The following is a 72089-nucleotide window of genomic DNA, read 5'->3' on the forward strand; positions in this document are numbered from 1 at the left end:
TTAAAAGAGAAAAGAAAGATGAAGAAGACATAAATAGAAAAAAAATATCTCATGAGCCGCTACGTGGCAGAGTCAGCTAAGCGTCCTACTCTTGATTGCAGCTCAGTCATGATCTCAAGGTCATGAGATCAAGCCCCATCTCAGGCTTCAGCTCAGCAAGGACTCTGCTAAAGTTTCTTTCTCTCTCTCCCTCTACCTTTCCCTGCACTCATACTCTCTCTCTCCCTCTCTCAAATAGTTAAATTAAACTTAAAAAAAAAAAAAAGAAACCAAGAAAATATCTTGTGTTCATAGAATATTGTTAAATACCCATACTACCCAAAGTAATCTAGAGACTCAATATAAGCCTTATCAAAATTACAGCATGTTTTACAGAAGTAGAACAAAATAACCCTCAAATTTGTAAGGAACAGAAAAAAAAAAAAACCGCAAAAGCCAAAACAATCCTGAAAACGAAGAGCAAAGTTGGGGGCATCATAGTTTCTGTTTTAAAACTATTCACAAAGTGGTAATAACCAAAACAGTGTATACTGGCATAAATATAGACACACAGACAATAGAAAAGAATCAAAAGCTCAGAAACAAAACCCACATATATAGCCAATATTTGACAGGAGAGTCAAGAATTGCTCTGACCACATGCAAAAGAACAAAATTGGATCCTTACATTACATCAGTCACAAAAGTTAACTCAAAATGAATTGGTCTGGGGAATCCCTGAGTGGGTCAGCGGTTTAACGCCTGCCTTCAGCCCAGGGCCTGATCCTGGAGTCCCAGAATTGAGTCCCACATCAGGATCCCGGCATGAAGCCTGCTTCTCCCTCTCCCTGTGTCTCTGCCTCTCTCTCTCTCTCTCTCTCCCTCTCTCTCATGAATAAATAAAGAAAATCTTTTTTAAAAAATGAGTTGCTCTTAAACATAAGACCTGAAACTATAATTCCTAGAAGAAAACATAGGCAAAAACTCCTTAGCATTGGTCTTGGCAACAATATTTTTGCATGTGGCACTAAAAACACAAATACTTAAGGCAAAAATAAATAAGTGGTACTTCATCAAGCTAAAAAGCTCTGCACAGCAAATGAAACAATCAACAAAATGAAATAGAAATCTACACAATGCAGGAAAATATTTGCAAATCATCTATCTGATAAAGGGTTAATAACCCAAATATAGAAGAAACTCATATATCAATAGCAAAGAGAAAAATCCAATTAAATAATGGGCAGAGGAATTGAATAAACATTTTTCCAAAGAAGACATATAAATTGTCAACAGTAACATGAAAAGAGAAACAACATTATTTATCAGGGAAATGCAAACAAAATCACAATGAGATATCTGTTAGATAAGTGTTAGAGTGACTAACACAAAAAGACAAGACATAACAAGTATTTGTGAGGATACAGAGAGCAGGTAACCCTTGTGTACTATTGTTGGGTATGTAAATTGTTGTAGCCACTATGGAAAATGGTATGGAGGTTCTTGATAAAATTAAAAATAGAATTTCTGTAGTATTCCACAAACTCATTTCTGGATATATATTCAAAGGAAATGAAAACAAGATATCAAAGAGATGTATGCACTCCCTTGTTTATTGCATTATTCACAATAGTCAAAATAGGAAAACTGCCTATGTCCATCAAAGGATGAATGGATAAAGATGATACAATGGATATACACAATGGAATATTATTCAGCCACACAAAAAAAGAAGAAAATGCTGCCATTTGTGACAAATGGTTGGACTGTGAAGTCATGATGCTAAATGAGAGAAATCAGAGAAAAAAAATACTGCATGATATCAATTACATGTGGAATCTAAAAAAGCCAAACTCATAGAGACAGAGAGTAGAATGGTGGTTACCAGCTGGTGGTTACCAGGAGGATAGAGTACATATTGGTCAAAGAGTACAAATGCCCTCTTAAAAGGTATGCAATACATAACACTGTGATTATAGCTTGCACAATTGTATTATATACTTGAAAGTTGCTAAGAAAGTAAATCTTAAAGGTATTCACCACAAAAAAAGAAACAGTAATTATGAGATGCAGAGGTTAGCTTAACATTAAGGAAGTAATCAAATTGCAAAATATAAGTAATCATACTAACATGCTGTATAACTTAAACTTACACAATATCATATATCAAATGATTAGATTTCACTAAAATAAAAATTGATTAGATTTCACTAAAATAAAATTTTTCTTCTTATTAAATGGCATCGTTAGGAATTTGAACGGGCAAACTACACATTGGAAGATTTGTTTTTTAACAAATGCACCTGAAAAAGATTTTTATCAATAATATATAAAAATTCTTATAACTCTGTAATAAGAAGACAAAAACAAACTCTCAATTAAAAATGGGAAGAAGAGTTGTACAGGCACCTCACCAAAGAAATGATAATGAGTGGCCACTAAGTACGTGAAAAAGTGTTTATTTAGTTTATCAAGAAAATACAAAATCAACAGATGCTTTTTTTAATCCATTAGAATGATTAAATCAAAAAATTGACATCTAATACTGTCCAGAATATGGGACTGTACATTCATAATTTGCTGGTGGGCATATGTAATTCTATATCTGTTTTGGACAACTGTTTGGCAGTTTCTCATAAAGATATATAAATTCTTTGGTATTTACCCATAGAAATGAAAAAGCTATGTGTATTAAACAACCTGGGAAATACCTATAGAAGTCTTCTTTCTAAAAGCATCAGACAAAAAAAAAAAAGCGTCGGACTGAAAACAACCTTAATTTTCATGAATGGGAAAATGGGTAAGCAAATTATTTTTAAGACATAAAATGGAATAGTACTCAGTTATTAAAAAACATGGACTAATGATACAACATGGATAATTTCAAATATGATATGTTGAACAAAAGAAGGCAGATACAGAAAAAACACCATATATCAAGGATGTGAATTCTAAGAACAGGCAAACGAATCTATAGCATTAGAAATAGGTGAGTGCTTGCCTCTTGCTAGGTAAGGGACTATCGGAGAGAAGCAAGATGTAACTCTGGGACTATGGAAGTGATCTATGTCTTGTTCTGAGTGGTGGTACATGGGGATATACAACTGTTAAAATTTACCAAACTGATGAGTAAATATGTGCATTTTTAATGTATTTTAAACTTCAATGAAATAAACAAATAAGCATAAAATAAATAAAACATGAAATAAAACATAAAGTAAAAAAAAATAATAGAGGTCTTATTAATTTTCCCTTTTTTTTTAAATTCAATTTTGGAAATGTTTCCTTGTCATTATGATGGTTATCTTTACATTTCATTTGTAGAGTATTCTTGCATATGTAACATAGGTTATTATCTACAATCAATCATTTTTGTGAAATCTAATTTTAAGGATCTTTAAGAATGAGCCTGCAAGTACATTTTCAAATTGGCTTACCTGCAATTCTTTATACAATTCTTCGAAATATCAGCTCCCCCTGCCATCAAAAGAAAATGTCGAAAGCACAATTTTCTGTTGCAACCAATGGGGTCAAACTGTTTCCTGACCAATCTGATTTAAACACTCCAAACTTTCCTTTTTTATTCATGTCCTCACTCAACTCAGGTTTTCTCCTCCCTTTATGTTTTACCATATTTAATCCATACTGCAAATTCCTTTGAAAATTGTGCTTCCTTCATAATTCTAGTCTCTGATTACCCTTGTCAGTTTCTGGTAAGGGTATTATATCAGTTTACAGTTTATTATATTTGCCAATTTATTTTTTTCCAGCTTTAATGAGCTATAAATAAATTCATTTAACAAATGAAATAAATGTATTAAAACCAAATAAATCTATTTGACAAATAAAAGTGTAAGACATTTAAAGTGTACAATGTGATGTTTTGATATACACTGTGAAAGGACTCTCTCCATCAAGTTAACACATCCATCATCTCACATGTTTACCTTCTTGTTTCTTTTCATCTCCTCAGCTACATTTTACTCTCACTGATGGTAGAAATTATATCAATTTCCATCTCCCTTATTACCTGATAAAAATAGATAAATGATACTGAGCCTATGAGCTAATGTCTTCCTGTTAAAGCATTCTAGGACTTAGAATAAAGTAATCCATGAATAGTATAATATTTCTCTATCTTTGGGGTTTAAACTTATCATTATTCCAATATTATCTTCTGTACAGATTTCTGAGAATGGCAGTTCATGAATTTCCATTTTTGATCCTTTAGGGTAGACTATCAGGTTACAATGGTGGGGTTGGAGGATTTGATGCTGTGACTTGTAACAACACTATTTTCCCTATATTGCTGCATATTTATTTATATAGGATTGGTGCGGGGCAGCAGTTTATGGAGATTTGAGGGGAGGGCCAGTTTTATCTCTTTCAAACTTTCTTACTGTGATTTCCTGGCAAGAGATCCAGCTGTCTGTAGTTTTGTAGTTTTGTTTTTACAACTTCTGATCGAGTGAAACAAACCACTTTGAAATTTTATATAGGTACGTCTCAGGAATACATTGTGATTGCTGCAGACCATAAGATTTGCCATTATCACAGGTCAAAGAGATGGCTACTATGATTGATATTCCCACTGAACTTCCATAGGTTTTTCAAGGGGTAGTTGATTCTCAAACACAAAAGAGACATGAAGTGAGTAGAAAAAATGTAGGATTAACTGAGCAGATCAACAATGAATGTACATTATTCGTGATGCCTTCTTTCAGATATGAGGAAGAACCTACCATTTTTTTCCATGCCCTTTAATTTTGATTAAAATCCCTTTTTAATATACCCTGGCCCCTCTCCTGCATTGTTCTACTTGGCATTTGAGAACACCCTCTTCTCCAGGCTTTTGTGTCAGCTGGTTTCCAAATAGGTTCAGTCAAAGGAGGTACAGGCAGGGAATTGGAGAACAAGAGAAAAAATGTAGGCAGAGAAATACTCTCCTTCCCTCTTTGCTTCTCCCAAAGTTACTGCATTCTCTTTGGGACTCCAGTTCCAGTGAGTGAGGACCATCTCTCTTCCCACTTCTACTAGGTGACCTTGTACCCCCTGGCTTTAGAAACACTCCTGCCTTCTTTGTTCAGTGTATAGATGACACTACAGTGCCTTTTTGTTACTGCTAATTTCAAGTTTGTTTCACTCTCCTGTTTAGTTAATAGCTCTTTTATCAAAGATAATTATTTCAATCAATTTCCTGTTTTCTCATTAAATTGTGACTGGCAGGGCAGCCCAGGTGCCTCAGCTGTTTAGCGCCGCCTTCGGCCCAGGTCATGGTCCTGTAGACTCGAGATCAAGTCCCACGTCAGGCTCCCTCCATGGAGCCTGCTTCTCCTTCTGCCTGTGTCTCTGCCTCTCTCTCTCTGTATCTCTCATGAATAAATAAATGAAATTTAAAAAAAAATTGTCATGCGACCTAGCCAGACTACTTAAAAAAAAATTGTGACTGGCATTATGTATATTTTATTCTATCAAAATCTTACCCATTCTTCAAAATTCAACTTAAAATACTTTTTTGTAAAAATAAAAAATGTCTGTATTTAATACTAGTTCATCTATTTATATTCAAAATAATTTCATATAGGTGTTAATTTCATACAAACATGTCTACTTTAAAACGCTCTTTTGGAGAAGTATATGTCATTTTTCTTTGTATCTTCAAATACGTAACAATGATGTCAAAGATATAATGTCTCTTCCACAGTGCATTCTCATATGTAATGTAGACAAATATTTATTTCAGCAAAGTAAAGTAAATATATAGTACGTGATTATGTCATAGACCAGAAAAACAGGAAACGGTGGTATTTGAGATTTCTTGAATACAGAGATAATCATAAATTAGATTATGGCAAATTGCTCATTGATATATTAATATAATTTCAACTATAATTTTACCTGTAACATTGCTGGTTTATGCCTGTTTTCTCTGCCTAATTATTACAAATGCCTCATTTCATTCTTGAAAGTATCCTATTTTGGGTAACAAAATGATACATTATCCTAGTTATAACTCAGAGTGCTAAATCCAAGAAAAATACAATTTATATACCATAAAATATGAGAGAGAATCATAACACAAGTTCAGGAATAGATAATAAGAAAGGAAGTGAAGAATAATGATTCCTATTTTTGATGATTTTTCTAAACCTTTGAGGTTGTAAGAAAAAAAAACTGATTAAACTAAACTGAGAGGGGCAAATTACCACTGTAAATCACTATTATAAAGAATATCTTCCATTCACAGTAAACTGAAATCGTGCACTTGACTGACCAGTGTGTGCTAGATGGCTTGGGCCAGGATACAATTTTGAAAAAAAAAATTAATAGAAAATAGATAGCTGGTGCATAAACAATGAATATGTTCACTTACCAGGTGAGGTAGTATTTATGAGTGTCCCCTGAGTGTTCAACCTGATATGAGGCAAAGAATGGAAAGTGTAGGTACCAACTGCTATAAATAGAATTATCATAATCATGTAAGTTTTCCTAATACTTGATATTCTAATAAACTTAACTGTGTCTTTTTTTTTCTTTTTTTCATTTTTTTATCCTGGAAAGTAAATGAAGACTCATACTTATTTCTTGAGCATTATTCTTTAATTACTATTGCTGGGAATAAGGCTTATTTCTATCATGAAACAAAGACTGAATGCCTACAAAAATGGTTAGTATAATGCCAGATACTTGGTATAGAGTGTTGAATAGAGCAGAAACAATATCTGTCTTCTCAGAGCTTTATATCTCATGGAGAAAATGGTTATCGAACCAGTAAACAAAGAAGAAGATGTGAATACAGGATATAAACTTGCACTTTGTATTTTATTTCAGTTTTTAATCTTCACAGAATATACCTTGAATTACCATTTGGACTTACGGATAAAAATAATTGAATGGGAATTATTTCTCATGCTGGTGCTACTTATGTATAGACCAAGTTTGTATATAGCTCTTTATTATGACCTTGAATTTACAAAAAGGAGAAAAATCTTTTAGAAATATTTTAGCTGTCTTAAAAATTCATGTAAGGAATTAAAATTAGTGAAATATATTGGTAAAAAGAATATAAAAAGATTTCCTAGGCTTTTACATTAAATAAGGATAAACATCAACAACAAACAGAGCCCCAAACATCTGCCATGACACTCCCAGATTGCATGATGTCACAAAATAGTAGCCTATTTTAAGATACAACTTGATAGAAATAAGATATCCTTTGCCCAGAGTCAAAAATAATGTATCTAGTTTTAAAACAATGACAAAGATGGTTGCTTAAGAAAGTGAAGCTGAGGAGAGAAGACAATGAATTTTGATGCTAGTTACTAAGAAAGTTAATTTCACCCCACCCTGCCTTCATTTCTCCCCTTATTCCATTCAAACATTGATCTTACAACATCTAACTTTACCAGCAAATTTCAGAATAGCTGCAGGGCAAAACCTCTGAATTTGATTTACTCAAGGCTATTCAAAGACAAACTCAGGGAGTTGGATCTCAAATCTCCTTTCCATTACATTCTGATGATGAGGTTTATTCAGAACTCCAAAAACAGAATAGCATGAAATTAGATCCTGTACTCTGGAAACTCTGAAATTTTTATTGCCAGGTTAAAATTGGAAAGAGTTAGGTCTTGAGAACCAGATAAAAAGTGAATCTCCATGGATCTTAACTCAATTTGTATAGTCAATTTCTCCACTCTGATTGTCCCATTCCTGTAAGCCCCTTTACCTCCATAAAGTTGACTCTAGCCTTCCCAACCCACAGGGGCTGTATGCTCTCCAGAAATCAAATAGTATTTACCATATATATGACATTTGGAATATACTCTTAATCTTGCCTCTATCATTCTGTACTCTTATTGTTTCATATACAACAAACTAATTTCAAGTGAAGTAGAATCCATCATTTACATTCTGGGGGCTTATTTTTACCAATTTAACAGGTAGATCAATTTTTAATCCAATTTTTGAAATATAAGTAAGAGTTTATTTTCTGTAACAAAGCTAACAATAGACTTCATTTCTTAAGTTTAACTTAAATCTCTTAAAAATTGTATGAATTTTCGGTTTTCTTTTTATCTGATTTATGAAGTAAAATATTTTAACTCAGACCTATTTTAATGTAATATAAGCATGGTAGATTGTTTTTCACATCCACTGGCCCATCAAACTTGTATTCATAAGTAATTAAAGACATATTTATGTTTTAATGATACCTGTTAAGTATTTACATACCTCATAACTTCTCCAACATATCTAAAATTATAATAATTTCTTCAGTTTTTTTATGCAAAAGGATGTCAAGTGAGAAATTGATTCAAAAGTATATATGGATAGCTGTATAAAAGAAGAAACATGAATATAGTCACAATTTCCTCACATAAAGCTGAAATTTATGAATTCTAAATAATTATTCTTTCTGAAGTAAAGCAAGAAGCAAAAAAAAAAATTCTTTATCAATTACAGTAGTCTTAGTTAGCAACTAACCTGGTGAATACTATGTACCCCAGATGTCCATGCATGACTGATTAATTGTGGCAATGTAGCCAAAAGGATTAATAGTTCTTTTGGTTAAATCTACTTTCATAATAAGCTTCTTCTTTTAATTGTAGAGGAAAGGGAGTGTTTTATAATTTATTTTGTTTCACTTTATTTCTTCACAACGGTTACTACATCTGTAACAAGTTTTTCCCCATAGAGAAAGGAAAAACTTCTTGTTGCTGGGTTTGCAGTGTAAAACTTCAATGATTTATGAACATGTTTGTCATAATTGGGGAGCATATTTCATTTGATTATGACTATGTGTATGTAAAGTATATTTTATTCACTTTGGGGTAACTGTAACTTCCAAATAGATAATAAAAGTACAATGAGATTATTTTCTTCAGCACTTTTTTTCTGGAAAATATGACATGTTGAAATACAACAATCATACAAATCTGAGATTTTGCTCATGGACAGAGATCTCAAGTCGGCTGGTTGTGGTTTAGCATGATCTTTTCACATTATAAAATGTTCTTGGTGCTACTTAAGCAAATTTTCATCTTAAAACTTGTTCAAACTGACTTTTAATATCTCCCATCCAGCTGAGGATAACTTGAAGAGAAAACTCAACCAATGAAATAAGGCTCCAGCTCCTGTCTATGAATCTCCTAGGAAGGAACAGAAATTGTATTGCACTGAAGTGCTGCTGTATCTAGGCTACAGTTGCAAGCTACTAAAATTACAATCTATCCTAGAACACTTTTACACAAGAAATGCCTTATAAAAGTGTGGGTGAAATTGAAGCAATCTACCCAGATATCTTTACTAACATCCGAAGCTCATGAGAATGGCCTGAACGGATTCTTGTATTAAGATAGATCACATCACTTGGAAATGATGGGCTGTATTTCACAAAATAATAATTGTTGCTAAATTTATGTTTGGATGCACTCTATATTTATGGTAAACAATATTAGATACATCTTAGTAAATATATGAAAGGAGAAAAGTGTGGGTGACTTCAAAATGAAATATGACTACTTGATTTACTGATTCACTTTCCCCACTTATATCAACATTCCATGTCCTCACACTTTTAGAGTTGATGAAACCATAGAAACCAAACCATCACAAAATAAGTTTGCAATCAAAGTAGTTGCTTAAGGTTTCTTTCTGCTAAGAATATTGAGATATTGATTATTTCACACCTTTCTTATCCCATCCTGAAAAATCACAGCCCTGAAATATTCATTTCAAAAAATGCATTAGCAAAGCCAACATGGTAACACTAAATATTTATATGTAAGTGAAATAATTAAGGAAGAAAGTTACTGGAATTTATTTGCTGTTTGTTTATTCTGGATTATAAACCTTAATTACATGGTTCAGCTTTGATCCTGAATTCCAAAACTAAGATAGCTTCTTTAGCAAACAGGGCTACGTTTGTGCAGATATCAGCAGAGGATGGAAAAATTTATTTCTGAAAGCAATAATTTATCTCAATGAGTCATGTTTTTTTGCAGTTAATGATATGTATATTAGTATGATATGTGAAAAGCCCATGGATTTTGTTGATTATCAGAGTTTAGCTCTACTTCTTGCTCTGCCACTTATAAAATGATTGCCCCTGTTCAAATTATCTTCCTCCTTGCTGAGTTTCCCTAAGTGAGTTTCCCTAAGGTGGAAGTGGAATAATGTTACCTTCCTTAAATATCTTTATATAATGTATTTAAAATACCAGGCCCAAATTAGACTCTTAGCAAGTAACAATGTCTTCTCCCTTCACTTTATGAATATATGTATATATCTAACAATAACATTATTAATTACTTCTTAGATGCTGATAAGGCTTACATTTTCCAATTAGTTTGTTTAAAAAGAAATCAGAGTTATTTGTATTAGATACAGTACAAAGTTCCCAAACCACCTGAAAGGAGTTGTTGGTATTTAATAGCTGCTGAGAAAATGGTATAAATACACAGTAAGAAAAAGAGAGATGCTTCCAATGGGGGAGTGGGCTACTGTGTACACAGGACAAGTATCTCCATTGTAATACAGGCATTGATTTCTCAAGTTAATGATAAGAAAACCAAGGGAATCAATACATTAAGAATTTTATGAAAGGATTTATTTTTGTATGATACTTCTGTCCCTGGATTAAGTCTTTCTGCTTCTGAAAAAGATAATTGGTGGGGTATCAGATTGCTATTATTTTCATATAGGCATCAATATTATTAACACAAAAAGTAAATGTATTTTGGCTATCTAATAATTTTCCATTAATGTATAAAGTAATCAATGATCACAGAAAAACTAAAATTGAGCCAGTTAGGGTTTTTTCAACATTCACTTTGGTTTCTTTTCTGCATGCTTTTCTTATCCTGAGTGCATAAATGGTCTAAGTGGGAGCATGCAAATGTCGTCCTTTGAGACCAGTAATTCACTGTAGTAGATGATTGCAGTGTCCATCTGGCACAGTCTCACAAAAGCACATGTAGCAGTTTAGTTTTAAAAATATTCAGGTGACAGGATGCCAGATGTTTTGCATGGTTGTCATCTTTGAATTTCCTCTTATTTTATCATTTAACAGACCTTAGTATAATGACCTTCATGTTCCTGCATTTCCTACATTTTCTCTTGACCTCCACAAAATCAGAAAAATAAGCACTATAAAGAAATAGGATATAAAATACATACCTCCAGATACGTATTCCCTACATAGTAGAGAAATAATATAGTTGATGTAGCACAGCCTTCTTTAACCTTACTTACTTCATGTATGTAGCCACCATCCTTAAGAAATATGATCTTCCTTAGACGGGAATGTACAGAGGCATTAAATGTAATAAATACTCTTATGTATCAGTCTGCCCTTGTGAATTCATGTGAGTCTGGATAATTCTAGCAGTAATGTGTAGTGCAAATCTTGAATATTAAGCCTACATCATTTCTTTAAAGCTACCTTCTTTTTCTTTTTCAATTTGATATCTATGATCAACATGGAGGAATTTTAGATATCTGTTGTCAACTCTAGAACTGGATCTAGGGGATCCCTGGGTGGCGCAGCGGTTTAGCGCCTGCCTTTGGCCCAGGGCGCGATCCTGGAGACCCGGGATCGAGTCCCACGTTGGGCTCCCGGTGCATGGAGCCTGCTTGTGTCTCTGCCTCTCTCTCTCTCTCTGTTGTGTGACTATCATAAATAAATAAAAATTAAAAAAAAAAAAAAAAGAACTGGATCTACCCAATGCTCCTTAGTCTTAATCATTATGTCTCCATTGCACAAAAGGGGTCACCTATAAAAACACCATCTGCACTGGCTTGGCAAGAACATAATAAACTGCTTCAAGAAAAAGAGAAGACTAACAAATAATAGTCACAATTTATGGTTCCATGTGTTTTGATCATCAGGGCATATCTAGGATAGGCCTACCGTAGAGGTTTCTGTGACTTATAGTGATGAAACATATTTGAATAAATTGTTATACTGAAACCTTTGCTTCCAAAGTTCATTCTTCATTTTTTACACAAAATTCCACATGAAGTAGTTTGGGTTACATAAAATTTCTGAAAGTTTTTAGGCCTTTTATTTTCTATATGGAAGATAGTGGCTTCAGAATTCACTGAAATGTTGAATTTAAAAATGGTCTGTCAGTCAAAGAAAATGTTGCTGATAAATTTACTCTGACTTCCTCAAGAGTCCAACTCCTTGATTATCAGACACTGATCCATAGAAGGAACAGCATCTCTATCAGATTAGGCAGACAAAAAAAAAATCCATATTCAGCAGTCAAGGACTAGCTGTAAGCAGTGATTTTGCTTTTATGGAAGAAATATTATAAATAAAGAGTTAGGCCTTTCCTTTCTCTAATGTCCATTATTCAAATTCCTTAGATATAGAACCACTATCCTCCTGGTAAATGGCTATCCCTCTTACATTTCTAAGAAGTTAGCAAATAATAGAATCTTGAAGGACTTGTAGAAATCAATTCACCTTACTATTGTGCTACTCAATGTGACTGCTTATAATTGTCATAAAATTTTGAAGAAGAAAATTATCTCCTGGCATCAAATTTGAAGCTCTACTATGTTTTTTTCTCAACAATATTTTATCAAGATAAATACATTTATTGTACATAAATAATATGTCCAAACACTCATTAGTAGTTTCACAGAAATATTATATTAGTTCCTTTGCTGTAAAACTGTACATTATACTTCATTACAATGTAAGAATTAATAATTTAAACATTTTAGCATATTAAAAAAATACTCCAGCCCTCAAACTAGGGCAAATGAGCACACTTTTAGAGAAGTTTCAATCTGGGACAAGTGAGTATCCACTGTGGATTAAAGTCACTTATATACTGGGGACACCTGGGTGGCTCAGTCAGTTAAGTGTATGACTCTTAACTTCGGCTCAAGTTGTGAGCTCAGGGTCTTGAAATCAAGCCTTGCCTTGGGCTCCCCACTCAATAGGAAGTCTTGAGATTCTCCCTCTCCCTCTGCAACCCCTCCCCAATCTAAAATAAATAAATAAAAATCTTTAAAATAATTTATATATCTATAGAATATATTAGGCTAACATATATTTGATCACTAGAAACTGGAGATTAACAATTTTTATTCCAATCAATGAAAACTGACCTTGTAAGAGAGGTTGGCTAATCATAAATACATATGCAATCTAGTACTTTTAAATTCACCTTGAAAACAAAACTAATTTTTTCAATTAGAATGGACTAAAGCAGGCTCCAGACACTTGTGACATGGGCTAAAAATTAAAACCAAGAGAAGGAATGCCTTAAAGCTTGATATTGGGTTCTGGAAACAGTTTTTAAAAGTTAAAAATAGAAAATTGCTACACGACAATGGGATTGCCCATTAATAATCTTCCATTTGGACCTAAAGCACAGAGTTCAAAGACTAAAAATGTCATTTTAGAACACTGTAATTTTACAAAGTAAAATTGTTCCAATTCACACAGTTATTAGTAACAGAATTTACAGCCTAATCCAACCAATTCATATTCTAGTACACTCTCTACCACTCTACACACCATATCAAGGGCAGAAAAAGAAATAAAACTCAAAATGGATCCATCCCAAGCCTTTTACATGCAAGGGGTGTAAGTGGTAATTAGTTTGATTCAAGGCAGAGAAAGTTGAAATTAGGCATCATATAAAGGGAAATATAAACTTGATAGGATAGGTATTAAAGTAAATCTTCAAATACATCAAACTTTTTACTGGGGTCATCCTGTAATATATCACTTTTCATTTGTCAGAGAATAAAATATACTGGTTTATTATTTCACCTTCCTTTAATCATGAAAGCTACGAGGTCAAATGCATCCCCTTTGCTCCAGATAATTGCAATTAAAGATGCTGGTATAAACAGCATCAGCAGAAACACCAACAAATTAAACTCTCATTTTTTTACACATTTTTGGCACTTTATGGACTTATGTTTTTGGTCTGCCTAATGGTAAATTCATAACTGAAAATCCTTTTTTAAAACAACAGTTTTCCATCTCAAATCTCCTTAGGAAACATTTTCTCATGTCAATATAGGTGATACAGTGGTGTGTGTGTGTAGATGTCTTTTTTTTTTAAGATTTTATTTATTTATCTGAGAGAAGGAAAGACAGAGAGAGAGTGAGAGAGAGCATAACAGCTGGAAGGAGGGGCATAGTGAGAGGGAGAAGCAGACTCCCTGCTGAGTAGGGTGTCATGCATGCCTGGTACTCTATCCCAGGACCCTGAAATCATGAACCATGACTGGACCCAAAGGCAGATGCTTAACTGACTGAGCCACCCAGGCACCCCTCCCCCTGTTTTTTTGTTTTGTTTTGTTTTGTTTTAAGATTTGTTTATTTGTTTGAGAATGGAGAAGGGGAGAGAGAGGATGTGTTGATGTCTTTAAATTGTTTATCTGGCATACACTAGAATGTTATTCTTCTGGTTATCTTCCATATCCCATTTTTAGGGGGACCAGTACTATTAAATATTGATGTGGCAAAAATATAACAGTTTTTATCTTGTTACATGTTAAATATGGTGAAGAGTGTGATTGAGGAAGATAATTGCATGGAATGTTAACATTTTGGGGATTCTTGCTTCAATTCCAGGTGAAGAAAAAACTAAACAGAATAATTAAGTTTTATTAGAGAAATAATAAATCATACAGGAATAAAAATTTTTGACTCCAAACAAAACCACATTTTTATGTAGGAAAAAATTGAGGCATTTAAATCAGATCAAATGTTTAACTTGTTCAAAGATACCCTAAAACATAAATTCCAAAATAAAATTTTGCATATTTAAAGCCAAGAATAATCCTAAAAACACAATTAAAATCATACCATACCATAAAGAAAAAACTGCCATAATGAAATTGGAAGTAGTAATGGATGCCAGATTTGCCTGGAAAAACTCTCTTAATTCTTCATCATCAAAGTAGAGTTTGGGCACTAGGGAAATAGTATGTATTCTTTTAATCTGTCACCTAAACCATTGATCTAATGGCACAATATGGCAAATGAGGACACTGTAAATTTCTTTGTGAAGTTTCAGTTCCCAAAAGCTAAAAATAAAGTGCTAAGAGCTCATATAAAAGCATGTTAGACCTGACTTTAATTATGCAGTTTTAAACAAACTATTATCTCTAAGCTTTAGCAAAGCACAGCAATTAGTTTTATAGAACTAGCACCCTAATAGAAAAATTTTCGGAATGAAATTAATATTACTGAAGTCCAATATTTCTTGTAGAAATCTTTTTTTAATATTTTATTTATTTATTCATGAGAGACACAGAGAGAGAGAGAGAGGCAGAGACACAGGCAGAAGAAGCAGGCTCCTTCTTCTTCAACACCACACACATACATACACACACATAACATACTTATATACCTTACACACTCATATACACAAACAGAGGCATTCTCTTGAACACTTTACCAAGTATTCCACTGGATATAACAACAGAAGGAACTGGTTTGGTACTCTTAATTTTAAACATGAGCTTCCTTTTCAAATGGGGTGGGGCAAAAATACATCCAATTTACGAAAACCATTATTTATCATGTTTCTACAAAGTTCTAGATATGGGCTAGATATGGGCTGGAAGATATATACAGTTGACCCTTGAACAATGCAGGGGTTAGAATCAGGGTTAGCTGATTCCTGCACATTTGAAAATCTGCGTAGAACTTTGGACTCCCCAAAACTTAACTAATACTCTACTATTGACTGGAAGCCTTACTTATAACATAAACAATCAATGCATATTGTTTATGTTATATGTATTATATACAATATTATTACAGTAAAGCTGAAGAAAAGGATATGTTATTTAAAAATCATAAAAAGAATACATTGATAACACTATATTTCATTTATGGAAAAAAATCTTTTTATAAGTAGACCCACATAGCTTAAACCTGTGTTGTTCAGGGGTCAACTGTATATTATTTCACTGGTTATGTTATTAAGGTGTTATTAAGGTGCTGATAATTCAGGGGAAGTTCATATATTTCACTTTACAAACTTGTTTGAATCTTTTGTATAGCTAAACCTACATCATTCCAATAACTTCTATCTTAATTTTTTTTCAGAATTCAGAAATATTATATCACTTTTCCATAATTATGTCAATCTGGGCATTTCTTGCGTTATATTACATAAACTTTCCCCAATGTCTTCTCTTTATAACTGTTTTCCTAATAACTGCCTTATAAAAAATTGTTGACTGAGTTTATGTAATTTAGGGAAACATCATTATATATATCTTTTTTGGAGACTCAAAATGAATATTTACATTTTAAAGAATCTGAGGAAAACTTTGTTTAAAAAATAATATATTTATTTAACATAAAGTTCACTCATATCCTTACTGTTCCTTTTTTTCAATAACATTTATAAAGTCTCTTCAAATTATCCCTATGTAAACTCTTCCATTTACCTTTGTCATATTTATTTTTAAGTAACCTGTTTCTAACATGTTGCATAATAGGTGCAGATATTTGAAAATTACCAATAATCCAAAGAAAAGTGGTGAAGAGGCATAAATTTTCATTTCACTAGAAAGTCCATGATACACATACATATCATATCAACCAAAAGCAGACTATATTCTTTTTTTTAAGACTTTATTTATTTGTTCATGAGAGACACAGAGAGAGGCAGAGACACAGGCAGAGGGAGAAGCAGGCTCCATGAAGGGGGCCTGATGTGGGACTCAATCCCGGGACTCCAGGATCATACCCTGGGCCAAAGACAGGTGCTAACCCCCTGAACCACCCAGGGATCCCTTAGTCTTTGGTGCCTGAAAACCTTATTTAGCTTTCCTTGAAAAGAATGTATCTTAAACCATCATTCATTCTTTCAAATCCTCACTCTTAAAATTGTGAAGTTAACCAATGCATTGGATACATACCTGATTTTTTTTTTTTTTTGGCTGCATCTTCTGAAAGAAATCTCTGGCATACAGTTTTTCTTTTTTTTTCTGGCATACAGTTATGATAAATGCATACTGCCTGTTAGTCACCACTATAATCACAATATGGAATAGTTCCATTGGCCCCTACATTCCCTTATATGGTAAATTTTCAGTCTTCCTCCCATCACCAAGCCCATGGCAACCCTTAATCTGCTTTTAATTCTTAGATTTGTGATTATTACACAGTATTCCTGAAAGGAATATACATATTATATTTTGGAAAATACATATACTTATGTATATATGCTTTTTCACTTAGAAAAATACATTTGCAATCTTTACAAGTGGGGTATGAATAACTTGCTACTTTTAATTGTTGAATGGTATTCCATTCTGTGGATGCATCACAGTTAGTTTAATTATTTGCTAGATTAAGGTTAAGATGAAAGACATTTGAGTTGTTTCATTTTTTTAATGATAATGAATAAAACCACTATAAGTATTTGTATGAGCAGATACACTTGCTTTGTTTCCAATGCTAGAGAGAAAGCATTCTATCATTCATCATTAATTTGTATATTAGCTGTACATTTTTTTGTAGATGTTCTTTATAATGAAAGGGAGTTCTCTATTTTGATGGGAGATTTTATCATGAATAGTTGTTGAATATTCTCAGGTATTTCATATCTATCTGTTGAGATGCTCATACAGTTTTCTTTCATCTGCTGATGTGATGTTTGATAGAGTTTGAAATGTGGATTGGCTTTACATTCTCAAAATAATCCCCCTTTGTTCTTAATATATTATCATATATTGCAGAACTCTATTCGCAATTCTTGATAATTTTTGCATCGAAGTTCATGAGGAATATTAATCTGTAGTTTTATTTCCTTATAATGTGTCTGTTTTAATTTTATATCAGTATTAAGTGTGGCTTCACAAAACCAATTTGTGTAGGATTGATATAATCTTTTTTTTTAAATTTTATTTATTTATTTATTTATTTATTTATTTATTTATTTATTTTCATTTATTTATGATAGTCACACAGAGAGAGAGAGGCAGAGACACAGGCAGAGGGAGAAGCAGGCTCCATGCACCGGGATCCCGATGTGGGACTCGATCCCGGGTCTCCAGGATCGCGCCCTGGGCCAAAGGCAGGCGCCAAACCGCTGTGCCACCCAGGGATCCCGATATAATCTTTTTTTTTTTTTAAGATTTTATTTATTTATTCATGAGAGATACACAGCAAGAGAGGCAGAGACACAGGCAGAGGGAGGAGAAGCAGGCTTCATGCAGGGAGCCCAATGTGGGACTCCATCCCGGGACTCTGGAATCATGCCCTGAGCTGAAGGCAGACACTCAACCACTGAGCCACACATGCATCCCCAGTATAATCTTTTAAAAATATTTATAGAAATCACAGATGAAGCCATCTGGGCCCGGATTTTTCATTTCTAAAAGTTTACATCTATGAATTCAATTTCTTTAGTAAATATTATTCAAACTTCCCTTCTCTCTCTTTCTCTCTCTCTTTTTCTCTATTTTTGAGTGAACACTATGTCTGTCAAGGAATTGAACCATACTATCTAAATTATATAATTTAATGGCATAAAATAGTTCACGATGTTTTTTTATTATCCTTTTATTATCTCTGGTATTTGTTGTGATATCACATCTTTCATTTCTTTTTTTTTTTTAATGAATTTTTTATTTATTTATTTATTTATTTATTTATTTATTTATTTATTTATTTATGATAGTCACAGAGAGAGAGAGAGAGAGGCAGAGACACAGGCAGAGGGAGAAGCAGGCTCCATGCACCGGGAGCCTGATGTGGGATTTGATCCCGGGTCTCCAGGATCGCGCCCTGGGCCAAGGCAGGCGCCAAACCTCTGCACCACCCAGGGATCCCCACATCTTTCATTTCTTAAACCAGTATTTTGGGGAAAGTCGGGCTAGAGATTAACTATACTAGTCTTATTTTTGTTTTATTGATATTTTCTGTTATTTTCCTGCTCTTATATTTATTATTTCTTTCCTCTATGGATTTGGGTAAGTTCCTGTTCTTTTTTCTGCTTTTTTTTTTTAATGGAAATTTAGATAATTGACTTGAATTTATTCTTCTAATGTAAGTATTTAATACCATAAATTTTACTATAAACATTGTTTTAGCTACATCTCACACATTTTGATATCCAATTTCATTTTCATTCCATTTGAGATATTGTCTAATTTCCCTTGTAATTTCCTTAAATCCATTCATTATTTAATAGAATGTGTTTTAATATTAAATTATTTGATGACTTTTATAGATATCTTTCTGTTACTGATTTCTAGTGTAGTTATTTTGTGGTGAATTTATCTACTAATTTTAAACTCATAATAAACATTTTGTATTTAGGATACAGCCTTTGTTGATGAGTGTTCCAAATGCACTTGAAAAGAAAACATATACTTCTGTTGTTGGATGGAATCTTCCATACATGTCAATTATATAATGTTGGTTAATAATGTTCTTAATTATTTAAATAGTCCTCAAAATGCTTACTACTTTTCTTTCTACTGCAGTGTACTAAAACAAGAATGTTGAAGCCTCTGACTGAAATTTTAGTTTCTAGTTTTCTCTCAGTTATGTGGTTGTTTTATATATTCAGAGGCTTTATTCCTATTACGTTTGCAAAAAACATTTATTGTTATAACTTTTTCTTTGTGAGTTGACACTTTTATAATTATGTAATATCCTTTTTTATTCATGGTGATATCACTTAATCTGAAATCAGCTTTTCTAATATTAATATAGGCACCCAACTTTTCTTCTATTAGTGTTTGGATTATAGTTTAAAAATTGTTTTACTTTTTTACTTGAATCTGTGTCAATAATTAAAATGGGTTTTATGTAGACAACATATAATTGGCTACTGTCAGTTTTCAATTTTTTTTTTTACTAATTGCTTTGAATATAATTGTGATTTTGTGGGATATATTTTCATGTTTTCTATTATTTTATTATTTGTGTCTATCTTCTGTTTTTTTTTCTCCTTGTTTCACTTTCTTTTAAAAAATTATTTGAATATTTTAGTATTCTATTTTGTTTTATATACAGTACTTAGCTGGATCTCCTTACATTGAATTTTTAAAAATATTTTATTTATTTATTCATGAGAGACAGGGAGAGAGGCAGAGACATAAGCAGAGGGAGAAGTAGGCTTCCTGTAGGGAGCCTGATGCAGGACTCGATCTCAAGACCCCAGGATCATGACCTGAGCCAAAGGCAGACGCTCAACCACTGAGCCACCCAGGTGCCCCTACATTAAATTTTTTGAGTTCTTGTTCTTAGAATTCCAATATTCATAGCTCACATTCTCCATTTATTTATGGTTAATATTTTAACATCCCAAGTAAAATTTTGAAGACTTGCAACCATATGGATCCATTTACCTACCACCTTACTTCAACCAACTTTTTATAGCTGCTATACATAATTATATCTACATACATCAAAAACCATACCAGATTATTTTATTTATGCATGTATATACCAGTGAATAAATGTTTTTATTTTGTGTTCAATATTTACACATATAATATTAAGATGGAAAACATTTTATATTTTCCTAGAGATTTACCATTTCTATTGTTCTAGAACCAGATTTCCCTTTATTATAATTTTCCTTAAACTAGAAGAACTTAATTTAGCACATCTCTTAGTGCAAGTCTGCTGGAAACAAAGTCTCTCAGTTTTCCTACACCTAGTAATGCCTTTAATTTTGCTTTAATTGAGGAATATTTTTATTGAACATAAAATCCATATTTACAATATTTTTCTTGCAGCATTTTAAACATAATGTTCCAGTGACTTCTGGAGTCCATGGATTTTATGTAATATCCACAATAATACAAATTTTTGTTCTTAATGTATTTAATGTGCTACCTTTTTTTCTGGATACTTTGAAGATTTAAAAATTTAAACTTACTTTTCATTAGTTTATTATGTTTTTAATCATTGTTTTCATTGCATTTAATTATGCTTGAAGTTTACTGAGCTTCTTAAATGTGTACATGTTTGTCATTCACTACATTTGGGATATCTGACGATTACATTTTCAAATACTTTTTCTATACTAATTGCTTTCTTCCTTCCTACTGAAACTTCAATTACATGAATATAAGACCTCTTAAAATTGGTCTAAAAAATACCTGAAACTTTATTCTACCTTTTAAAAATAATTTTTTTTATTTTTAACACCAGATAATTTTAATTCATATATTTCCATGTTACCTGACCCTTTTTTCTGTGACTTCTATTTTTCTATTGGAATAGACTAAACTTTTTTCAAATATTGTACTTTTAGTATATTTTGTTTTCTTTTTTTTTATATTTTGTTTTCTGATGAGAACTTATCTATTTTTTAAGTGAATTTTCCTTGACCACAAGAAGCCTAGTTCTAATATTTGCTTTGTTATTTTTGTATGATAAATGGTTCATATAAATGTTGGCATCTGTTGATTGTAATTTTCACTGTGGTTTATTTACATTTTCCATGTTTTTTGTTTGTTGAATAATTTTGAATGACAATTTTGAATAACACGGTGCATAGTCTCAACTTTTTATTTTATTTTATTATAAAGTATATATAGCTTTTATATAATTTATTATATTTATTTTTATTATAAATCTCTGGAAAAACTCATTTTTTTGTTGTTGTTGTCATGTTGGTAGTATTTTACAAGTGATCAACATGGTTAGTAGTAGACCATAATATATGCATCACCTTTTATGTGTTTTGGCTTGAATCTCAGTTCATTTTCAAAGACTTTACTATGATACTGTTAGTTTGCTGTGCATGTTCTTTCATGATTTTATCCGAGGTGTGGTTTATGACTTAAATTAAGCTTCTATCTCAAAATATTTGGTATGCTGATCTGTGTCTTCCCTGCCACATGCACAGCTCAGGGGTGTGCCCTGATATAAGGATTCAGACACATGTATAAAATTCCTTTCCTTTCCTTAAGTTCCTTTCCTTTCTTCTCTACCATAATTTGCATGGTCTCTGTGTTGAGAGTTTGGTTTTTAAAGTTACTCTGGCTGACCATAAAGATGAGATTCTTTTCTAGAGACTTAGTCGTCTACATCCCTGCTATGCTGTTCAGCTCTTAGACTAAGGACTGTTCCCCATGCAAAGCAATAGACAAAATAGAAAAACACATACACAAATAATGAAACTCAGTCCTTTGTGGTATTGTCCTTAAGTTTTTACCTCCTTTTCCATTCTATTTGTTTATTTTTCAAAGTTCTTAAGCACTTCCTTTTATTTGCCCAAAGTTGTTAAATGGTTGCTTTCTGTGATTATGTGTAATCAATGGGAGAAATAGGCAGTAGTGAATTTAGTTCACCATAATGAAGCATACCACAATTATTAACTTTTATGTTGTCAAATATATATGCTATTTGATTCATGCCTTTTGGGCTTCCTGTTGCTTAAAAAGTCCTCAAAATACCTATAATCTAGTACACTTTTTTTTAAAGTATGCTAAATTAGTTACCATATTTGATGAATGTACATGACATTTCATCTAGTTCAAAAAAGTGCTTATGCATTATATATACACTGTTTTTCAGGTATGGTTATCCAGAAATGCATTTAATGGATAGTTGCATATAGAACCATTTAGAATGATTTTAATAATACGAAAAATGACCGTGTTCAAGAAATATACTTTAAGGTTTTTGTAATGATATAAAGTATGTGTGTATATAAAATGGATATTTCAAATCATTTTAAAATATAAATTACTTGCCCCAAAGTTTTCTTTATTTTCTCTCATATTTATAATTGCAGATTCCATAATAAGTCCCTGTTTCTTTTTTTTGTATGTATGTTACCTAACTCAAGAAAGAGTTAATAATCATCTTAAAAATACTTTTGACATCTTTAGGTGTCATAATTCTATAAGTCCACATGGTAATTACATAATTACAAGCTGTCAGTATATGATTGCTGATACTTGTAATATTTTGTAATTACATAATTTGGCATGATTACAATTATAAAAAGAGTACATGGTAATTGACTAAAATTACTTTTTAGTTTTTCAGAAACACAAAACTGTGTTCTAAATTTAGACAAGGAACAAATGTGTAATTCCATCTGCACAGGCATTAGAAGAAAATTCATATCAATAATGCATATTCCTCAAGATGTGGAAAAATTAGATTTTTGCCTTTGTGAAATATTTGTCAGTTAGCATTATGTTATATTTACTTAAGCCTAAGTGTAACGAAATGTATAGACTATGTTTATTCAACCTTTTGTTTTATGGAAGCAAGACTGCTAACTGGTTTGATTTTTTTTTCACTAATTTGAAGTCATTTGGCATCTTAGAAATGCAAATGATTAAAAAAAGATAAAGGTGGGCAGCCCGGGTGGCTCCGTGGTCTAGCACCACCTTCAACCCAGGGTGTGATCCTGGAGACCCGGGATGGAGTCCCACATCGGGCTCCCTGCATGGAGCCTGCTTCTTCTTCTGCCTGTGTCTCTGCCTCTCTCTCTCTGTCTCTCATGAATAAATAAATGAAATCTTAAAAAAATAAACATAAAAATAAAAAAGATAAAGGTAATATTGCCATTCATATCTGCATTCTTTTTTATTCCTCCCAAGAAATGTAGAGTCTAATAATAAAAGAAATAAGCTTTTTCATATAAACCCTACTCAACCTTGGCTTTACATATTTGATAAAGGGGTTGGTATGCTTTTTAAATAATAATCAATCTTAAAAGGTATGTTGTATGCAAAGGTAATTACATAATTCTGGCATATAGATTTTTCCAGAACAGGTATAACAAAGATTACTGGTTTCTCTATCATATCATTCCCTTCCCTTCAAAGAAACAAAAAACTATAGCATGTAAATTTCATAGAATGTTATAATTTTTAAGTGAAATCACAATTTATCATGATTATTGTTTTTTTTATTTTAATATTTATTGCAAACAGTAGGACTAAAACTTACCCCAAACCTCTCTCCATCATCACCTCTGTGGATGCCTTAAAAGAAGACATAAAATTGACATTTGTTGAGAACTTGCTCTGTATCAGACACTGCACTGAGTACTCTGCATTTCTTATCTCAGTGATAGCAAACTCTCATCACCTCCTCATGATGCTTCCATTCTCTGACACATCACCTAAAGTACTAGTCAAGATTCTGGATGTATTTTCGATTGAAAAAAATATAAAGACATTTTATACAGTATTAATAGATATCTAATAAATTCTTCTAATTAACATCACTATTTACTTATTTTTGTTAAGTCTAATTTTTTAAATGTTGTTCATTTTCAAAAATATATCCGCTATGGTCTGAATGTCTGTGTCCTCCCCAAAATTCATATTGAAATCCTAATGACAAAGATGATGGTAGGTGATTAGGTTTTGAGAGTAGAGTCCTTATGAATAGGATTAGTGCTCTCATAAAAAAAAACTGCACAGTCTCCCTTGCTCCTTTTTCTATGTGAATATACAGTGAAAAGTCTGCAACCTGAAAAGGGCCTTTACCCAATGATGCAGGTACATTGACCTTAGACCTCCAATCTCCAGAATGTGGGAAATTCCATTGTTAAAAACTGTACAGTCTATGGTTTTTCATTATAGCAGCCTGAATATACTAAGATGGTATCTTTATTTTATTTAACTTTAAAAAAATAGATTAATATATATAAGATGACTACAATGAATGAAACCAGAGTGTTTTTGTTTTAATAAACATTAGGTACAGCACTCAATTACCTGAATATAGCACTCTTTTTTTTTTTCTATTTTAGAAAGTTTTTTTTTATTGTGTCTGTGAAAGTCAATTACAAAAAGAGTTTTTTAGTTTTTTTGTTTTGTTTTGTTTTGTTTGTAAGTTATAATAAGTCTAGATGAGCCTAGATGCACTTCCTGATCTTAGCAATGGACTTAATTGCAAGGTCTATAAGCAGGTGATCATTTTACAGAGAGACTAGAAAATTGGTTAGAGAAAGTAGTCATTACCTGATAGTAATTTAAAATTGTTCACCTATTTTTTTTTTTAATACTCAGTTTAGCCATGAAAAGCACCTACTGAATTCCCTACTCCTGATGCAAATTCTCAAATGTCATTGCTAGGAAAAAATATATTTAAATTATGAACCGAAGATCAAATTTTCAGCTCTTGAACATACAACAATAACAAAAAGGACATTATAATGGGACATCTTAGAGCTTTAAGTTGAAAGGTAGCCAAGAATAAGACCTAATATAAAATACACTTTAATTTTTTAAATTTCATATTTGCAGTGTTTAAAATGAATGGTATTTTGACCTTCAAATAGTTTTACATTATGGCTAGTACAGTTATTTCTAAAGTTTTCAGTGATGAATTTAAAGGTATAAATTAAGTGAAAGATGATTTATAATATTAAAAAATGACAGATGATGGAATCATGGAAATCATTTATGTTTCCCTGAGAGGATTATCATTCAATTGAAAAAAGCAAAAGAAATATTACTTTTAGTGAATTAATTTAAAAATAGTATTATAATTGAGTATGTCAAATTACTCTTCTTACCTGAACATATTATATTCTGGAATATTTTGGATATGACATTTCTAAAATGTTCCAGGAACCCTGAAGGAATTTTGGAGAAGAGAAATGGTGAAGAAAGACAAAAGATATACACTTGTGGCTTAGATCTTCAAAAACAGATTTTCCGATGTTTAAAAATGAAATTGAGACTTTGTTTAAGAAACACAGAACAGATGTACTTTTTCCTAATTCTTTGTTAAGTACAACTAAAACACCTGGACATTACATGTAAAACAAACATATGAAGAAAAAAATTTAAGTGAAAAAAAAAAACAGACCTCTTAAAAATATAAGGAACTGAGGAATAACAAGGTGATAAGTTCTCTGTGTGTGTGTGCTTCTTTTTCTTCATATATTCCAGACATGGAGCTAAAGAAGCTAGCATCCTAAAAATACCTACTAAACATAAAATAAGCACCAACAAAAGGATACTCTCTTTAGCAAAAGGACAAGGGAAGGGACAGATTAGCAAGACCTTTAGAAAATAATTGCTTTAAATCAGGTAAACACCAAAGCAAAATTGTGACCCCCCCCTACTCAACCACATCAACAAAAGCCGAGTAGGATGCCTAGATATCCACTCTTATAAAACTATCATGAAATGCTTGAGCTCCTCACTAGGGTAGTGTCACGTAAGATCAAGTAGGAAGCCAATATTTTCATCTCCATCAGTTGGCAACAAGACTTCATATGTGGTGTCTCCGGAGACCATGAAGATTCTTGATTCCCAGAGTTAAGAATTTCACCATTCCCCAGCAGTGATGAGGATAATTGCACTATCATGTCATTGTAGACTACACTGAGAATCAGAACTCCAATTTCTACCCAGCAGTAATCAGGAGGCCCACACTTAAGAATCATGTAGGCCAACGGGAACCAAAACTCCTATCTATCTCACAGTTATGATGTGGCATTCTCTTTCTCCTATTGCAGTGATATCAGTAAAAGTCAGCTAAAATATAAGATTTAATTAAGATCTAGAGTCCCATAACATAATACACAAATGTCTATGTTTCAATCAAAAATCACTGCTGTACCAAGAACCAAGGAGTTTCAAAATCAATTCAAACCACCAAACAATAGATGACAGAGATGTTAGAATTATCTTATATTTTAAAATGTTTATTATAAAAATGCATCAACAAGTAATTATGAACACATTAGAAACAAACATAAAAATTTTGGCAATGCATCAGAGAGGCTCAGAAAGGAAATAGAAGATACAAAGTAGAATCAAGTGGAAATTTTGGAGCTGAAAAATATGAAAGAAATAAAAAGTTTGGTGAATAGATTCAATAGCAGGATATAAGCAATAAAGGAAGAATAAGTAAAGTGGCAGATAAAAAAAAAATTGACATTACCCAATCTGAATGACAAAGAGAAAACAGACTAGAAACAAAATGAATAAGAACAGATTATAACAAATGATATAATATTCACTTCACAGAAATCACAAGATGGGGGCGGGAGGTAGAACTGAAAAAGTACTCAAAGAAATAATGAATGAAATTTCCCATATTTATCAAGCTACAAACCTACTATTGCCCTCTGGAGTAATATGTGGGAGATAATTTGTAGTATTGTGAGGGTAATTCAAAAAGTGATTGAATCTCAAAACACATAAATGACTATCTGGAAATTAAAGACAAAGAAAGATGACATATACAAAGTAGAAAAATAATTTGAATAACAGCAATTTCTTGTAAGAAACCATGGAGACCAGAAGAAAGTGACATATTTTCCAAATGCATAATGAAAAGAAACATCAATTCAGAAACCTATAGCTAATAAAAATATCCTTCTGGAATGAAGAGGAAAACCAGATATTTTCAGAAAGAGAAAATAAAGAGAATTTGTCACCAATTGAATTCCCTCAAAAGAAAAATATAATAAAGGAAGGAATTTTAGAACATCAGGAAGGAAGAAAGAACATGGAAGAAAACCATATTCAAGCAAACCTCTTCAGGTCTCTTTATTTTATTTTTTTAGGTTTCTTTATTTTTAAAGATTTTATTTATTTATTCATGAGAGACACAGAGAGAGGGGCAGAGACATAGACAGGCAGAAGCACACTCCCTGTGAGGAGCCTAGTGAGGGACTTGATCCCAGGTTCCTGGGATCATGACCTGAGCCGAAGGCACATGCTCAACCACTGAGCCACCCAGGTGCCCCCCTCTTCAGGTTTATAAATCATATTTATGGGTAAAACAAAATGATAGCATTGTCTAAAGTGGTTCTAAATATATGTAGGGAAAATATTTGACAACTTTTTGTCAAAGTTAAATATATGTGAAAAGCAATAACATTTTTATACTTAACTTGAATTGAAAAAAATAATTACAATATAATGTGATGAAAACACTATAGATAGATGAAAATAAAATTCTAAGAAATGTTCAAGTAACCTACAGGATAGTAAAAGAAAAAAAAATAACAGAGTAACAATAAAAACAGAGAGAATAAAAAATAAATTAGAATATTTTAGTCTTAATATATCAATGATTAAAATAGATAAAAATTGTATAAATATACTACTCAAAATGCAGAGATTAGCAGAGTATGTTAAAAATATGACTCAACTCTATGCTGTGTATAAAATCTCATCTCAAATATAGCAAAATAAAAATATATATATAACAAAATAGAAAGTTTGAAAGTAAAAGGATGGTAAAAAATATATCAAGTAGTGAAAACAGATCTCTAATAATACATATGAAGCATAATTCAGAGTAAAGAATATTACCAGGGAAGTATATTACATGTGAAAAAAATGATTTATCAGGGAAATCTGAATAGATATTTTTCTAAAGAAGATGAACAAATGTTCAACAGGTACATGAAAAGGTGCTTAAAATCACTAATCATTAGGGTTCTGTTGTGCCCAAGATCGCGAATCCCAGAAACCACGGAGGAGCAGACACCGATGCAAACACACGAGGGTTTATTTACAAGCTCAAGCCTGGGTCCAAGTGTACCTGATGCAGCAGAGCAGGGACATGGACCCTGAGACTAAGAGGCTTAGCAACTTTATAGGGGCCAGTGGCCAATGGGATACGCAGCAAGTTGCACAGTCATGCTGGTCCACTCGCAGGTGGCCCATTGAATTACATTTTACCTTAAAGTATCCATTTGAACTGGCCTATCACTGAGCCAGATTTCCGATTAGGGTGTGCCCTGGGCTTGACTAGGGTGGGGCAGTGCCCTAAGTAATAAGCAGGTCAGCACAAGGCGGGTGCAGCCCAAAATAGAGTGAGTCCTGCTCTGCTTGTCCAGGAGTAGGGGATTTTATTAAATTTCCTGGGTCCCACATTCCCCCCTTTTTCAGAGGATCCTATGCAGGACCCAATCATGGGTCTAGGTTGCTCTCAGAGTGAGCCAGGGGAATGATTAAACCAGGATTCTCACCAACCTTGTTGTTGTTCTCACTCTCATTTACATTTAAGACAGCACATAACCAACCCCCCCCCCCCCCCCCCCCGCCCACCCTTTGTTGTAAGAAGACTAATTCTAGTCTCCTTCTATTTTGAAGGACAACCCCGGACTAGGGAGTCTTGGAGGTGGGAAATAAGTGAGAACGGTGCAGTCTTAGCTTTAGGGGATTGTCCTTGTCTGGTTGGCTTTTCCATTCTGGAACAAAGTCCATGAGAATGGCGTGTGGATCAGCTGGCCAGACGTGGGTGTAGTGGACCCAGGGAGTAATCCTGTCGACGCTGAGAGTGGTGGGAGTGGTCAGGATCATGATGTAGGGTCCCTTCCAGCGAGGTTGAAGTGTCTGGTGTTGGTATACCCTGTCAGCTGGCTGATATCAATGGGGGTCCGGGGATGGCCCAGTCTCGTAGAGGGCCCTCAGCTTAGGCCACACCTGCTCATGGGTTCGTTGTAACATTTAGAGGGAGAAAAGAAATTGGTGATCATCAAATTCAGCAAGCACCTCAGGTTTTAAATTGGGGATAACAGGTGGAGGAAGACCGAACATGATTTTGTAGGGAGTCAGTCCCATCTTATATGGGGAGTTCCTTACCCTATATAGGGCAAACGGGAGGAGAGTCACGCAGTCCCCACCAGTCTCCAGGGCTAGTTTAGTTAAGGTCTCCTTTAATGTTCTGTTCATCCTCTCTACCTGTCCTGAGCTCTGGGGCTTATATGCACATGTAATTTCCAATCCGCCCCAAGTACTAGTGCAACTCCCTGTGTTACCTTAGATACGAATCCTGGGCCGTTGTCTGACCCAATTCTAATGGGAAAACCATACCTCGGTAAGATGTCTTCCAGCAGTTTCTTGGTCACGATCTGTGCCATTTCATGTTTGGTGGGAAATGCCTCTGTCCATCCTGAAAAAGTATCTACAAACACTAGTAAATACCTATACCCGTATTTTCCAGGTTTTACCTCAGTGAAGTCCACTTCCCATTAGGCTCCTGGGCGGTCCCCTCAGAGCTGGGTGCCCGGGTTAGATCCATGGGCAGAGGCATTTGTTGATTGGCATGCACGGCAGCTCGCCACAATCTGTTTGATCTTTGTTCAAGAGTCTTTAATAGTGATCTTTGCATGTCGTATGAGGTCTTCCATCTTCCTTGTCCCCATGTGAGGACTCCGATGCATTTTGGATAGGACTCGCCATCCTAGTTCCTCTGGCAGGATGATGCTGGAGTCTGCGGCCCTCCACCAGACATGCAAGCACTGGGTCATAGGCAAGCATTTGATCCAGTGTAAGTCAGCATCAGTATAGTTGGGGGTGTCAGGCGGGGTCGGTGCCCCCGGATCAGGTAGCGTGGTAGCTAAGACCTGGGTCACCAGAAGGGCCACCTCTTTTGCTTTTAAATCGGCTAGCCAGTTTCCCCTGGCTACTGGTGTGTCTGCCTTTTGGTGCACCTGGACAATGGATGATGGCTAGGGCCTTGGGCAGCCAGAGGGCCCTCAGGAGTTCAAGAATCTCTGTTTTGTTTTTAACAGTCTTTCCCTCTGCTGTCAGAAGCCCTCTCTCCCTGTAAAGGGCTCCGTGGATGTGAGCAGTGGCAAAGGCGTACCTGCTGTTGGTGTAGATGTTTATTAGTTTACCTTCCCCGATGGCCAGCGCCTTGGCCAGTGTGATCAGTTCTGTCCATTGAGCCAACGTTCCGGCTACCAGTGATTCTGCCCAGACAGTCTCCATCTCCGTGGTTACGGCTGCCCCCGCATATCTGAGTCCTTCTTGGACAAAACTGCTGCCGTCCATGTACCAGGTGGCATCCGCATTCAGCAGTGGCTGGCCCTGGAGATCAGCTCTGATTCCGTGCACCTGTGCCAAAATTTCTTGATGGTCATGCAGAGGGGGGTCCCAGTCTGGGTTAGGGAGTAGCGTTGCCAGATTCAGGGTTGTTGGTGGCCTAAATAAAATTCTGGTGGGGTTTAGCAGTAGGCTCTGATAATGGGTCAGACAGGCATTGCTGATCCAGCGGTCTGGGGGCTGTTTGAGTACCCATTCAATAGCATGTGGGGTGGTAACATACATTTCTTGTAGCCAGTTTGTCTGCGTCCTTGACCATAGTGGCCACCGCAGCAATAATTTTTAAGCATGGGGGCCATCCAGCAGCCACCATGTCCAGCTTTTTGGAGAGATAGGCTATGGGTCTCTTCCAGGGACCTGAGTACTGGACAAGGACCCCTTTTGCCACCCCGTCTTTCTTGTCCACATACAGGTAGAAGGGTTTGGCTAGATTGGGCAACCCAAGGGCCGGGGCAGACAGCAAGGCCTTTTTAAGGTCATTAAAGGCTCTGTTCAAAATTTTGCTGGTGCCTGGTGGCCTCATAGAGGGGTCTGGCCATCTTGGCAAAATCCGGAATCCATAAGCGACAGAACCCTGCTGACCCCAGGAATTCACGTACCTGGCGGACAGTTTGCAGCTGTAGGATTCTTAAGACGGTTTCCTTCTGTGCATCCGTCAACCATCTTTGTCCATCTTTTAATTTGTACCCAAGGTAGCTCACCTCTGTTCTGTAGATCTGGGATTTTTTAGCTGAGGCCCGGTATCCTAGGTCTGGAACAAGTCCCTGGTATCCTTGGTCTGGAGCAAGTCCCTGGTGCCTCGTAGGCATGTGTCCTAGTCCTTCGCCACCAAGAAGATATCATCTACATATTGTAATAAAGTCAAATGAGGGTGCTCGTAGTGGAACTCACCCAAGTCTTCGTGTAAGGCCTCATCGAAGATGGTCGGTGAATTTTTGAATCCTTGTGGTAGTCGAGTCCAAGTGAGCTGGCCATTGATGACTTTCTCAGGGTCCGTCCATTCAAAGGCGAAGACGTTTTGGCTCTTGGGCGCTAAAGGCAGGCTGAAAAAGACATCTTTTTAAATCTAATACCGTATACCAAGTTTTGTCTGGAGGCAGGGTGGAGAGGAGGGTGTATGTGTTTGGGACCATAGGGTGCATATCTTTTACTCGCCGGTTGACTTCCCTTAAGTCCTGGACTGGCCTGTAATCGTTAGAGTGCGGTTTCTGAACCGGCAGCAAGGGAGTGTTCCATGCCAATTGGCAGGGCCTTAATATGTCCGAGTCCAGTAGTCACTATATGTGGGGTGTGATTCCCTTTTATGCTACTAGAGGCATCGGGTATTGGCGGACCCTGACAGGGTCTGCCCCCGGCTTTAGTTCTATGTATATGGCCGGTCCAATGCTGGGCCAGCCCGATTCCCCCAGTTTCAGCCCACGCTTGGGGAAATTCCCGCAGCCAACGGTCACTGTCAGTCACTGGGGCTGAGGGCATTTGGTGGAGACTATATTCATATTCTAAACTCAGGACAAGCACCTAAATCGGGTGCCCCTTCTTGTTTAGGACTTTTGCCCCTTAGAGTGGAAGCAAATTTGTGCCCTCATCTTGGTGAGCAAATCCCGACCTAACAACAGGTAGGGACACTCAGGGATGACCATGAAGGACTGGGATACCCGGCCCGTGCCAAGATCCACAGTTCTTCGGGTAGTCCATGAGTATTGTTTGGTGCCCATGGCCCCTTGCACCCATGAAGTTTTGTTTGCCAATTTCCCTTGGGGTTGTAATAAAACTGAATGTTGTGCCCCAGTGTCCACTAGGAATTCAACAGGTTGCCCCTCCACTTTAAGAGTTACCCTGGGCTCAGGAAGGGGTGCCGAACCCTGACTCCCCTAATTGTCCAGGTACTCCATTTCTAAGATCTTGGCAGGGGCCTTAGATCTTTTGTTAGGGCAGCTTTTCACCCAATGGCCCTCCTCTTTGCAATAAGTGCATTGGTTTTTGTTCAGCTTAGGGCGCTCCCAACGGGGACCAGGACCATCCTCCTTACCTGTCCCTGAAGCCAGCTTCTTGAGGTGCCTCCGTCTTTCCTGTGGGTCATCCATGGTTGTGGCCAGCAGGATCTTGGCCAGGTTTCGGGTCTGCCAGTCGCTTAGTTTGGTTTGTTATTCTTCCAGACTTTCTCTATTATAGACTCATTCTGCCACTATCACTAAGTCCTGCAAGCTCTTCTCTCCCAGTCTCTCTACTCTTTGCAATTTCTTTTTAATGTCCGGAGCGGCCTGGTTAACAAAAGCCATGATAATTGCAGTCTTTGTTTCCGGGGCTTCTGGGTTCATAGGGGTGTACTGCATAAAAGCCTCTAAGACTCTCTCTAAGAAGGCTGCTGGACTCTCATCCTTACCCTGCCTTACATCATAGACCTTGGCCAGATTGGTAGGCTTGCGCGCGGCAGCCTTGAGACCTGCCATTAGAGTCTAGCAGTAGACCCGGAGTCTCTCCTTACCTTCAGCTGAGCTGTAGTCCCAGGTGGGGCGGGATAAAGGGAAGGCAGCATTTATGAGGTCTGGGTTTTGAGTCGGCTGTCTGTCCTCTCCCAGGAAAGACTTCGGGGCTTCCACCTGAATTTGTTCTCTTTCCTTGGTGGTGAAGAGAACCTGCAAAAGCTGTTGGCAGTCATCCCTAGTAAGCTGGTGGGTAAAGAGAACAGTATCTAAAAGCCTGATTAGATCTCTCGGATTATCAGAGAACTTTGCATTTTGGGTTTTCCAATTATATAAATCACTGGTGGAGAATGGCCAATATAACATTAGCTGTATGCCAGTCTTATTGGGGGGCCCTATGGTGTGGAGAGGAAGGGTTGTGGAGTCGGCCGGCCCCGCATTCAGAGGTGGGGCCATCCGGTGGGGCCGACTGCGTGTCCCTGCTGCTGGCCCGCGCACAGGGACTCCCTCGTCAGGGAGGGGTGGCGCCCCTTCTGCAGCCCCCAATGCCTCCAATGGAGGGGGGAGGGGCGGATGCCCAGTAGGGCGGCAGGAGAATCAGGTCCTCTGGGGAGGAATCCTGGAAGACTGGACAAAGGGGTGCTTCGGGCATAGAGTCGGTCTCGTTTTTGGCTTTCCGCAGGGCTAGAATCTCTGTGGGTCCTGCTTTGGGGGGTAAAAATGGTTTTAGCCAAAGAGGAGGATTCTCGATCATGTCCTGCCAGATCAGGATGTAGGGAACCTGGTCAGAGTGGCCGTCCGGTTCATCCCTGAAGATCACGGTCTTAACCTGTAAGATAATAGGTAGATGAAAAGTTCCTTCCTGGGGCCATCTCACGTCAAAGGTTGGCCATTCTGATATACAATAAATTTGGAATCTCTTTCTCCATATGTGTATACTCAGAATACGAGCTCTTTCCCTAACATCCGAGAAGTGAGAGAGCATAAGAGACAGGGGAGTGGTTTCTGTCTCCCCCATTATGTCCCCAATCCACACCAAGACACAGACAGTACAGATGATTAACAAGGACCCAACAACACAGACAAATGCACAAACAGTTAACAAGGACATAGTAACACAGACAAACATGCAAACAGTTAACAAGAACAAACGTTCCATGTGGCCGTGGAGACAAAACAGAAAGTAACCTGAAGGGCTGGCAGCTGGCCCTCCTTACAGATGAGGACCCCGTCCTCCAGGCAGAGGCAAGGGACGTCTCCTCAAGACCCCGGGTCGACGACCCGCCAGCACGTCCGCCTAAGCCAATGCCGACCCAATACAGATTGGAATTCCTACAGGTAAAGTGCAGTTCAGAGCTCTCAGAAAATATGCGCGCAAAAGGTGGAAAAAGTTGAGCGCACTCACCATGCGTGAAACCCTCCGGATACGGTCCTGGGGGTTTCTCGGATCCCAGACGAGCCCCCAAATGCTGTGCCCAAGATCACGAATCCAAGAAACCACCGAGGAGCCGACACCGATGCAAACACATGAGGGTTTAAGATTTATTTATTTACTTATTTATGATAGACATAGAGAAAGAGAGAGAGAGGCAGAGACACAGGAGGAAGGAGAAGCAGGCTCCATGCCAGGAGCCCAACGTGGGACTGGATCCCGGGACTCCAGGATCATGTCCTGGGCCAAAGGCAGGCGCTAAACCTCTGAGCCACACAGGGATCCCCCCGCAGGAGGGTTTATTTACAAGCTCAAGCCTGGGTCCAAGTGTACCCGACAAAGCAGAGCAGGGACATGGACCCTGAGACTAAGAGGCTTAGCAACTTTATAGGGGCCAGTGGCCAATGGGATACGTAGCAAGTTGCACAGTCATGCTGGTCCACTCGCAGGTGGCCCATTGAATTACATTTTACCTTAAAGTATCCATTTGAACTGGCCTATCACTGAGCCAGATTTCAGATTAGGGTGTGCCCTGGGCTTGACTAGGGTGGGGCAGTGCCCTAAGTAATAAGCAGGTCAGCACAAGGCGGGTGCAGCACAAAATAGAGTGAGTCCTGCTCTGCTTGTCCAGGGGTAGGGGATTTTCTTAAACTTCCTGGGTCCCACAGGTGCAAATACGAATCAAGGCCATGATGAGATATCATCTCACACTTTTTAGGATGGCTATTATCTAAAGGACAAGAGGAGGACATGAGTGGTGCACTAAATTAAGCATCTGACTCTTGGTTTTCGTTAAGGTCCTGATCTCAGGTTCATGTGATGTAGCCCCACTCTGCTCAATGTCAGCTCAGAGTCTGCTTAAGTTTCTCTCTCCCTTTCCTTCTGCTCTTGCTCCTGCTCTCTCTCTCTCTCTCTCTCTCAAATAAATAAACAAATCTTAAAAAAAAAAATTTAAAAAGGACAAGAGATAACAAGTGTTGGTGAGCAGGGGGAGGTAAGGGAAACATTGTACTCTGTTGATGGGAATGTGAATCAGTATATATGAAAAACAATATGTAGTTTCCTCAAGACGTTAAAAGTGGAACTACCATATGACCCAGCAATCTCACAACTGGGTATATATTCAAAGGAAATAAAATCACTATCTTAAACAAATACCTGCACTACCATGTTCTTTGCAGCACTATTTATAATAGCTTAGGTATGGGGAGAAAAAAACAACAGCAACACATTTCCATTAACATTAAATGAATAAAGAAAATGTGGTGTGTGTGTTTGTGTGTGTGTGTGTGTATTATCAACCATTAAAAGGAAAATCCTGACATTTGTGAAATACAGATGAGTTTGAAGGATATCATGTCAAGTGAAATAAGTCTGACAAAGGAAGACAAATACTGTATGATCTCATTTGTATATGGAATAAAAAAAAGTTGAAATCATAGAGGTAGGCAGTAGAGTAGTGGTTACCAGGTGCTGGAGGGTGGGAAAATGAGGACCTGTTAGTCAAAGGATACAAACTTTCATTTCTAAAATGAATAAGTTCTGGGATCCCTGGGTGGCGCAGTGGTTTAGCGCCTGCCTTTGGCCCAGGGCGCGATCCTGGAGACCCGGGATCGAATCCCATATCGGGCTCCTGGTGCATGGAGCCTGCTTCTCCCTCTGCCTATGTCTCCGCCTCTCTCTCTCTTTCTCTGTGACTATCATAAATAAATAAAAATTAAAAAAAATAAAATAAAATAAAATAAAATGAATAAGTTCTGAGGATCTAATGTACTACAGGGTGACCATAGTTAATAATGTTGTATTGTATACTTGAAATTTATTTTTTTTTAAAGTTCTTAAGTTTTCTCAACAATTAAGGGAATGGAGGCAATAACTATGTGAGGTTATCAATGTATTAAATAGCTTGTTTGTGTGATTACTTCACAATGTGTACATATATCAATATCACATGTATACTTAAAAAGTGTGCAACTTAAAAAAAAAGTGTGCAACTTTTGTCAATTAAAATTCTATAAGGCTAGGGGAAAAAAGAAAACACAAACTTAATATGAAGTCACTAAAATATAGAACTTCAAATTACGCCAAAGAAAAAACTAATAAAGAAGAAAAAATGGACAAATTCACAACTATAGTTAAGAGAATTTGGCACTCTCCCAACCCCCTCCAAACAACTGATAGCACAACTTGACAGAAAGTGTAGTAATACCGAAGAGCTCAATATCTACCAAGTTGTAGATAAACTATGAGTTAAACAGAAAAGGTCTGTAAACTACATATATACATAAACACACATTCAAATGGAAATAAAGTATATCAAATTTGTGGACACAACTAAAGCAGAGAGGGTTGTTTATAGTACTAAATGTGTATATTAGAAAACATGAAAAGTGTCAAATTAATAAGTCAAGCTTTCATCTCAGGAATCTAGAGAAGGAAGAATCAATTAAACCAAACCAAGCAGACAAAGGAAATAATAAAGATAAAAGCAGATATTAAAGAAATTGTAAATAGGAAAATATTAGAGAATATCAAGGAAACAAAGAATTGGTAAATGGTACATGAAAGGTAAATGAAATTTACAAGTTTCTAGTTAGACTGATAATGTAAAAAAGAGAAAATACACAAATTACCAATTATGAGGAATGACACAGGGCTTACCACTTCCTTAGACTCATTAAAAGGATAATTAGGGAATATGAAAAACAGTTTTGCATATACAAATTGATAACTTTGATGAAATAGACAAATTACTAGGAAAAAATCTACCACATCTCACCTAATATAAACTAGATCATTTGAATAGCTCCATACTATTAAGGAAATTCAGTTCATGAATTTAAATTACCCAAAAGAGAAATCCTCAGACCTAGATGATTTTACTGGAGAATTCCACCAAATGTTTAAAGAATTAACACCAATTTTATACAATCTCTTCCAGGAAAAAGGAGAGAAAATATAACTTCTCAGTTCATTTTTTTAAAGCTATCATTCCATCAAAACAAGATAAAATCAGTTTTAAAAAATGAAAGTAAACCACTGATCAATACCCCTAAAGAATATAAACAAAAATCCTTAACAAAATATTAGCAGATAGAATTCAATAATATATAAAAATAATTATACAGTATGAGAAAATGGGTTTTATTCCAGAAATGTAAGAAGAATGGCTCAATATTCAAAAATCAATCATTATAAGCCACATCTACTGTATTAACAGGGTAAAGAAGAAAAATCACATGATCTAATCAGTTTATGTAGAAAAAGAATTTGTCAACATTTATTTCTATTTATGATAAAATATCTCAGAAGAACAGTAATAGAGGAGACCTAAAAAATATACAACTAACCTAATATCTAATTATTAAACACTAAATTCTTCCTCCCTAAAATCAAGAACAAAGAAAAATTGTTCTCTCACTCCTTTTTTAAATGAATTAATTTATTTATTTTAAAGATTTATTGATTTATTTGAGAGAGACAGTGAGCTAGAGAGAGAGCACAAGCAGGGGTAAGGGGCAGAGGGAAGGGAAGAAGCAGCCTCTCCCATAGAGCAGGGAGCTCAACATTGGGGCTTAATTCTAGGACTCTTGGATCATAAGCTGAGCCAAAGGCAGATGCTTAACCAACTGAGCCACCCAGGCACCTCTTTCATCCTTTTTAATTTAATATCCTCCTGGAAGTTACAGCAATTTAATAAAGCAAAAAAGAGAAATTTAAAAGAAAAAAAATATAGGTCTGAAAAAAAGCAATAAAACTCTCTGTTGCAGATAGCAGGATGCCCGTGTAGAAAACTCCAAAGAATATATGAAAACAAAAAAATAACAACAAAAAACTCTCTTAGAACCATAAGTGATTTTAACAATTACAAATGATGCAACAACATGGATGGATCTAGACATATAATGCCAAGTGGAGAAGAAATGGGTAAGAAATATCAGAAAAGGAGACAGAACATAAAAACTCCTAACTCTGGGAAACGAACTAGGGGTGGTGGAAGGGGAGGAGGGCAGGGGGTGGGGGTGAATGGGTGACAGGCACTGAGGGGGGCACTTGACGGGATGAGCACTGGGTGTTATTCTGTATGTTGGCAAATTGAACACCAATAAAAAATAAATTTATTATTAAAAAAATAATGCCAAGTGCAGTAAGCTGGTCAGAGAAAGACAAATACCACATGATTTCACTCATATGTGGAATTGAAGAAACAAAAGAAACAAATAAAGGGAAATAAACCAAAAAGCTGACTCTTAACTATAAAGAATAAACAGATGCTTACTAGCACGGAAATGGGTAGGGGGATGGATGAGACAGATGAAGGAGATTAAGAGTACACCTATCTTGATGAGCACTGAGTAATGTATGGAATTGTTGAATCACATATTGTACACCTGAAACTGATATACTGTACGTTAACTAAACTGGAATTTAAAAAAAAGAATGATGCAAAATAAATATGCAAAGGACCATTGTATTCCCATATACCACTAATAAACATGTGGATACTAAAATTAAAAATTCAGTGCCATTCACAATTTATCTAAAAAATGAAACACTTCAATACAAATTTAATAAAGTATGTACAAGTCTCATATTTTGAAAAGTATGTAACACTGATGAAAATTCGAATACATCTAAATAAATGGAGATACATACTGTGTTCATAAACTGGAAGACTATTTTGAAATTTTAAAGATACAGTTATTTACAAATTGATATACAGGATTTTTTTAAAGGTTTTATTTTATTTTATTATTTTTTTAAGATTTTATTTATTTATTCATAGACACAGAGAGAGAGAGAGAGAGGCAGAGACACAGGCAGAGGGACAAGCAGACTCCATGCAGGGAGCCCGATGTGGGACTCCATCCCGGGTCTCCAGGATTACACCCCAGGGTGCAGGCGGCGCCAAACCGCTGTGCCACCAGGACTGCCCGATATACAGGATTAATGTAATATCTATCAAAATCTCAGCAAGACTATTTATAGGTACAGAAGATTATTCTAAAATTTATATGGAAAGCCAATGGAACTTGGATTGCTAAAACAATCTTTTAAAAACCCTATAATGTACAAGGAAAGTTTACCCAATTTCAAGGGTTATTAAAGATATAGTAATTAATACTATGTGCTGTCAGTGAAGGTACAGATGCACAGGTCAGTGGAACAGAATAAAGGAATCAGAAATAGACTCATGTAAATATGTCCTACTGATTTTTTGCAAAGATGCAAATTCAATTCAGTGGAGTAAAAGTGGCTTTTTCCACAAATGATGCTGAAACAATTAGCCATCCATGAGCAAACAAAACAATTTTTGATCTATGTTTCATATATTTAACCTAAATATCTCACATCTTGTCTATAGTTAGTCGATTAGACACTAAAAGCACGATCAACAAGAAAAAATTGATAAATTGAGCTTCATCAAAATTAAAAACTTTTGTGTAAGACTGTTAAGCAAATTAAAAGACAAGACAGTATACAGACTGGGTGAAAATATTTACAAACCTTATATACAACAAATGACCTATTCATATAATATATAAAGAACTCTCAGAACTAAAGAATTAAAAAAAAATAAATTAGAAAATGGGAAATTACATAAACAGACATTTCAGTGAAAAGAGGATACGGATGACAAATAAGCAGATAAAAATATGTTAAATATTACTATCCAGGGGATCCCTGGGTGGCTCAGCGGTTTGGTGCCTGCCTTTGGCCTACGGTGCAATCCTGGAGTCCTGGGATTGAGTCCCGCCTCGGGCTCCTGGCATGGAGCCTGCTTATCTCTCTGCCTGTGTCTCTGCCTCTCTCTCTCTATGCCTGTCATAAATAAATAAATAAATCTTAAAAAAAATATATTACTATCCATCAGCAAAATGCAAATTCAAACCACAATAAAGATATCACTACACAGCTATAAGAATGCATGGCTAGAATTTTAAAAAAATAGTGACAAAACCAAATATTAATAAGAATGTGGATGAACAGGGTCACTTATACATTACTGATTGAAATTTAAAATGTTATAGCCATTCTGGAAAACTATCTGACAGGTCTTTTTAAAATAAAATTACATATGCATTTACCATACAAACTACAGTATGCTCCTGTGCACTTATCCCTATTGTTTTGTTGAATGGTCTGTCGGTGTGGCAGGACAAGGAAGGAATACGCGGTGGGGGGTCTCAAAGCCTCAAGCACTAAGAGCAAGCTCTTGCCCTTGCAGGCTGCATTTTATTCAGCTATCACACAAGGCAGACAAAGTGATTTGTTTTTTTACTCTCAATGTATTTTAGAGATTTTATACGTATAAACTGAGGTCAGGCTGCTCTTTCTCATGGGACTAAAGGATGAATCCATACTGTTTACAGCTTGATCTTGCATAAGATAAAGTTTCCATCTGGACCATCAAGTACATGGCATCTCTGGCTGCAGAGTCTACTGTACGGACACTTCCTTCTGGAAACCCTTCCATGCAGTCATTCCCTAACATATCCCAGAAAAATGAAGACTCATGTTCACATAAGAACACAATTGTGAGGGCAGCCTGGGTGGCTCAGTGGTTTAGCGCTGCCTTCATCCCAGGGCGTGATCCTGGAGACCTCAGATCAAGTCCCACATCGGGCTCCCTGCATGGAGCCTGCTTCTCCCTCTGCCTGTGTCTCTGCCTCTGTGTCTCTCATGAATAAATAAATAAAATCTTAATAATAAAGAAAAAAGCACAATCGTGAATGTTTATATTAGCTTTATTCATAATAGCCATAAACTGGAAATCATCCAGATGTCCTTCAATGGGTGAATGGTTAAATGAATGGTTAAACAAACTGATATATCCATACTATGGAATAATAGCACTAAAATAGAAGGAATTATTTATATTCATAACTTGTACTGATCTCAAGGGGATTATATTGAGTGAAAAAAAGTCATCCCAAAAGATTACATATTTTACAACTTCATGTATATAACAATATTGAAATGACAAAATTAGAGAAATGGAGATCAGATAAGTGTTTACTTAGAGGTAAGGAGCAGGAGAGAAGAGAATGTGATTATAAAAAGGCAGTATGAAGAATTCTTGTGGTGATGGAAATGTGTGTCATCACTGTTCATATCTTATTTGTGATATTGTACTAAAGTTTGTAGGATGTTACCATTTGGGGAAAGTGAGTAAAGGATGTAAGTCATCTATTATTTCACATAAGTGTGTGAATCTATATTTTATCACAAAATAAGGAGTGTAATTAAAAAGGAATGCCAGGTAATATGCTTCTAAACTTGATTTTTATCCTAGGCAAGATTCTAGTTTTACTTTTTAAAGAAGTTGGCTATGATAATTTAGAAGGAAAATATTATATATATGTATATATACACATACACATCTATATATATGTGCATATATATATATAGAGAGAGAAAGAATGAGAGACAGAGACAGAGATGGAGACAGAGAGAATGAGTCTGTGAAACAGAAGAACTATAGATGAAAAATAGGTCACTAGTGTTTTTAAGTTAAAATTATATTGAACTAAATATTTCTGCAATATTTATGTGTACATTCCATTCTTGTGTGACTTTTTTATTCAATACTTTATTTTGAGACATATTTCTCATTCATGTTTGCTTAATATAATGTAATATATGTATATATATATATATATATATATATATATATATGATACTCCGTCAATGAATATTTCATTTTTTTTCCTTGTACATTGCATTCTTGTTATAAACATTCTTGTGCATATCTTCTGGTCTGTAAATTTTCTCTTTGGCATACTTTGTTATTGAAATATTTCTATATTTCAAGTCTACATTCCTACCAGCATTCTTGCCAATATGTTTAAATATTGAGAAGTCTCTGATTCATATTAAGTACTATTTTCCCAACAACATTGATGTGAATACACTTATGCAGATCAACAATTTATTTTTAATGGTATTCTGATTATCGTTGACCTCATTTTAGTTTCTTCTTTTCCCTTTCATGAGTCAGGGCCAAATCCTATTGTTGATGAGTTAGAGGGACTGACATTTGAATTTGTAAATGATTCAGGCTATTATATCTTTAATATTAATGCAATCTTATATTATTAAATACATATTTTAAATTGTATTATATAAATAATTCATGTGTATATGAAAATACATATTCAAATGATACTTGATTGTTTTTTTAAGTTTTTATTTCAATTCTAGTTAGTTAACATACCATGTAATATTAGTTTCAGGTGTAAAATTAAGTGATTCAACACTTCATGTATCACCCAGTTGCTGATCACAAGTGCACTCTTTAATCCCCATCACCAATTTAACTCATCCTCTCCCCCCACTGACATCCTGAGTATTTGAAATATAAGGTAAAATTCACCTTCCCTGCTATATTTCTCAGCTCCACAAGGAACTGATGAAGAAGAAAAAAAAAAAGTGAAAAGACTGGCCTTACTCAATGCTAACATTTTTTTAAAAGCTGCAGTAGTTAAGAAGGTATGACACTTAGGTAAAGATAGTCAATCAACAGAATAAAATAGGAGGGACGATCTCAAACGTTTTGATCCCAAGATCTGTTTATAATTTTAGAAAATTATTGAAGAGGTTAAAGAGCTTTTCATTTATTTCTATATTTACTATATTCAAAATTAAAACAAAAAATTAAAAAATTATTCATCTAAAGATGACAGTATCAAATCTCTTTTATTATAGACAACATTTTTTTGTGAAAAACAACTGCTTTCCAAAACAAAAAATAATAATTTAAAAATTATAAAACCATTTAATTATATTTCATTTTATTTATAAATCTAGTTTCATAGAAGGTGGCTTATTTCTCATATCTGCTTCTGCATTCAGTCAATTGCTATGTATTGTTGTTGGGCATATATGAAGAAAATCTGGACCCACAAAGATATGTAGTTGGACAAAGAAAGAGGATTTTAAGTTTTTTCAATTAATTATGAAAAATCTCCTCTGGTACCACAGCAAACTATGGCCATTGAGTTTCTAAATGATAAATGAAGCGTGGCATCTGAAACCCCTGTTACCATCTATCATAGTACTGGGTAAGTTCAGCTTATGATTGACTTCAGTTAACCCTGAAGTCAATTACATACAAGCACCACCACATAAAGTTTTCAGTTTCCTATCTACCCTAAAGATCAGCTTTTGCATCCTAATTTCCAGAACAAACATGAGGATTGACAAATAGTATCTATAAGGATGTTTTCCTGAGACTACAAAGTTCATCTAAGGTATCCCATGGCCCTGCTCAGCAGAGGACTAAGGCTGAGTTATGTGGAAAGATACAGATGATGGAAAGAAAACTAATAAATGCAAAGTGATCAGAGTTTGACAGTAGAGAATGCAAAGTATGTATAATGCTCTTTTATGGATGATAAAATTGAAGCTTGAAAAGAGCACATAATTTGTACAAAATAACACAAATTATAATTGATGAAGATAGCATTCAAACTTATTACACGTCTAAAATTTCCCCATGATCAGTCTCATTTTCTGCCTCCCTGTAATCAACTTGTTTCTAAATATTGCTTCTTTGTTTAAATCAATAAAATAAAATATATTTTTTAAAACGTGATTTAAAAAAAAACACTTCTCTAAAATTCACAAAACTAAGTCAAACCTGAATACATACATTTTTTATATGAAATATACTTACAAACAGGGGAGGACTTTTGACTCAGAAAAAAAAGATAGGAAAATAAAAAGACTGGAAGTAGAAATTTATAATACTGCAGTAGTCTCTTCTGTCTCGCTTGCAATTATTTGTTAGCTATGAAACATAGCTAGACTTCTCTCACAACAACTGGAATGTAATTTTCTGCTGTTTATGTATCAGGTGTATTCTGTAAAATAGAATGATACATATTTAATAAGTTTCCTATTTCATTGCATAGAGAATACTAAATTTAGAAGGTTAGTTAAGGGAAAAGATGGACTGGACCACCTTCTATGCCTCAAGTTAATTTTTCCCCATTACTTAATAGGATGTAATTATTTTAAATAAGCATGACAGGTCCTAGAGAATTGTTATCTTACCTCCCTCCATTGAGTGTAGTTTTATGTGCTTACTTCTTTTTTTTAAGATTTTATTTATGTATTTATTTATGTATTTATTTATTTGAGAGAGAGAGAGAGAGAGAGAGAGAAAGAGCAGAAGGAGAGGGACAAGCCAACTCTGCACTGAGCACGGAGCCTGATATGGGCTCTATCTCAGGACCTAAGTTCATGACCTGAGCAGAAATCAGGAGTTAGAGACTTAACTAACTGAGCCACCCTGGCTCCTTGTCATCCTTGTGCTGACCCTCTGAGCTCTTCCTATATATTTATATAGTATATCTACCTATCGTTTATCTATACTTGTTACTTAATTTTCATTCTACCTTTCAGGTCTGTGCAAAATGTCTATGTGCGTCAAAAGATGTCTGTGAATAAGATGAAGTTCATGTTAACATGATATTACTCAGAGAAAGATATCTTGGGAAAAGTAGTTCTTATGTAGCTAAATTGACAAAATACAAATGTCCACATAGTTTGTATTCTGTTTTGTTACCTGATACCATGGTAGCTTTTCATTGTAGGAGGGAAATAAGAAACAATGACATATCAGTTCTGTATAGTACATGTGATTTCTAAGCTTAGATTGGTCCCTATCACCTTCTTTATATAACTGGTTTCATTCTTCCCATATAGACCTACAAATGCTATTCTTTTTTTATAACTCATCAAATTCTACTTACATTTTTCCTCAACCCAATTATCTATACAACAAATGACCTTGTCTGTTACTTTCTAGAGGACACATGGCAATTGGAAATAAACTCAATTTCCTCCTGAGTACCTATAAAATTGTAAGTGTCTGTATATGTCACTGTATCACATTGTTTACAAGAATAATCATCGTCTCTGGTTCAAAGTTAATCCCTTACATTTTTTTCTCTACACAAATTTCATTCTTTTGCTTTTTGGAATCTGCAATAAGCAGTTATGTTAATTCTGAATTATATCAACAGGCAGTAGTTGCCTGAATACACCTTGCATTAAAGAAAGGAATTTAACTTTTTTTTTTCACTGCCTGTAAACTGTTTTTATGACAACACAATCCTTTCTTTATCAGGATTCAAGAATGCCACCTTCTGGCTAAAATACCTCTAAAGACTGTCTGGTAATGACCAAGTTTAGTATAAGTTACTTCATCTGGCATTTGGAGCTTTCTCCAATATTGCTGCAGCCTAGATTTCTGGATTTCTGTTCGAATGTATATTTCACAATTGCCAGTCAAAATCAACTTACTGTTCATCAGATATGAACCATGGGTTTTTTTTTTTCTCATAACTCTGACTAGTTCTATTGCTCCAACATTTATTCTTAAAGCCAGCAAACATTTATTGAATGCAAACAAAGTGGGACATATTGTTTGCTGTGCATGCGAAATGAACAAGACAGAATCTTGCCATGAAGGAGGTAGCTACCTATTCAATGACAAGATACTGCTGAATGCTATTATCATTTATAGCGATAATTGCCATCATACAAACACATGATAGAATGAAAACAGAAGAAAGAAAGACTCAATTCTCCTGAAGGGAGAGGAAGAGCTGAGGAAGGCTTTTTGGATTAGTTACCACTTGACTAAGTATTGAATGATAATTCTGGCTCAGCAAGCAAGCAAAGTGGTTACAGACCCTACATTATTCATCTACGGTAAATCTGTCTTATAATTTATATGTCGAGTGCTACCTACTTCAGTTGCTTTTCCTATGTCACCAACCTAATAAACATTCTCCCTATGTTGACTCCTTGTGTATGATTTTGTATAATCTTTTGACATGTGTTAGCACTTACCTATTCTCTTAGCTATGGGTTGGAAACGTAGCAAAGCTCTTTATCTACCAGTGGCTGAAAAGTAGTACTTAATAACTCAGTTCCTTTGTGAGTTTTCCTACATATTCTCTTCACTATCATATTCTTTTCTGTTTTTTTTTTTTTTTAAAAACATGCAGTGTTTGAAATATAATCTATATAATGTTACCCACTCCAAAAGTGATTTGAATTGATATTGCTCTTCCAGAAGTCAGTATTCAAGCCTGAGAAAGACAACTCCATATGAATAAGAAACTATGAAAAGTATTTTTGGGGACTGGAGCAAGGATTCCTCCTTTAGTCTTAGAACACATGATATGAGGAACAGCCTCGTGTGCTTTCATTATCCTTCAGATTCTTTAATGCAGTGTTTCTCCTGCATTGCTTCAGGGTAGATTTCAGTAGCAGAATCATTAGAAACTGCTACATGCGTTTTACTTATTTATTTAGGTAATTAGTTGGATTTACAAGAACTTACTGAAGGGAAGGTTCAGGACTTCTCATTTCAATGGGGCCTTTCCCAAGGTATGGGAAGGCTCTTGAGTGGATTCACTGGACTTTATGTTTTAAAACTCTAGTTGGGACACCAGGGTGGCTCAGTGGTTGAGCAGCTGCCTTCAGCTCAGGTCATGATCCTGGGATCCGGGATCGAGTGCGGCATCGGGCTCCTGCGAAGAGCCTGCTTCTCTGCCTATGTCTTTGCCTCTTTCTCTCTCTGTGTCTCTCATGAATAAATAAATAAATCTTAAAAAAAAAAAAAACAGAAAAAACCTCTAGTTGGTCAAGATTACCTTTTTACCCAATGTGCTCGCTAGCTAATTCCTTCACTAGAATTGAAATAAATCACGCTTTTTGTGATATGGCAAATGGGGAATTTATGTTTAGGGTACATTCAGTTCGGTTTTAGTGAGATAGTCTTATGCAGTTCATTCTCACCTTTGAGAGCAGATATTGCTAGATATCCAGGTAGAGTGATGGCTCTGAGGATACCCACACCATTCACAGAACCAAATCATTTAGCATCATAACACAAAAGTAGAAAACAAGAGATGGTACAGTGATATCAACATGTCCTAAAATTATTAGTAGTGGTAAATTGGAGAAGAAATAAGATCTGAAAGGTATGGAACCTGTTACTATCCAGTGGAAACGTTTTTAATCTTCAGACATATAAGATTGTAAGCAGAGCAGAAGATTAGGTTCTCAGCAAGACCTACTCAAATAGAAAGTTCTTTCTTGTCAGAAAAATATTCAGCGATATAAAAATCATAGACACATCACAGTTTTCTTCTTTATGTGAATTTCCTGAAATAAAATGGATAGCAGGGCACATAGATCAATACTATGTATAGCTGATATATTGATATATAAAGTTACATATTTTATCCAACCCAAGGTATCAGGGTTATTTTACAAAATACCTGACATACTTTTTCCCCTGTTAAGAATAGTGGTTAAAGAAGAAACAGTCATGAATACTGCCTCTGACATATGAAAATGATCCAAAGAAACAAGTGTCCCATTAATAAACCTTCTACACATATTCATCAAGAATTCAACATACTATGAGTATTTTAACTACCCTTAATGGCTTAATGCAACATGGTTTTAATTTTAAAATTCATTGCAATTATTTTGTGTAATTAATTTAGGATTAATTTTGCATTTTTTCAGTGTTCTTAGGATTCAGAATTATTTTCTGATTTAGTTGTGATGGAGAGGAAGAATCTTAGAGGAAGTAGAAAAATCTAAATGTAAAGAAAATATTTGTGATATTTGTCACTATTTAAATATTCTTATATTTTTTGTGAATTATTTTCACAGTGGAAAATAAGGATTTACATGTATACTAATTTCATATTTGTAAAGTTAAATCGGTTTACTCTAAAAGAGGTCCCACAAATTATTTAAATGTTAGTTCCACAAAACCTGGATTCAACTCTACCCATTATGTATGTTTCATGTTTGGTATTAATAATAATATTTTTAAAATTTGACACAATTTTTTTAGGATCGTGGATAAAAAAAAAAGAAATACCACTGACGAGAAATGGAGGGTTTATTGCATATTGAATGAGTGTTAATTTTATATAGCATTGTAATTTTCCTAAAATACTCATTAAAATATGAGAAAATCAATCATACAGCAAAATAAAACAAAAATAAAATTATTTTTTGTTTAATTTATCTGAATTGCTTATGGATCTTTAATTTAACCTTAACTTGGGAAAATGATGTCATAGTATTGGTTATTTTTTAAAGTTCTTCAGGAAAATTCTCAATTTAGAAGTTTAAAATATGGTGTGTAATTTAAGCAGGAAAGCCACAAATACATTAAAGTGATTGAATTTTGATATATTGAATAGTTGATTTAAATTTATCTTGATACACCATATTTTTATTTTATAATCAAGTATAAATTATCAGTGTCATACTGAAATAAAATGTTTTTTCTAGATCCTTCATTTAATGTCAAAAGTATTTTTTTCTGTAAAAATCTGGAAAAGGATCTCCATTTGATAGTAAAAATACTTTGAACTATAAATAATGCTGCCTGATATTTTTTAGAATTTAAAAGACTTAGAAGAGCCCACAATTCAAAACTAAATCTGCAACTTTTCAAAAATTGCTTATTTTCATTGCTCCATATGTTTTTCATTATGCTGACCTACTTATGACACCATCTTGAAGGAAGAACTGTAAAAATCACCTACCTAGCTAAAGAGAAGCATTACATCTAAAAGTATCATTAAGGTCAAGAAAGTTATATTGGAAGAATTGTAAGGAATAATTTGAAATATGAAAATAGGTCAAGGATAGCATATTAAAAAAGATAATTTTCTTTTCTTTCTTTCTCTTTCTTTCTTTCTTTCTTTCTTTCTTTCTTTCTTTCTTTCTTTCTTTCTTTTTTTCTTTCTTTCTTTCTTTCTTTCTTTCTTTCTTTCTTTCTTTCTTTCTTTCTTTCTTTCTTTCTGTGCTTTCACTGACAGGTTTTAAACCATGATTCACTGACCAGATCAACTTAAAGACTCTTCTAAGAATTGAATACATTGAACAAGCATTCTTTTAAGATATGCTAATACCTAAAAAATAAGTAATCCATACTGCTACCAATTTTATACTCAACAGTATTACACCTATGTGTTCTCATTTTCATCCCCTCATTTATTTAATTAAAATTCATTTCCCACTTCTTTGTGTTTATTATGGTCTTTATCCAGAATATTTATGTACCTCTAAATTGTATTGGCAAAAGTGTCTAAATTTTCAAGGTTTTCATTTTAAAGCACTTGATAAATTGTGTAATTATAGATGTTATTGTGTAAGATGATTATTTTTCAAAAATTCATTATTAAATATGGAGCTCAGAAATCTTGGGTCCCAGAACTTATACTGGCACTTGGCAGGGCATGAAAAGTGTCACCTAAGCACTCTAGTTTTTGGATTTTCTCAAATGCAAAAGGAAGGTGTTGATCCAGAGGTGAGGAAAAAACTCAGTTTTTTATAAGTCCTATCTAGAACAGTTTTAAGTAGTACTAAAACAGCAAGTAAATAAATTAAGTGCTACATAAGAACATTGGTTAATCATAAAATCTGGCAATCCAGTCCAGCATGGGTGTTCTTTCACTACAATCTAGTCACTGGATCAAGATCTCTCTAATTAGGGATGCCTGGGTAGCTCAGTGGTTGAGTGTCTGTGTTTGGTACATGATCCCAGGTTCAGGTTCAGGGACCAAGTTCCACAGCCAGGTTCCCGTGGGGAACCTACTTCTCCCTTTGCTTATGTCTCCACTTCTCTGTGTGTGTGTCTCTCATGAATAAACAAATAAAATCTTTAAAAAAAACTCTTCAATTTTTTCACACATAGCAGGCATTCTTAGTGCTCTGTTAAGATCATAACTGATCCAATCTATCATTTCCTCGGACCCATCCCCTGGCTTCTGTGCACTCTTGTTTTTAATACACTTGTACCTGTTACTCTCTTCAGAGAATTGTGCCTGGGCTTCTGCAGCCAATTAGCCAACAAGAGCAAGAGTGCTGGATTGTAATGTCCCCTCTCCTAGTAGAGCTGCAGGCAGCACTTAGCCACTCTTTGACCAGTCAATAGCTGGGTGGTGCTGAATGCAAGTCCTTTGCCAAATCTGGACAGGAACTAATTTGGGAGGCTGCATTTACGTTTTGGACTCTCCCACAGGGACAGCCTGTAGCTGGCATTCTGTCTGAAATGGAACTCTTGCTTTATTTCTTCCTCTCCTTATTTTGCTTTCCTCCCAATCCTTAAGAGTTTCTCCTAAAGAAATTTATTTAATAGGTCTTTTGTGTAGATTACAAACCTCAGGGTTTGCTACTGGGGAATTCAAGCTAAATCACCTCACTATATTTACTATCTTTCTTTCATATCTTTCAGTTACTTATAACACATATTTTAGCCCTCATCATGCCTCTTTACTAGAAAATTTCAGAAGACTGTGTCTGCTCATATTTTCTTATTTAATTTTTGGATTTGCTTAAATCAGTTTATGTAATGGTTATTGTCAATATAGTCTATTATTATTGTTATTATTGTTGTTATATTTTGTTTGCACTTGTAATTTTGGCTTTGCTTGTTTTTGAGTTTGAGGGGTCTTTTTAAGGGTTAGTTCTAAGTAAGAGTTGATGCAACTGTGGGTATGTGAAAAGATCTATATTTCAGCTAACTCAAAGATGACACTGATAATCGTGTCAAAATTCAAAAGCCATGTGTTGGATATGTTCCATGGAATGTTTATAGTGGTTAGAAACACAGATTAGAGGCACACACAGAAACAGGAGCATATCTTTAAAAACCTGGTTTTCAGTGAAAAAAAAAAAAAGATATATAGCACAATATTTATATAAATTGATCCACATAAAACAATACCAATTTTCTAAGAAAGCATACAAAAAGACATCCATTAAAACCTTAGAATCATTGCTTATGGGAGGTGAAGGTGGGGAGGGGATTAAAATGGAATCAATCAATCCATCACTCAATCAGGCAATAACAGAGGGAACTTGCACAGATCAGTGAAGAAAATATGCCAGTAACTGACTGGCCTAATTAATTTAACTTTCTTGAATAAAATTCACTTAAAGCTTTGCTAGAATTAAGGGGCAAGAAATAAAGGCGCAATTTAAAAATCATGAAAAGAACAAGGAACAAGTTGAAATACTTAGAAATATATTTTTTTCGATCTGATTGTTATGGACTGAAATGTGTTCACCAAATTTCTTTTTTTTTTTTTTTTTAAGAGATTTATTTATTTATTTATTCAGAGGGAGAGGGAGGCAGAGACACAGGCAGAGGGAAAAGCAGGCTCCATGTGGGGATCCCGACGTGGGACTCAACCCCAAGACTCCAGGATCACGCCCTGGGCGGAAGGAAGGTGCTAAACCGCTGAACCACCCTAGCTGCCCTGTTCAAATTTCTTATGTTGAAACTCTAATTCCCAATGTGACTATATTTGAAAATAGGGCCTCTTAAGGAGATTATTAAGGTTAAAGTCATCAGAGTGGGTCCCTATCTACAAAGACGAGTGCCCTTATCAAAAGAAGAGACACCATGGGCACAAGCATAGAGGGACAACCACGTGAGGACATAGCAAGAAGAGAGAGGCCTCAGTGGAAACCAGCCCTGCCAGCACGTTATTCTTGGAATCTCAGACTTCCGATCTGTGAGAAAAGAAATTTCCTTTGTTTTGGAAAGGAAACAAAGTTTCTAATATGCCAATTAATTTCAAATGAATGCTACCTCTTTTCCTGAACTCTCAAACTTTCTGATTGATTAGGAATCAGAATGGTTGGCTTTTCTCTTTTGCATTCCTCCATATAACATACTCTTCCTTCTCAGTCAAAATATCTATCTCTCTTCAAGCTTGCTGAGGAGAAAATATTAGTGATTGATGTGAAATTGGGAGGGTCATTGGTTAGCTCTGATATCCCTGGAATGTTAACAGAAATAAAAAAGCCAATGTTCAGCTTTCGTTTGCTAAAAGAGAATATTAATATAGAAAGAAAAATTTCTGAAAAGTATTTTCTAAATTATTGTAGTTTCAATCCTGCTCATCCTAAGCTACATTTGCCTTTATTAACACAGGTGAAACATTGGATATTACATAGAAGAAATAACCTCCCTCACCCAGTTCTGGGGAACAGTGCAAAGAAGTTGGAAATCAGAAGTGAGGTAATATCCTTCACTGATGTGTAGGGAACACATATCCCTACATAACAGAAAGGACATCCCCAAGAAGAGAGAGAGAAACAGCAAAATTTTGCCTGGATTTTCATTTAATTATATGATAGTCAACCTTATTGAAGGCTGTCCTTTCCCTTCCTCAATTTGGACCAGCTGCATCCAAGTACAATATGTGGTGTGTGTGTGTGTGTGTGTGTGTGTGTGTGAGAGAGAGAGAGAGAGAGAGACAGAAAGAGAGAGACAAAGGGTGAGAGAGATTACTCAGGAGGACAAGAGGTGTGAAATAGCTTGAATTTTGTTTTCCTTCATTTACAAGATTGAATAAAAAATGTTCAAATTTCCTACTTGCTCAGAGGGACTATGTTGAGTTTTTAGTAGAATAAGTTGACTTGCTGGCAGCTAAGGGATTCTGAAGTCTCTGCCTTTTGAATTGACCACTCAACTCCCCAAACCAATAGAAGTTATAGTCCAAAATATGTCAGTGTCAGTAAGAGCTGAAGATGTGCAAGAGGATCCAAGATATTCAAGATGTCCAGGAGGATAATCAAAAGAAGAAAGACAATATCAAAATATTACATTTAAAGAATTCAGTCTCAGATATCAAAATCCATTTACAGAATTCAGTATCAAACACCAAAAGAAAGCCCATGGACGAATCCAAACAAATCATAGGTGAGTCACCAACCCAATATCCAGAACACCAGGGATTATGGATCCAGTGAATATTCCCCTCTATTGGGCCATAACCCTGAGTATTAAAAAAAAATACTGAGTTATTCAAGAGACTGCTTATATTACTCATAGGGAAGTTTGCAGACAAAGATTGTTTTTTTTTGTTTTTTGTTTTTTGTTTTGTTTTGTTTTGTTTTTCTCTACTATCTACATGGGAGAAAAGCTCTAAAAAAACATCTCATCAATTATTGGCAATAAAAAGCCATATTTACTTCATTAAACAGACTAAAGTATATGTAATTTTCTAACTTCAGTATAACAATTTGTTTTCTATTATTAAATGCGAAGCTATGAAAAAGCTTCCCAAAATAGGTAGGGAACTATGGGCTATGTTGAGAAAACATTTAATTGCCTAGACTTTATTCACTATTATGATTATCATTGCATTATTATAATTACTTGGTTCTGTGACTGAATGTGAATGTACAGATCTCTTAAAAAGTTTTAAGTATGTAAATCCTATACAAAAACACTCAACTCTAAAATGGCAAATTAAATTTTACAATAGAAAAATAATTGAATGGTTCATTAAAATATATATCAAAAGTATGTTATTACTGGTGAGAGATTTTTTAGATGACTGTAGATTGGACCCTAGTAATATAGATATAGCATCAGTTTTTCAGAGCTAAAAAAGTTTTAAAAGATCAATTTTATCTAAATAAAAACAAACAAAAAGATTTTTAGTTCCCTATTGGAACTAACCCTGAAATTTCAACTTTAAAAATAACTTCTGAATTATCTCCTAATTAACCATCAAATACGAGCAAATGGATGTTTACTTGCTCATTTATTATTATATGGCTATTTTTAAAGATTCTTAATTCAAAAGAGGAAGCACATAGTGTATTATAAAGAATGTCACTTAAGTTGAGTACTTCCTGGGGAAGGTAGAGTATGATTATTCTAACAAGCAATTAATCAGACTAGAACCAATTGCTATTTTAAATGCTACATATGTCAACTCATCATTTATTAGAAAATTGAAGGAGTTTTGAAGTTTGATATTTTATGTGTTTCTCAACTTATTATATAAGTTCATATAATTTTCAATCTTAAAAAAGGATAGTTAGTCTAAATAACACACCTTTGAGAATTCCTTCTTCAGCCCTCCTGATGGTCATTTAGTTCTCTCTCTGTGAATGATTCCAGTTGAGTGGGCTACACTGTCTCATTCATTCATTTGCCTTTTTTCCATACTCCCTCCCCTCCCCTCTCTTCCTCTTTCTTCTCCTTCTTTTCCTTCTATCCTTCCTTCCTCTCTCCTTCCCTCCCTCCTTTCTTCCCTCCTCCCTTCCTTCCAGCAATTGATTACTGACTGCCTTCTCTTCCAATCTGGCTAAAGTATTGGATATGGAGATATAAAGAGACCTGGTTTATACTCCCTTGTATTCTAGGATAGAAGATAGGAAATAAAGCAAGCACATATCAACCACATTTAAGACAATGTCATGAATGCTACAGGATGTCTGATTAGAAAAGTATTTCCTAGAGCATTATCTAACTTGATAGATACCTAAAGATAAGTATTATACAGCCAAAAGGGATAATCAGTCTCCTCTTTCTTTCCTTCCTTCTTTCTCCTTCCTGTTTTTTTTTCTTTTTACCCTTTAAAGCAACATAAAAGAACAGCTATCCATTCTTTTTTTAAAAAAAAACATCTAATTTATTTTAAAAAGTCAGGAGATAGGTTTGGTATAATTTATCTCTAGAAATTTTTGCCTCTCATTTTCTTTTGGGATAATTCAGAACAAATATGCATACACTTTAAGATGACACTATTTCAGATATTCAATAACCTTATCACACCTCCTCTCTAATAGTTTGCTAGTTTGCTAGGGCTGTCATAACAAAATACCACAGACTGGGTTGCTTAAACAACAGAAAGTTAATTTATCATAGGTTTTGAGGCTGGAAGTTTGAGATAATTGCCAGTACAATTGATTTCTTTTGTGGCCTCTCTCCTTGGTTTGCAGGTGGCCACCCTCTTATTACTTTGTCCTCACATGGTCTTTCCTCTGTGCCAACACTTCCCTTGTGCATTTATACAAATTTCCTCCTCTTATAGGGATACCAGTCATGGAGGATTAAGGCCTAGTTTAAGAGCCTTATTTTAACTAAATAACCTCTTTAAAGACTTTAAAGAAGTTTTTTTAAAGAGTTTTTTATAGAGGCATAACTATACACAGAAATCTAAACAACACTGATGATTGATGAAAGAATGGGAAGACTGTGGCTCTTGTATAAAAGTGTTTTATCGAGGTAAGCATACAGAGATGATTGTAGCCAAACTTGATTATGAATCCTTTTTCAGTAATGAAAGATGAAAGATCAGCAAGTAATTTGACTTTCTCTGGAAAACAGAAAGTATGCCAACATCATGTGGAGTGTGAAATGATTTCAGAATATCTGGTTTATGCTTGGCACATCCAAATCTTTAGTAACATACAACCTATCATACAATGTATCAAGACTGAATCAAGAAATAGAAAACCTGAACAGATCAGTAACAAGTAGAGATTGGATCATTAATCACAATCTCCCATCAATTAAAAGTCCAAGACCAGATGACTTCATAGGTGAATTTTACAAGCATTTAAAGAATACTAATCCTTTTGGGGTGCCTGGGTGGCTCAGTGTGTTGAGTGTCTGCTTTTGGCTCATGTCATGATCCAGAGTCCTGGGTTCCAGGCCAGCATGAGCTGCTTCTCATTCCGCCCCTCTTAATGGTTATGCACACACACACACACTCTCTCTCTCTCCCTCTCTCTCTATTCTTCTTGCTCTCTTTCTCAAATATATAAACTCTTTAAAAAAATAAAAAGAACACCAATCCTTCTTAAACTCTTCCCAAAAAAAGACAGAAAACACTTCCAAACTCATTCTATGAGGCTATCATAACCATAAAAACAAAGTCATATAGACAACACTACCATTCAATAGTTTCGACAAAAAAAAAAAAAAAAAAAAAAAACTACCATTCAATACCTCTGATAACATGAATGAAAAATTCCATAATAAAATAGTAGCAACCGAATACAACAGAACATTAAAAGAATTATACAGCATGACTGATTCAGATTTATATATGGGATAAAAGAATGGGTCAACATACATAACTCAATCAATGTGATAGCACCACATCAGCAGACAGAAGGATGAAAATTACATGATCATTTCAATAGATATAGAGGAGGCATTTGACAAAATTCAACGTGTCATGATAAAAATTCTCAACAAGTTAAGTATAGAAGGAACTTAGCTCAACATAAAAAGGGCTGTATATGAAAACCCACAGCCAGCATTATACTCCATGGTAAAAAATTGAAAGCTTTTATTCTAGGATCTGTAGCAAGATAGTGATGCCCTCTCTCACCTCTCCTTTTTTTTAAAATTTAGACTCCAGTTATTTAACATATAGTATAATATTAGTTTCAGTTGTACAATATAGTGATTCAACACTTCCATACGACATCCAGTGCTCATCACAGGTGAACTTCTCAATCCCCATCACCTATTTCATTCATCGCCACACTCAACTCCCCTCTGGTAATGAACAGCTTGTTCTCTATAGTAAAGAGTGTGTTTCTTGGTTTGCTTCTCTCTCACTCTTTTTTTCCATTCTCTCATTTGTTTTATTTCTTCAATTACACATATGAGTGAAATCATATGGTATTTGCCTTTCTCTAACCTATTTCACTTAGCATAATACTCTCTAGCTCTATCTATGTTGCTGAAAATGGCAAGATTTCATTCTTTTTGATGGCTGAGTAATATTCCATTAAATATATACCACCTCTTCTTTATACATTCTTTTTTTTAAGATTTTATTTATTTATTAATAAGAGACAGAGAGAGAGAGAGAGAGAGAGAGAGGCAGAGACACAGGCAGAGGGAGAGGCAGGCTCCATACAGGGAGCCCAACATGGGACTCGATCCCGGGTCTCCAGGATCAGGCCCCAGGCGGAAGGTGGCACTAAACTGCTGAGCCACCTGGGATGCCCTTTTTATACATTCTTTAGTCATTGGACACTTGGCCTGTTTCCATAATTTGGCCACTGTAGATAATGCTGCTATAAGCATTGGGATGCATATATCCCTTTGAATCAGTTTTCTTTGAATTAGTATTTTTGTATACTTTTAGTAAATACCCAGTAGTGTAAATGCTGAATCATAGAGTAATTCTATTTTTAAATTTTTGTGGAAATTCCATACTGTTTTCCAGAGTGGCTGTACCAGTTTGCATTCCCATCCACAGTGCAGGAGGGCTTCCCTTTCTCCATATCCTTACCAACACCTGTTGTTTCTGTTGTTAATTTTAGCCATTCTGACATCTGTAATGTGATAGCTCATTGTAGTTTTGATTTGCATTTCCTTGATGATCAGTGATGTTGAGCATATTTTCATGTGTCTGTTGGCCATCTGGATGTATTCTTTGGAAAAATTTCTGTTCACATATTCTGTCCTGTTTTTTAATTGTTTTAGGAGTGTTGAGTTTGATAAGTTCTTTATATATTTTGGATACTAACCCTTTATTAGATGTGTTATTAGCAAATCACTTATTCCATTCCATAGGTAGCCTTTTGGTTTTGTTGGTGTTTCTTTGGCTGTGCAGAAGCTTTTCATTTTGATGAAGTCCCAATAGTTCATTTTTGCTTTTATTTCCCTTGCCTCAAAAGACATATCTAGAAAAACGTTGTTATAGCTGATGTCAGAGGGGTTACTGCTTGTGTTCTCTTCTAGGATTTTGATGGTTTCATGTCTCACATTTAGGTCTTTAGTACATTTTGAAGGTTATTTTTGCATATGCTTTAAGAAAGTGGTCCAGTTTCATTCTTTTGCATGTGGCTATCCAGTTTTCCCAACATCATTTGTTGAAGAGACTATCTTTTCCCCACTGGATACTCTTTTCTTGCTTCATCACAGATTAATTGACCATATAGTTGTGGGTTTGTTTCTGGGCTTTCTATTCTCTTCTACTGATCATGTATCTATTTTTATGCCAGCATCATACTGTTTTAATCACTATCACTTTGTAGCATAAGTTAAAGTCTGGAATTGTGATGCCTTCAGCTTAGCTTTTCTTTTTTCTTTTAATTAATGTGTTTCTTTCTCAAGGTGACTTTGACTATTCAGGGTATTTTGTGGTTCCATACAAGTTTTAGGATAGTTTGTTCTAGCTCTGTGAAAAATGCTGTTGATATTTTAAAGGGATTGAATTAAATGTGTAGATTGCTTTGGGTAGTATAGGCATTTTATTTTATTTTATTTTATTTTATTTTATTTTATTTTATTTTATTTATTTTATTTTATTTTATTTTATTTTATTTTATTTTATTTTATTTTAATTTTTAAAGATTTTATCTATTCATTCATGAAAGACACAGAGAGAAAGAGAGAGGCAGAGACACAGGCAGAGGGAGAAGCAGGTTCCATGCAGGGAGCCTGATGTGGGACTTGATCCTGGGTGTCTAGGATCACACCCCAGGCCGAAGGTGGCGCTAAACCGCTGGGCCACCAGGGCTGCTCAGTATAGGCATTTTAATGATATTTATTCTTCTAATCCATGAGCATGGAGTGTCTTTCAATTTCTTTGTGGTCTTTTCAGTTTATTTCATCAGTGTTTTAATAATTTTTAGTATACAATTCTTTCACCTCTTTGGTTAGGTTTATTTCTAGGTGTCTTAATGTTTTTGGTGCAATTGTAAATGGGATTGATTTTTCAATTTCTCTCCGGCTACTTCATTATTGATGTATAGAAATACAACAGATTTCTGTACGTTGATTTTGTATCCTGTGACTTTACTGAATTCTTGTATCAGTGCTAGCAGTTTTTTGGTTGAGTATTTCAGGTTTTCTATATAGAGTATCATGTCATCTGCAAATAGTGAAAGTTTGACTTCTTTCTTTATGACTTGGATACATTTATTTCTTTTTTGTTGTCTGACCGGTGCAGCTGGGACTTTTAGTACCATGTTAAATAACAGTGGTGAGAGTGGACATTGCCATCTTATTCCTGACCATAGAGGAAAATATCTCAGTTTTTTCCCCATTGAGGACGATTTTAGCTGTGGGTTTTTCATATATGGCCCATATTATTTTGAGGTATGCTCCCTCTAAACCTATTTTGTTGAGGGTTTTGTTTTATCATGAATGGATGGTGTACTTTGTCAAATGCTTTTTCTGTATCTGTTGAGATGATCATGAGGTTCTTATCCTTTCTTTTATTAATGTGGTGTATCACATTGATTTGTGAATATTGAACCACCCTAGCAGTTAAAAAATAATCACACTTGATCGTGGTAAGTGACCTTTTCTAATGTTTTGTTGGATTCAGTTTGCTAGTATTTTATTGAACATTTTTGCATTCATGTTCATCAAGGCTATTGGGCTGTAGTTCTCTTTTTCAGTGGGGTCTTTATCTGGTTTTGGTATCATGATACTGCTGGCCTTGTAGAATGAGTTTGGAAATTTTCTTCCTCTTCTATTTTTTGGGATAGTTTGAGAAAAATAAGTATTAACTCATCATTAAATATTTGGTAGAATTTGCCTGTGAAGCCATCCAGCCCTGGAGTTTTGTTTCTTGGGAGTTTTCTGATTATTGATTAAATTTCTTTGCTGGTTATTAGTCTGCTCAAGTGTTTTATTTCTCCCTGTTTCAGTTCTGGTTGTTTATGTGTTTCTAAGAACTTGTTCATTTCTTCCAGGTTGTCTAATTTGTTGGCATATAGTTTTTCATAATATTCTCTTATACTCATTTGTATTTCTGTGGTATTGGTTGTCATTACTCCACTGTCATTTGTGATTTTATTAATTTGGGTCCTCTCTCTTTTTGGTAAGTCTGGCTAGAGGTTTATCAATTTTATTAATTTTTTTTTCAAAGAACCAGCTCCTGGTTTCATTAATCTGTTCTATTGTTTTCATTTAGTTTCTGTATTATTTATTTCTGCTCTAATCTTCATTATTTTCTTCCTTCTACTGGCTTTAGGTTTTGTTGTTTTCTAGCTTCTTTAGGTGTATAAGTTAGGTTGTTTATTTGAGATTTTTCTTGCTTCTTAAGGTAATCCTGTATTGCTATATATTTCCCACTTAGGACCACTTTTGCTGAATCTCATAGGCTTTGGAGTGTTGTGTGTTTTCTTTTGTTTCACTGTTTTTGTGTGTGTGTGTGGTTTTTTTACCCCCTTTTCTTTGATTTCCTTGTTGACTCACTTAATATTTAGTACCATGTTGTTTAACCTATGGTCTTTCCAATTTTTTTCTTGTGGTTTACTTCTAGTTTTTAGTGTTTTGGTCAGAAAAGATGCAGGGTATGATTTAAATCTTTTTGTATTTGTTAAGGTCTGTTTTGTGACATAATATGTGATCTATTCTGGAGAATGCTCCACCAGCACTTAAAAGAATGTATATTTTGCTGTTTGAGGATATAACTGTTATATATAATCTTCTGAATATAACTGTTAAGTTCATCTGATCCGGTGTGTCATTTGAAGCCATTTTTTCCTTGTTGATTTTCTGTTTAGATAATCTGTCCATTGATGTAAGTGGGGTATTAAAGTCCCCTACTATTATTGTATTATTATCCATGAATTCCTTTATGTTTGTTATTAACATACATACAGATTCAGGTGCTTCCATTTTGGGTGCATAAGTATTTACAATTGTTATGTCCTCTTGTTAGATTATCCTTTTTATTTTGACATGTGCCCTTTTTTGTCTTTTCTTACACTCTTTGTTTTAAAGTCTAGTTTGTCATGTAAGTGCTACTCCAGCTTTATGTTAACATCTATTTGCATGATAAATATTTCTCCAACCCCCCACTTTATATCTGCAGTTGTCTTTAGGTCTAAAATGAGTCTTTTGTAAGCAGCATAAAGATGGGCCTTGTTTTTTTATCCATTTTGATACTATATGTCTTTTGATTAGAGCATTTACTTCATTTACATTCAAAGTAGCTGTTGCCATTTTATTACTTGTTTTGTCATTATTTCTGGAGGTTTTCTCTAATCTTTTCTTGTCTTTGCCACTTTTAGTTTCTCCTTTGCACTCAAAGAGTCCCTTTTAAAATGTCTTACAGAGCTGGTTTAGTGGTCGTGAACTCCTATAGCTTTTATTTTTCTGAGAAACTCTTTTTCTTTCCTTTTATTCTGAATGATAGCTTTTCTGGATAGAGTGTTTTTGGCTGCAGAGTTTTCCCATTTAACACATTGAATATATCATATCACTCCCTTCTGGCTTGCCACATTTTTGTTGAGCTATCTCCAGCTAGCCTTATGGGTCTTCCTTGTAAGATAAGGATTTCTTTTGTCTGGCTGCTTTTAAGATATCTTTCTTTATTACTATATTTTTCAAATTTAATTATAATATGTCTCGATGGTGTCCTGTTTTTATTGATTTTGATGGGAATTCTCTGTGCCTCCTGGACACGCATGTCCCTCTCCTTCCCCAGATTAGGGAAGTTTTCTGCTATTACTTCTTCAAATAATTTTTCTGCCCCCTGTTCTCTTTTTTCTTATTCTGAGACTCCTAAAATACAAATGTTATCACATTTGATAGAATCACTGTTTCCCTAAGTCTATTCCCATGTTACATAATTCTTCTTTCTCTTTTGTGTTCATTTTCATTAAGTTTCATAACTTTGTCTTCTAAGTCACTAATTAATTCCTTTGCTTCTTCCAGCCTGTTCTTCACTGTATCAAGCCTGTTTCCAAACTCATTTATTAACCTCTTCATCTCTGAATCTTTTTTAACTCTTCTACCTCTGCGGTAAGGATCTTACTAATGTCTTCTTTTCTCAAGTCTAGTGAGTATCATTATGATTGTGGCTTTAAATTCTCCTCAGGGATGTTTGGGTGGCTCAGTAGGTTAACCAACTCTTGCTTTTGGCTCAGGTCATGATCTCAGGGTCATGGGATCAAACCTTGTGTCAGGCTGGAGATCAGTTGGTGCTCCATGTTCAATGTGGAGTCTACTTGAGATTCTCTTTCTCTCCCTCCACCCCTCTCCCTACTCCCTCCCCCCTCCCCAAAAAAATCTTAAAAGAAGGAAATTCTCCATCAGGCATGTTACTTATATCTGTCTCACTTAGATATCTGCCATGATCTTATCTCATTTTTTCATTCCTGCTCTTGGCCTTTTTTTTTTTTTTTAAGATTTTATTTATTTATTTATTTATTTATTTATTTATTTATTTATGAGAGACACAGATTGAGAGGCAGAGACATAGACAGAGGGAGAAGCAGTCTCCCTGTAGGGAGCCTGATATGGAACTCAATCCCAGGACCCCAGGATCACAACTTGAGCCAAAGGCAGATACTCAACCACTGAGCCACCCAGGCATCCCATCCTCTTGGCATTTTATCTAGGTCTCTGTCTTCTTCCCTTTGTTAGAAAAGCCAGTTATATTTCCTGCTCCTGAAATAATGGCCTTTTGACAAAGAGATCATGTAGTGCCCAGGGTTTGGCGCTCTGGAGAGTATCTCTGGTGTGTACTGTGTGTGCTCTGCTGTTGTGTTTTGGCTGCTCTATCTTTCAGGTCAGTTGTCTACAGAGGCTCTCTGATGTGGGCAGTGTTTAGTTCCTGGCCTGTATGTGTTATATTTTAACTATAGTGTGCTCTGTTCTGTTTGTGAAATGAGATTGTTACTACCTCCACTGGAACTGAAGCCCTGAAGAACTATCTGGCCAGGAGATGTGTTGTGGGCAGGTGTTTGTGCTGGTCTTCTGCGGGTGTGGATCACCATGCTGGGACTGAGGCAAGTGTGACTAAGAAAGGCAGTCCCACCAGAGTGAGAGGGTGAAGCTTGATATGAGGAAGTTAGGTAGGCTTCTCGAAGGTGCCACTGTGTTTATGATGTGGGGTAGGGGAGGAAAATGGCACTGGCCAGCTCCTTTGTTCCTGGAGAAGTGTCTCTGGGAATACCTCTCAGGAATGAGTGAATAATCTCTCCACTTTGTGCCCCAGGTGTTCTTCAGATTGTTATTTCCATGGTGTCTTCCCCTGGGTTGTTTGCCTGCCTTCTCTCCAGGACCAGGGCAGTGGCCTCTGGGCTTTAAGCCAACGAAGACTACTGACCTTTAAAATTTCAGGCTTTAAAGCAAGATTTAAAGCAGGTTGCAAGAACTCAAGAAATTCAGCGCCACTTGTTTTCCAAGTGAACACCATTGGAGAAACATTCTTATGCATTCCCCTTCATGCTCCTCTCTCTCACCCTACTCTGTGACCTTGGCTTCCTCCCCTCCACAGCAGCCTTGACCATTTATCTCCTAAACCACATACTGTCTGTACTTACTGTTTTCTTCAGTGTGGCCTTTTCTCTCTCTTTATTCATGAAGCTTATTCTGTCAGTCTTCAGGTTGATTAGAGTATTTAAGATGATTTGATATTATTGGTGTGACAAGGGGAGACTAGTATTTTCCTACAACACTGTCATTTTCCAAAAACCCCTTTTCCACCTCTTCTGTTCAATAAAGTACTGGAAGACATTAGGCAGAGATATTAGGCAAGAAAAAGAAATAAAATGTATCCTAATGGGAAAGCAAATAGTAAAATCATGCATTTGCAGATGACATTATCCCATATATTGAAAACCCTAAAGATTCATTCAAAGAACAGTGAGAACTAATCAACAAAATCAGTAAAGTTGCAGGATACAAATCAATATTCAAAAACTCAGTTGCTTTTCCATATACCAACAGTGGACAATCACAAAATGAAATTAAGAAAATGATCCACATAGCATCATAATGAATAAAATAGAAATAAATTTATCCAAGAAATGAAATACTTATATGTCATAAAACATTTATGAAATAAACTAAAGCAGACACAAATAAGTAGAAATACATCACATATTCATAGATTAGAAGAGCTAATATAGGTTAAAATGGTCACACTACCTAAAGTAATCCACAGATTCAATCTACCCCTATTAAAACCTCAATGGCATTTTTTATAGAAAAAGAAAACACAACACCCCTATGTTTCATATGAAAATCACAAGAGACCCAGAATTCACAAAGCAGTTATGAGCAAGAAGAACAAAGCTGGGGGCATCATATTTCTTGATTTCAAACTACAACGTAATAGTAATCAAAACAATTTTGTACTAGCATAAAATAGACATACAGAAGAATAGAATAGAATAGAATAGAATAGAATAGAATAGAATAGAATACCTTGAAATAAAGTCATGTAAACAGTCAATTGATCTTCAACCAGAGTGCCAAGAATACAGAGTGGGGAAAGGATAGTTTTTTCAATAAGTGGTACTGGGAAAATGAAATATCCACATGAAAAAGAATGAAATTGGATCCTTATCTTAAGCTATAAATACAATGAACTCAAAATGGATCAAAGACTTAAACATATGACCTGAAACCATAAAATCTCTAGAAGATACAAAGAAAAAAATCTTCTTTACATTGTTCTTGGCAATGATATCTTAGATGTGACACTAAAAGCACAGGCAAAAGCAAAAACAGACAAGTGGACCATATCAAACTACAAATCTTTCCCAAAACCAAGAAAATAATCAATAATATAAAATGGAAACCTATGTTAGAAAACATTTGCCAAATGCATATATAATAAAGAGTTAATATCTAAAGTATTTAAGTAATTCTTGCAACTCAAGAGTAAGCAACCAAATAACCCAATTAAAAAATGAGGAAAATAATTGGGTAGATACTTCTCTAAAGGAGACATAAATGGCCAATAAGAACGTGAGAAGATGCTCAACATCACTAATTCTCAGTGAAATACATAACTACAATGAGACATCTCATATGTGTTATGATGGTTATTATTATAAACAAAATAAAACAAAAAACATAACAAATACTGACAAATATATGGAGAAACTGGGACCTTGTACACTGCTAGTGAGGATATATTGTGTACAGTTACTATGGAAAACAGTATGGAGGTTCCTCAAAAATTTAAATAGAACTACCATATGATCCAGCATCCCACTTCTGGGCATGTATTCTGGAATTAAAATTAGGATCTTGAGGAGGTATCTCCCATAAGCATTGCAGCATTATTTACGACAGGCAAGATATTGAAATAGCCTAAGTTCCTGTGAACAAATAAAAGAAGAAAATGTGGTATATTAAAAAGTAGGAAATTCTGCCTTTTGTTACAATTTAGGACTTGGAGAACATTAATCTAAGTAAAATAAGCCAAACATATAAGGACAACTACAGCATGATTATACTTATATGAGGAATCTAAAATAGTCACACTCATAAAAACAGAAAGAAAAATGGAGGCTGACAGGGGCTAAGAAAGAGAAGGAAATGGGGCATTATTAGTCAAAGGGTAACAAGTTTGTTTCAATCATGTAAGATGAATAACTCCTAGGGATCTACTATAGAGCATTCTAGCTAAACAATATTGTAGGCTTTAAAATTTTATTTTTAAAAAAGATTTTATTTATTTATTCATGAGAGACACAGAGAAAGAGGCAGAGACATAGGCAGAGGGAGAAGCAGACTCCCCATGGGGAGCTAGATGAGCCACTCAGTCCCAGAACCCCAATATCATGCCCTGAGCCAAAGGCAGATGCTCAACCACTGAGCCACTCAGGTGCCTGCTTAAAAAATTGTCTAACACAGTATATCTTATGTTGTATTGTCATCAATAACAATAATAATAACAACAACAAGCGTAATAATTATTAAAGGGGATGAAGGAAACTTTTGAAGGTGATGGATATGTTTATGGCATAGACTGTAGTGATGATTTTACAGATATACCCTTAACCTCAAACTAATTAAGTTGCATACACTAAATATGTACAGATTTTTGTATGCTAATCATACCTAAATAAAATTGTTTTAAGAAAACTTAAAATGTGAGAAACTGTCACAGATAAAAAGTACTCAGGAAATATGGCATCTAAATGTAACATGGCACTTTGTATGAGATTCTGGAACACGAAAAGGACATTAGATAAAAACTAAATAAATCTAAAGTCGCAACTTTAGTAATAAAAATATATCAAAATTGCTTCATTAATTGTAACAAATGTATTATACCAATGTAAGATTTTAATAATGTTAGAAACTATGAGAGCACTAATATCTTTGCAAATTTTCTGTCAATCTAAAATATACAACTTTTATACTGTTATATATTCTCTCTTTCTCTCTCTCTCTCTCTCTCTCTCTATATATATATATATATATAGAGAGAGAGAGAGAGAAAGAGACAAAAATGTGCAGGGTTTATGGTAAAACTTTTTGTTAACATCTTCAAGGGTACACAGGAAATTTTTTCAGGCAATTATAAGAGCCAGAGATATTCTAATCCAAGAAATAAACCTAAACCTAAAGGCAAAATTAATATAAATGTGAACTCTGGAGCATTTTTTAATCTACTTCTTTATCACAGAGTCAGAAATAAGCCCAATTACATTTGAAAATCTAACATAAGAAAGTGTTGAATGTGTCTACTATATAACCCCCACCCCAGTAAAATAAATAAATGCATGTACCTATCATTTACAAAAGCTCATATACCCATGGGCCTGAGCAAGAAGGAATGGGTATGATTTAAATATAGCCTACATGGCTCACTCTGGCTCCATCCCTGGAGAATGCTTCCTCAGATTGGAAATTACTGATTTACCAAGAGATAAGTGCATATTACATAAAAGCAATTTAGTACTGGGGGGTCTGGGTGGCTCAGTCAGTTAAGCTCTTGATTTTATCTCAGGTCATGATCTTGGGGTCATGAAATTGAGCCCCACATCAGTCTCTGAGCTAGGTGTAGAGCTTCTAAGATTCTCTCTCCATCTCTGCCCTATCCCTGCTTGCCTGCGTGCTCTTGCCCTCTCTCAAATAAATAAATAAATCTTTAAAACAAACAAACAAACAACAACAACAATAAAAAAGCAATTTAGTACAATGTTTCTGAGTTTGGGAAATTTATTCAAACCGTGTATATTTGGGAAATTTACTTAAACTCTGTGCCTCAGTTCACTGATATGTTAACAGGGACAAGCAGTATCACCAAGGTCTTGTAGTGTTTTGAAGACTAAATGATTTAAACATGAAGTGCTTGGTATAATGCCTAGCACAGAGTAAGAAGTACCCATGTGTTTACCATTATCTTACTGCCTCAGTATTATTCTTCCCTTCTGCTGCTTCGTCTTCCTTTTACTATTTATTACTTGCTTAATGCTTATTTGTTAAATGCTTGTAATATGCGATGTCCTGCACTATGCGAAGCACTTTACATATATTAGATCCTTTATCTCTACCAGAACTTGAGGAGATGTTAAGAAACTTAGACAAAGAAAAACTTGTCAATTTGTCAACCTGTCATGTTCTCCTTATATATGAATTTAATGGGGACAAGAATAAAAGAAATATTCTTTGTGTCTTTAAAGAACCTACAGTGTTTCAAAGTGGATTTAGGATGGAATAAATATATCCAGGGTGTGGTATCTGGAATCAGATGTCCTGGTTTAGAAATGGGCTCTCTTAATAATTAAACTGATGGTCTGGGAAAGTCAATTTACCTCAGCATGCCTCAAATTTCTTACTTGAGAATTAAGCAAGGTAAGCCTATGGACATATAGATCATAGATCAATATCTGCAAAATAGCATCCAGCACAGAGTAAAGTGGTTATCAGCCTTATAATTTTTCATCACTGTTTTTTAAATATATGCTTAATAATCAATGTACTTATTAGAAAACTGTCAAAAGAAAAATACTTTCTACATCCTGTCCCGTCTTAAGCATATTTTATGGTTTTCCACTTGTCTGTATTGCTGGCCTAGACTACTCACTAATTTTCTCTCTGCCTTTCCACTACTTTTGTAAGTACGAACTCTCTCCTTGTGCTGTTTTGTCCCATTGTCCCAAATCTGTTAAGCTTCTACACCACAGATGGTCTAAATCATTTCTCATATGATGATTTTCAACTGTTATTTGCATTGTTTATTGGTGTTGAAACTTTTTCATACTTGTCTTTTCCCCCTTAACTTTAAAGTAAGCCCCTGAAGTCAGAATTCTAATCCTTCACCTACGTAATTTCAGTATTTCATATATGAAAACGGACTGAGTACAATTTGAGGATTAAAGTCTTAATATCAAATGCCTTAGATTTTTAGATGTAGTCTAATTTATAACATTTATTACTGATATGCCTCTGAAATAATACTGCACTGAATCTAGACTTTTTCTTTGTCTAATGACAGTAACAAATAGAAACTGTTGCAGAATAATTTTTCTCGATGGCTCCTCTAGAAAGCTTTTAGAAATTTGTTTATTCTCTTCATCCAGATGTCAGAAAATAAAGGCTCTCCAGTGTCCTACCATGTTCTCATTCTTATCCATCAGTGTCAAACTTGGTACCTCGTATATTGTAGACATTTAGACCAATAAATTATTTAATTGATAATGATTGATAATTTATAGGCCTATGTATATTTATGCATACATTAATTTATATGTGTAAGTATACATATATATCTAACTTCAGAATGTATATAAAACATGTTCAAAATACTGAAAGAAAAATATATAGCAGTGTAGTAGAATAAAAGTAGGATTTTGTAGATTAAAAATTATGCCTTTACATGGCTATAAGTCTACATTAATCAATCAATAAATCTTTGGACTTTTAATTTTTTTAGATTTTATTTATTTATTCACGAGGGACACAAAGAGAGAGAGAGAGGCAGAGACACAGGCAGAGGGGGAAGCAGGCTCCATGCAGGGAGCCCGACGGGGGACTCAATCTCAGGTCTCCAGGATCACGCTCTGGGCTGAAGGCAGCACTAAACCACTGAGCCACCCTGGCTGCCCAATCTTTGGACTTTTTAAATTCACTGAATTGTTTCCACATGGAAACATGTTTCCCTGTCTATACAATGTCTACTGAAAAATGGTCATGCTTTGTTAAGAAAATTCTAATGTATCTTATCAGATCATCATCTTTAATTTTAGAAAGTTATTTCTTGAATTTGGTGATAACTTTGTCTCTATCATTGATAAAATAAAACTTAATGCTGTGGTTAAGAAATTTTAACAATCTATAGCTGTGTCTTATAAAAAAACAATACATTCAGTTGAAATTTCCATTTCAATTAAATAATATCTTATTATGAAGGGAAAATTATTTGTGATTGAAATAAAGTCACCTATCATCACTAAGGATTTTCTTTTCATCATGACCACATATCCATCATCCCAGCCTGGTACTCTGTCCAGTATCAAGTCCTATTAAATAAATCCATTCAAAAAAACTCCGCATTCATTTTTTAAATCAATCTAAAAGCTAGCAAACAAATATATACTCAGCAATTGTTACTCATATGAATAATAATTGATGATGGATTATTGGTGTGACAAAGTCAAATCATATATAACTTGTTTGAATATATCATAATAACCTATTATAAAACCTGAAGTATAATTCATGATCGTTCTGCCCTCAAACTATTTAGAGGTAAGCTACCCAAACCAGAGCATACTCCTCCAGCCACTATGTGAAGGTTCTTAGATCTCTGACCTCCACATGAAAACATACAGAACCCCTGCCAAATAATACCAATCTAATTTCTATATTGGTATATTTAAAAACAACAATCATTATCTGAAATACATACTTCAAAATGTGTAAAGGGGACGTTTTTTCTTGCCTGTTATTACTAAATGTAAATGCATCAGATGTGAAGCACACCATGATACATCTTTTGAGAATATGAAGCCTCAGATAGAATTATTTTATGTTGCACTTTCACACAGCTGACATTAACCAAAGTGGGATTATCTTTAGTGTGCAAATCTTAAGCCTACTCAGGGAATCTTCATCAATCTTATCCTTAAAATGTCAGGTAGCCCCTAAGGAATATGACTTAAAAAAAAAAAAAAAAAAAGCCAGCAGCCAAGAGGGGGCAGCTCAGTCATGGTAGCGAGGAAATGAACTAAGACAGCATATTTTCATGCCATGTGGTACCTGATGAAATGTAAAAAGAATAATAAAGGCACTTAATGTTCAGACATTTTCTACCTTCACTGCATCTCTTATATCAATGCTCCATAATTTAACTATCATTTTCAGCCCAATCACTATTTAAAAATTCAGTGTTGCTAAATTTTAGTTTGGAGTTCATTGGATTTCAGTAATGTAAAATGAGTATAATTTGTAATCATAGCAGCTGTCACAGCAAGAGCGGAATTAAAACATACTTCTTCTGATAATACCTATTATTTTATATCTCTAAACTAGGGTCTATATGCTGGTGTCTTTATTAAGAGTAGATATTTGCGGTGTTATGAGGTCAAGATAAATTTCAATGTTTATCAAATGCACAATTTAACAGAACAGTTGGCAAAGTATCAAAATTTCTTTCAGTGCAGGTTGATCATCTTAAGTAGACAAAATTTTTCAAGCACATCCTAGAAAATCTATAGTCCACAACATATTTGGGAGGAGTTTAGCTTTTAATTTTTAAGTTGTGAAAAATTAAAATATGTGGCATAATTTATATATCCAGATCATTCGTTCCATCTCTTTTGTCATCCTTGTTCCTAAGCATAAGTAGGAAAACAGCTCAGATTAGTAACACAGGATGCTTTCTTTCGTGGAATGCTTGTGAACACCACCCTGGATTCAGGAATAGTATCGGCTCACTGTCCTGGTGGCTCTTGCTCCTGTTGAGGAGGCTATTAACTTCTGGGCTTAAGCAGTAGCCTCATAGCTGTCCCCAGACACTACCTAAGGATTTGCAGATTCCACTGGGGCACTGGACTTGCCAGCTTTCACATCTTCCTGGCAAAATCTCTTTATAACCGCTAGGCTTTAAACCAGATGCTGTACCACCCTATGGATCTAATTAGGCAACCTTTTATAAAATTACATATTCAATTCAACTCTAATTCTAGCTGGTTGGCTTTTGCTATCTAAAAGATGCATGAAGCAAGGCTTTCCCAAAAGGGATACATCATTTCACTTGGTTCTCAAACTTTGAAATTTCTCCTTCACAAAACTCCTAGTTTTATGCTTTTGATGTTAGCAAAGGGGTAAAAAGTTACATCTCTGGGGTCTTACTTAGAGTAGGCCCTTATAAGCACTTGGATGAATAATACATATAACCTGTAATAAAACAGCTATCCCATGTTTCCCGGATTTGGTGGCTCAAGTGATGTTGAAGTGCATTAATTTCTCAATGATAGGTTGTTAGTATAACAAAGTCAGATTACATAAGAGGCAATATTTGAATTAACCCTGACATAAGTCAACCAAGGAGATGTCAACAATAGTAAACAGGTAATGCTTTCTATTTCTTCAGGACAAAGAGGAATCATAAATGAAGATACGATATATCCAGATACCAATGTATTATATTCCAAGTTAAAGGAGAACCTACTGAAGAGCATAAGTCATGCATTAAACTATTATATAAATAACGATTGAGGACTTCGACAGAAATACAAGCTCTGCTTATAAATCTGTTAATCATTCTGAATATCAGGCTGCTACTTAACTTAAGCCCTACCATCTAAATTTGGTTTCCAATAAAATCAAATGGTAGATTTCATTTAGGGAATACACAGAGAGTGTTGACATAATACCAGTTGCAGTTATCTGCTGGTGTTTAACGTACCATTCT

The 72089-nt window shown here is 34.9% G+C and overlaps 1 long non-coding RNA gene and 1 pseudogene across 1 annotated transcript; both read right to left on the minus strand.

Moving 5' to 3' along the window:
* Nucleotides 1-5863: 5863 nt before the first annotated feature.
* On the minus strand, nucleotides 5864-27819 carry LOC144316833 (uncharacterized). The gene is made up of 5 exons (XR_013382674.1): nucleotides 25491-27819; nucleotides 23912-23946; nucleotides 8212-8313; nucleotides 6353-6393; nucleotides 5864-5952 (listed from the first exon to the last, which is right to left on the minus strand). It is a non-coding gene; the product is annotated as an uncharacterized LOC144316833 (long non-coding RNA).
* Nucleotides 27820-29916: 2097 nt separating this feature from the next.
* On the minus strand, nucleotides 29917-33653 carry LOC144316711 (uncharacterized; annotated as a pseudogene).
* Nucleotides 33654-72089: the final 38436 nt, after the last annotated feature.

Source organism: Canis aureus, chromosome 7 (genome assembly GCF_053574225.1).
Source record: "Canis aureus isolate CA01 chromosome 7, VMU_Caureus_v.1.0, whole genome shotgun sequence".
NCBI classification, from domain to species: domain Eukaryota; kingdom Metazoa; phylum Chordata; class Mammalia; order Carnivora; family Canidae; genus Canis; species Canis aureus.